The sequence below is a fragment of the Plecotus auritus genome (assembly GCF_963455305.1).
Source record: "Plecotus auritus genome assembly, chromosome: 1".
In the NCBI taxonomy this organism is placed as follows: domain Eukaryota; kingdom Metazoa; phylum Chordata; class Mammalia; order Chiroptera; family Vespertilionidae; genus Plecotus; species Plecotus auritus.
The window spans coordinates 195,673,358-195,745,446 of NC_137770.1; the positions used below are offsets into that span (position 1 = coordinate 195,673,358).

At 38.0% G+C, this 72,089-nt stretch overlaps 1 protein-coding gene across 1 annotated transcript; it reads left to right on the forward strand.

Moving 5' to 3' along the window:
* Nucleotides 1–14,613: 14,613 nt before the first annotated feature.
* Nucleotides 14,614–16,272, forward strand: GK2 (glycerol kinase 2; the record flags this gene model as incomplete). Its single annotated transcript, XM_080649681.1, has 1 exon — nucleotides 14,614–16,272. The coding sequence occupies one exon, from the start codon at nucleotides 14,614–14,616 to the stop codon at nucleotides 16,270–16,272; it is 1,659 nt and encodes a 552-aa protein (XP_080505807.1).
* Between the last annotated feature and the right edge of the window lie 55,817 nt (nucleotides 16,273–72,089).

Genomic DNA, 72,089 nt, shown 5'->3' on the forward strand with positions numbered 1-72,089 from the left:
CAGAGGGCCGGAACAAAAGCATGGATGGAGTGTTTGTGTGAACTAATATAAATTCAAAGTAAAGGAGTGGAGGGGAGAGCAAGAGAACCCTCCGCTCTTTTGGCTCCGCGGGCCGGATAGAACAGCCGAACGGGCTGGATCCGGCCCGCGGGCCGGATCTGGCTGTTCTATCCTGTTCTCTTGCTCTCCCCTCCGCTCCTTTACTTTGAATTTATATTAGTTCACACAAACACTCCATCCATGCTTTTGTTCCGGCCCTCCGGTCCAGTTTAAGAACCCATTGTGGCCCTCGAATCAAAAAGTTTGCCCACCCGTGGCCTAGAGCGTGCCTGATCCATAATACTCAATAAATGTTAGTGGAAAAAAATAGATGTATCTCAAAACTATAACAGTGGCCATAAAAAAGGGGTGGGAAATAATAAAAAAAATCTATTTGCTTAAAATACTTACTCAAAAGTTCATGTGCTTTTTGATATTTAGATGGGACAAAGAGTATTTCTTTGAATCTCAAGCTAAGGAGTTTCATGTACATAACCATAAAATGAAATATATATTCCTTTAAAAATCTACATTAAAAAATAATACTTGTATTCTATTGTTTGTTATCCAAAATGGTAAAGATGATGGAAAATTATAGAAAAGGTAAGATTAAAAATATTAGGTGGGATTGCCCTGACCAGGTGGTTCAGTTGATTGGAGTGTCATACCATACACCAAAAGTTTACAGGTTTGATTCCTTGTCAGGACACATACCTAGGTTGTGGGATTGATCCTAGGTTGGGGCATGTACAGTAGGCAACTGATCAATGTTTCTCTCTCATATCAATGTTTCTCTCTCTCTCTTTCTCTCTCTCTCTCTCTCTCTCTCTTTCTCTTTCTCTCTCTCTCTCTCTCTCTCTCTCTCTCTCTCTCTCTCTCTCTCTCTCTCTCTCTTCCTCTCTTTCTAAAAGTCAATGAAAGCATATCTTCCAGTGAGGATTTAAAAAAGATAATGGGTTTAATTCCAATATTATAAGAGTTTTCTTAAGTATAATTATTTAATAGACTAGAGGCCCAGTGCATGAAATTTGTGTGAGGCGGGGCTGTCCCTCAGTCCAGCCTGCACCCTCTTCAATCTGGGACCCCTCGAGGGCCTAAACCGGCAGTCGGACATCCCTCTCACAATCCAGGACTGCTGGCTCCCAACTGCTTGCCTGCCTGCCTTCCTGATTGCCCCTAACCACTTCTGCCTGCCAGCCTGATCACCCCCTAACCATTCCCCTGCCAGGCTGATTGATGCCTAACTGTTCTCCTGCCAGCCTGATTGCCCCTAATTGCCCTCCCCTGCAGGCCTGGCCCCCTCAACTGCTCTCCCCTGCAGGCCTGGGTCCCCCCCAACTTCCCTCCCCTGCAGGCTTGATCGCCCCCAACTGCCCTCCCTTGCAGGCCTGGTCCCTCCCAACTGCCCTCTCCTGCTTGCCTGATTGCCCCCAACTGCCCTCCCTTGCAGGTCTGGTCCCTCCCAACTGCCCTCCCCTGCTGGCCATCTAGTGGCAGACATCTTGTGTCCACATGGGGGCAGCCATCTTTGACCACATGGGAGCAGCCATCTTGTGTGTTGGAGTGATGGTCAATTTGCATATTACTATTTTATTAGATAGGATAGAGGCCTGGTGCATGGGTGGGGGCTGGCTGGTTTGCCCTGAAGGGTGTCCCAGATCAGGGTGGGGGTTCCCTTAGGGCATGGGGCAGCCTGGGCGAGGGGCCTGTGGTGGTTTGCAGGCCAGCCACGCCCCCCCAGTGACCCAAGCGGAGGCCCTGGTATCTGGGATTTATTTATTTTCTATAATTGAAACTTTGTAGCCTGAGCAGAGGCCAGGGCCAGCCAGGGCAGAAAGCTTGGCTTCCTCCATTGCCGGGGAAACCCAAGCCTCCTGCTCATTCTATAGCTGCAGCCATCTTGGTTGGGTTAATTTGCATACTCACTCCTGATTGGCTGGTGGGCATGGCTTGTGGGCATAGCGGAGGTATGGTCGATTTGCATGTTTCTCTTTTGTTAGTGTAGATATGCTTACTTATCATTAATAATGTGCAAACTGCAGGATTAAAAACTGTGTGAAATATAAAGACCCTGACCTTGAAAAGTACATAATTATGTATATGAATAGTTGCTAATGGGAAAGTTCAAAGTGCCTTGAGACCAATATACACAGAGTGTAATGAGGATTAAGAAGAAAGAGGAGGAAAGAAGAATCTGAGAAACTTCAAGGAGAATTTAAGCAAGGCTTTAAACAATGTTTAGAATTTAGAAATGTACAGATTGTGGGGTGGGAGGGAGAATGGATCTTCCAGGCAAAGAAGAGGAGAAACGTTTTTTAAGAAATTACAAGAATAAAATAAAGTCTTGTTGGGCTAGTTGTGAACAGATTTATATTACCATCACTAACCATAAATACAATTCTGCAACTCTCCATTTTGTATCACTTGATAATGTTTTCTTTTGTTTAGTACTTGTGCCAGTCTTGGGCTTGTTTGCCCTCAAATTCACACCTTGCCCTCCTCCTATGCTATCTACAGCACATGGGGATGACCCAGAGGCTGTAATTGTCAGGCTTCTGTGTCAGCTGACTTCTGTCCAGGTTTGCCCATTAAGGGGAACTAGCAGAAAAATGGAGAATAGGAGGAAGGGAGAAACCAGGCTATTCTCCCCTCTGTTGCTGCCTTGAGCAAAATTTCTGATGAGTTGTGTTTCCTTTTCTGGCTTCAGTGTTTCCAGGCTCCTTAAATGGGCCTGTGTGGTTCCAGCTAATCCCATAATCCCAATCCTGAACCTGCAATCCCATCCCTGTCTCTGCTATTACTTTGTCTCTACTACTCTAGGTTTATAAGGAGTTCCCTATGTTTTAATCCTAGGATTCTCTCACTATCACATTTGGATTTGCAACTCTTCTAAAAATTTGTTTTAAATTCCCTCTGTTGCAAATAATTGAAGCGGGTTCTATTTCCTTGGTTAGACTCTGACTTATTCAGTAATTCTTATTTTAGTATCTGTTATGTGTTTAATCCCCCCACCTCCCTTTTGTATGTTGAAGTACATCAGAATGTGACTGCATTTGAAGATAGGGTCTTTAAGAAGTGATTAAGATCAAATAAAGTCATATGGGTGGGGCCTAATCCAATCTGACTGTGGTACTTCTAAGAAGAGAAGATTAAGATACACATACACTCAGAGGGAAGCCAATGTGAAGATAAAGAGTAAACAACTCTATGTACACCTTTATCTCAGATGTCTCACTTCTAGAACTGTGAGAAAATAAATTTCTGTTGTTTAAGATGCTCAATACTTTGTATGGAAGCTCTAGCAAACTAATGCAGTATTTCTATAGATATTCTATTTCCTAAATGTATGGCTATTATTTCTTTATAAGTTCTTTATTCCTCTCAATTTTTTTAAGTTTAATTTGTAAGCAGTGCTCTCTTGGGGATCTATCTCTTGCAGAATGTAAAAGTAGATTTTTTAATGGACCTACTGGCATTTATTGTGATCAAGAATCATGTTCTCTTATTTAGTCATGAACCCATATTCCATATTTCTTATCAGTTTGTGTAACAAATTATAGTGTTCAACTTAATTCACATAGTAAGCCTGTGTATCTACTTATTCCTCTTCTAAAACTACAACTGAAGACATATAGGGACTATTACTAAAAATCTAGGAGCTGTCTACTGACATATATAACCAGTCTTGAACTAGTATAATCAATTAAGGAATAATAATACTTTTTACCCAGATTTATCATTATACCCTTCTGAACATATTCATCATGAGCCTTCTATAGGTTTATAAGCATGGCCCTTGGCTTATAAAAACTGTATGTCAAAACATGTCTTTTTAGTGCTAGCAAAGTATATTTTCTGCTTTCTAATTTAATAAGAATTATTCTATACATAATCTGTTGAGTGTGTGGTTCTCTGTAAGGCATACTGCATCTGGCCACTGAAAAGCCATGGCCTCTCCTTACTCAGGGGCGATTTGCTTATACTGTATATCCTAAGAGAAAATAATAATAGTGGTTAGCCTTGAAGAGTTCTTATTCTATGAACATAATACCCATAGATTTAGAATATATGACTTGGAAGAGGGAATGGCTAAGACAAATATAGGAAGAAAAACCAGTCATTCTCCCACCCCCAGTTATGCTATGCCATTTATCATGAATTACAATTTGCAATGAGTTTACCTTTACTTATCAGTTTTTGACTGATTTATGTGCTATGTCATCACAAGGCAAGGATTGTATCTATCTAGTTCACAATTATCTCCTAGATGTGATCCCAGAAATCATTAAATAGTTGATACTGGGTAAATATTTCTTGAATGAATGAAGGAAGGGAGAAGGAGAAGAGCAATAGCATAGACTATTATTCCTATGTGAAGGCACCACTAAGATTATAGAACTCTTAAAGCAATTTTCTCCCCTCAGGAATCTTACATTGAAATAGGAGAAAAGAGAATATGGGATATTAAAGAGGAATTGATAGTGCTGAATGAAAAGTCTTTGTATGCCTCAGAAGTCCAGAGGAAGAAGAGCAAAAAGTACTTACTGATAGGTGGGATTATTGGGGATATGTAGAAATAGCCAACAAAAAGAGAAAAGAAGCCAATCACAGAAGGACAAATACTGCATGATTCCACTTATATGAGCTATCGAATATAGTCAAACTCATAGAAGCAAAGAATAAAATGGTGTTGCCAAGGACTAGGGGGAGAGGGAAATGGGGAGTTGCTAATCTAACATGTATAGAATTTCAGTTATGCCAGATGAATAAGTTCTAAAGATCCACTGTACAACAATCCGCCTATAAGTAACAACACTGTATTACACACATAAAAATCTGTTATGAAGGTAAAGCTCATGTTATGTTTTTACCACAATTTTTTAAAAAGGAAGAGAAAACAAAAACACTACGATTCTTCATCAGCATCACCCTCTGAAAGTTTTCCATACTGAAAACCACCAGTTTCTCCAACCTGTTGTTCCATGTCGAAGCCTGGCCTGTCACAGGGAAATAAATACACTTTCAACACTTTCAATGAAACCAGAGGTCAGCAGGAGTCTACCAGGCTCTTCAATGATGACCACCTGCAAGCCCTCTAGGATATCATGAATTCCTGGCCTCCCTGGGTCTAGCAGCCTGTCTGATAAAAAGAAGGAATCTCGTGGCACCTAGAGCTCTGAAGTGTGTGACTCCTGTCCCCTCAGGCTGACTGGAATGCCCATCTGCCTTGGTTTTCAACAACTGCAAAGAAGCCCAGCATGCAGGGAATGAAATATCTACTGGGGGGCGACTGTCAAGTCTGAAAATGCTTGTCATTTTGTATAACTGCCTCTGAAGATCTGAGGTAACTTTTATACATTATGGCAAAATATTCCCAAACTAAGTCTAAACATTTGGCAACTTCCTACAGAGTATAACTGAGTATCATTCATTATGACGATTTCCTAGTTTACCTACCTTTTTAGATGATTATCACAGACATTTTTTACTAGATTTTCAGTTTATAAAACAATAGGGCAACAAGTATGTGTTACCTGGCATTTTATTGGGGAGCACACGGGACTTGGTTGGAAAGTTTGTAAGGAGAACATTCTGAAAAAAGGGAATTGTGTGGAAGGCCGCTTACCCTATTTATCGGAATTCCAACTTAGGGGAGACTTAGGGGAGTGTCGAAGGCAGCGCCCCTAATTATTCCTTGACCTTTCCAAACAAGCCTGTGCATATGCAGACCCCAGGTGTTTACTGGCATCCTTATGCTTAATCCCTGGATGCCCTTGCCTAGAGGACAATGTAAACACATGTGTCCTCCCAAGATTATTCACCCGATTGTATCTAAAGATGAAAACTGCAATAAAAGGCTAATGAGGCAGGCAACTGAGGCTGCCTGGTTGCTATCGGCCAGGCCATCCCTTAGCCCTCTCTTTCACAGTGAAACTGTGTCAGAGTAATCTGTTCATCCATCATTCAGGGGCTGTTGATCAGCCCTGGCAGCATTTATTTATTATTACTAAAATTTTAAAGTAAATACGGTATGTATTCAAGTATTAAATATATCATGAGTTAAGCATATATATTTATGTATAATAGATGTGACTCTGTCTATGTAACAATAACTTTTTTTTTCGGGGGGGCGGGGGAGCACCAGTGTAACTTATTTTATCATTTCAAATCATACCTAATCACCTGACCAATTCATTTCATTCTAAGCATTATAGCAAGGTAACATATGAAAAAAATATATAGTTTTTACTTAATATTATAAAACACTAGAGGCCCGGTGTATGAAATTCGTGCACTTGGGGGGGGGGGTGCCTCAGCCCAGCCTGCCCCCTCTTACATACTGGGAGCCCTCAGGGGATGTCCTACTGAGGCGACCGGGGCTGATCAGGGGAAGGCACCAGCCCCATCACCCTGCTGCTGCAGCCACTGCCAGTCACCGCAGCCACCAAGGTGTTTTCATCAACACGGACTCCAGTCCCTTCACCATGAAAAAATGACAACTTTCTTTAGGCATTTTCAAGATGTGTCTTTCATAGGATATGACATTTCTTTCTTTTTCTTTTTTTTTTTTTTTATCCTCACCTGAGGATATGTTTCCATTGATTTTTAGAGAATGTGGAAGAGAAAGGGAAAGACAGGGAGAAACATCAAAGTGTGAGGAATACTTTGATTGGTTGCCTCCTGCATGAGCCCTGACCTGGGCCCCAGCCAGGGAGGAGCCTGCAACCTAGGTACATGCCCTTGATCAGAATCAAAGCGGACCCTGTGGTCGGCAGGCCGAGGCATTATCCACTGAGCCAAACTGGCTAGGGCAGGATATGACATTTCTTAGCCCTCCAGCAGCAGACCTTTATTTTTTTTCTCCAGGAGTGTGGTGGAAAAACCCTAGATCACCTTTTTGGATTCTTATACCCAAGTTACTAAGAATATTACCAGTGGCATACAGGGAGCTTAGCCAATGAGCGGTTAGAAAAGGTATTTCCTCTGTAGTTCACACCGATTGCCTCCAATCTCTGGCTCCACCCCTGCCAAGGCCTAAAGCTTTGGGGCCTGGGCAGGGGCCCCCCAGCTCCCTCCGATTACCAGGCTCTGCCCCTGCCCAGGAGCCCCCTGGCTCAGGTCCTTCCCAGGTTGCTCAGGACCCACGGGAGGCCTTCCTCGGAGTGACCTGGGTGCTGAGAAAGTTCCTGGGACCCAGGCTGCTGGGTGCCTATGTATGCAAATTAACCTCCATCTTTGTTGGGTTAATTTGCATACTCACTCTGATTGGCTGTGGTCGTAGCAGAGGTACGGTCAATTTACATGTTTGTCTATTATTAGGTATGATATTTCTCTGCCAGTTTTTATTTCTGCATAATTAAACTTATAAGTTTTCCCCAAACTGAATAAAATTTGGTAAAATAATGGACTCCAGTATAATGAAGAAGAGTTTATCCAGGTATAACTTAAAGGCTTTGGTACCCTCAAAATTTTGGATCAGTCCCAGGACCATCTAAGAATTTAGTAAGTACATTATTCACGTTTTTGTTAGTATACCCTCAGGCTACTATAAAAATTAATTCATGAGCTTTAGAAGAGCCATGAACTGTTTTGATGTCCATGGTAGGATACCTTTTAAACATTCTAATTGCTCCAGAGAAATCCTAATGTGGAGTCTAGTTCTAACTGTGCCTCCCCTGGGAATAATAAACTCTGAAACAGTCACCTCAAGTTCACCTGAGGCTTTCAGAATGACTACACGATGATGCCAAGACCAAAGACACAATCTATTTCCCCTGAAACCTGATCAAACCTGATGCAGGTTGATCAAAAATGATGCAGTTAATATCATTTTATTAACTGTCAATTAATAAAATGATATTTATTAAATGGCTCTATCTGCCTGGCATCATTGGTGACCAGAATAGACAGACAGGAGGCTGCCTTCACAAGGTTTATAATTCAGCAGAGATGGCACACAGAACAGTTAATTCATGTTCAATGACTGTTAGACAAAAGCAAGTACAAGGTACAATGGGAAAATACAGCAAAGTGATTTAACTAAGAAAGGTTTCCTTGGAGAAAGAAAATGATCTGAAGTTACCTAGGAAAAGAGATGGTACAGGAGAGAAGGAAGGATGTTCAGGAAAGTGAACCAGCATATGATCCAAGACAACTGGAGAGAATTTTCAGGTCTGTAGCTGTTTATCCATTGACAGTGGATTCTGTGTCCAGATCATCTGACTGAGAACAGAAATTGTTTCATTTTTTTAAAAAAATCTAAAGAATAAAAAATGTAAGTCTCTGTTCATGAGACACTGTGATGATTGGACTGAGATGGCAGAGTCTACATCTAAGTCAGGAATACATGGTAACTTTCACCCTTAGTGATAGAAAGCTATACATATATCTGAAGAAAAGTCCACCACCCCTTGCTCCCAACGAAACAGATCTCTTTCCAAGTGCCACCACATTCAGTCATTGTCTGAATGAAAACTGACAACCCTAATTCACACGTTACCTTGTGGGATTATTCAGGTTTTATGAGTAAATACTACCAAAATGACTGCCCCTTTCATGCCATTTTCTTTCCATTAACTTAAAATACAAATCAAGTTTCACTGAACAACATTTTTTTTTAATCTTTAAATTTAAAGGGGGAAAGATTCTTTAGAGGTTACCTAAATTTTACTCCTGAGAAAAAGGGCCTGAGAGGCCATTTAACTTGATAAAAATCATAAAGCTAGATAGAATCAGAGTTGGAACTAAAATTCTGATTCTTATTCTAATGTTCTTTACATGATTATATATAGATATTTTTAAAGCTATTTATATACTAGAGGCCCTGTGCATGGATTCGTGCACCAGTGGGGTCCCTCAGCCAGGCCTGCGAGGATCAGGCCGAAACCGGCTCTCTGACATCCCCCTAGGGGTCCCGGATTGCAAGAGGGTGATTCTCGGGTGAGGCACCCCGGAATTGGGCTCCCTCCTCTCTGGTTCCGGGTGTGTCACCCGAGAACCACAGCTGCCAAGTCACCGCAGCTCAACAGCTTCTGCGTTGAGTGTCTTCCCCTGGTGGTCAGTGTGTATCATAGCTACCAGTCGAAGGGAAGGATGGACACTTAACCTTTTATATATAAAGATTGCTGCTGTGTAGCTAATGTGATAACGACTGGATATAGACCAACAATCATAAACAGGGAATAACTATTGGTCAAGTTATTTATAAAGATTCTATTACATGGCAACTGTAATTTTGTAAATAGTGAGACCTTGATATTATTAATACTGACAATAATGTGGGTTTGAGTCACAAATTTGTAGTGACAGTGAGCAATGACTATAAGAAACTGTTACAGCAAAAGTATGTGGTGTCAGATGAGTACTAGATTTAGTAGGATGATCACTGCATACGTTATAGAAATGTCTAATCTCTATATTGTATACCTGAAACTGATATATTTTATGTCAACTGTAACTGAAAAATAAAATAAAAATTAAATAGTGTATAAACATGGCTCTCATAATGACTCGGAAATAACAATTCCAATTTTTCCAAGGTCAGTTTGAACTCCAGCCTCTGTAGCTTCTTTATTTTGTTGGCCTATGTAAACAACACAGACACAGAAAAGTGCAAGAAAACCTTTTCATCACATTGTTCTCTTGTAAAGTATGTGCAGGCATCTCACACAGAACCCACGAGAACCGTGCAGCAGGGACACTACTGACTAAAGGCAGACTCGGTGTCCAAGGAGAGTCAGTCACTGAGCCTCTCCGGTAGCAGCATTCTGCCACCCCATGCCTTTCCTGGAAGGGTTTGTGTGCTCTGGCTCTCATGTGGGGACATGATCAAAACAACCTTTTTCTCTCCTACATCTCTTTTTCTCCATCCAGGTAAGAAGTTACAGAATAACATGCTGGACTAGAAGGGATGGAATCAAAGAAGTCATTCATTCCACCTGCATGAAAGGCTCTCTTGCTCACTGAGTCAGCAACAATGAACCACAGCAAGGCTTTATAATGAAACACATTCCTCCCCCCAACCATGCCACACACACACACACACACACACACCAAAGAAAGACTTAAAATCTGTATCCCCACCCCCCAAAAAAAGATGAGGTGGGCAAGAAAGAACATCTTTCACATTCTGCATTTTCAGAGTAAGTATCCAACGCGACTTGCCATGATAACTAAATTTATTATTAACTGTGTATTTCATGATGTTAGTGACAATATGTTAATGTGATTTTTCACGTCCTCCTGCAGTGAACAGATGGCTCCTTTTACTTTACTTTCCACATCAAGTGTGATTATTTCTTGGTGCCAAAAGCCACCTGCCGCTCCTCGGTCTCCAGTCTAATTTTTTATGTTGGTAAAACACAGCAGGACTTGTTATCAGTTGGATGGCATCTTAATAAAAGGAGACGTGCCAACATATTGACATCATGTTCAAGGGGAAATTTCAGCCCCTTCAGCCCCTTCAAACCCTTAACCCCTTCCCTCTACCCCCTTTCAAAAACTGAGGGAGAAAAAGTAAAATACATAGACGCAAAGACCCCACCAGATTCAAGATGTTCCATTACAATTGTTGGGCCTACAGCCAAGATGCTGAATTGGCCTCCCTTTGTTCCTAAACCCAAGCACCTCACTCAGGGCTCTGATCTCTCATCCTGTGTAATGATAATTAGCCGTAACATATTCCAAAGTCAAATGTAAGCAGGAATACATTAACATTGAGATCAGTGTCAGGGCAATTTTCACTGGGAAAATGACAAAGAACAAATACAAACACACACACGCACGCACATGCACATACACACAATAAAACATTTCAAGATTCAAACATTCATAAAATCACTTTCATAGCCATGAATATTAAACTCACTGGCTTGTCTGTTATGAGGGCTTACTTAGAATGCCAAGGCCTCCTAATGTGGAGGCAGTGACTTCCACAGCCCAGGCTTAACAGAGAAAACGTGAGTAATAAACCATGGTAACTTGCTTTAATTTTTCCATTCTTTATTAGAACAAAGAGGGCTAGTCCGAGAGGTGATTTGTGGTCCAAGAAGAGGTCTTCTCTAGGAAATTGGATGGCATGGCTCTCAACAGCTGGTCCAGCACATTTGGGAACAGCATGTAGAAAAATGCATCAGTGTTTTGAAGATTACCAACTGTGATGATACATTGGTTATGACACAATCTAAAAAAAATCTTAAATTTCCTAGCCACAGACTATATAATTCAAAGCCCTTACCATCAAGGCACACACTCTCAAATTAAAGGCTCAGATAAGTCCAAATTTTATAAACTTGAAACTTTCAAAACTGATTCCCGCTCTTTAGAGATTGAAAACAGTAGCAGCATTTTTGAATGCCTGATATTTCTTGTTAAAAGCCAAGGAGTTAAAGATGTAGCTGGCTTCCAAAGATTTATAAGTTTTACAATGGCAGAAGAAAATTCCTACAATAAAAGTGCAAATACCTTTAAAAAAAAGGATTCATAATGAACGGTTTTCTTGAGATGAACCATTATAACTAGATTATTCCACCACAGACTCTCTCAAATTATCATAAACTTGGCAGTGATTCTTTTATGCCTATTAACTGTCTCTCCAAACAAACAAAAGAACCTGGATGAAATTGATCTCTATTAATTACATTTTAAAGCTTGACCAGCTTTTTATTTGCATTACATTTCCTCATACTTTGTTATAAAAATTTGTAATCATATAGAAAAGTTGATAGAACTTTACCACCATCACCATTATATCTACCACATTAACTCTACAATTAATATTTTGCTATACTAATTTTATCATATATTTTTTCATTTCTTCATCCCTTTAACTTTTTATCAATCTACCTTATTATATTCTATTGTAAAATAAATAACCAATAGCTCATTCAGCAATTAAAATTATCTTGATTTCACGATAATTACTTAATAAAGTGAGGTTCATATGTAGTGGTATTCATTAACTCAGTCAACAAATATTTCTTGAGTTTCTGCTTTTGGTCAGACACTGTACTAAGTGCCAAAGACACAAGATTGAATAAAACAGCCAAGATACCTGTCCTCATTGAATTTATAATTAGTGGGTTTGATAGGGAAAAAACAATAAATGAATGGCACTCTAAAATATGATGTGTAAAGAAAAATATGTCAATATTATATTTAGTTGTAGTAATAAAGGCAGGAAAAATGTATATGCACCGCTCTTGACTATAATAAAGCCCATATACAGCAACCTCTCAAAAAATGTTTGTCAAATTACTGAATGAATAAATACATTTTGAACTTTACAGTGTGAGCATCATTTCAACAATTGTATGTTAAAAGAAACTGCATCTAGAAGAGTAGCCTTAAAGATAAGTAATAATAGAAAATTAATTGGTTTAACAACTCTAATTTTAACAATCCCGTATTAACAGACTTTTGGAAGAAGCATCTGATTTGGGGGAGACTATTCTGAATAGTATGTCCACCATTAAAGCATTTGCATTTGTATAGAATATAATGCAAATGAAATAGCAATTTCCTTGTAAAGTTGAATGTCTTCACAAATAAGGTCCTGACAATGATTAATGATTAGGCACTTAAATTAGAATATAGGAAAGCTACATATTATAGACTAACAAACAAATGTTTCTGTGTTTTTAATTTTTTTGAAATGAAAAAAATAGAGTTATTTTATGTGTCTTAGTTAAAAAAGAAAGCATTATTAATCAGCTTTGATTAAAGCCATCATTTAATTTGCAATTACTCTAAGAAAGTTAAATCAACTTTCTCCCTAAACTAAATTAAGACTATTATAATCTGGTTATTTAGTAGCTATAATTTATTAACAGTGAAACTAAATATAAACTACTATTCAGATCTGATAATTTTATTAATAAGTTACCTGTATTAAATATATAATTCTTTAAAGTATCCCTAAGGTCAAAAACTAATAGGTTTGGAAACATTTGGATATATATATATATATATATATATATATATATATACACACACACACACACACATATATATATATATCTTGGGTATGGCAGGGGAGAGAAAATGTAAAGATGAAATTTTTGGTCAAATCTTTTTATTGTGTAGATTAATATATATATATATATATACACATATATATATATATGTATATATATATATATATATATATATATATATATAATGTTCACTACTGCCAAATACTTGGGAAGAAAAATGTAACATTTTAAAAATTTAAAAACAATCTGTTCCATGCAAATTCAAACATAATATGGTACACGACATACTGGTAAGTATTGTCTCCAAATTTTTGCTTAGAAAATTTCTGATGGAATTTTTAAAACTAAACAAAGATATTATCAGAAAAATCTATACCATCTACGATTGATATCAATCCCTTGCTATTCAAATTAAGTTTGGTTGCTAATTTTGCTTTTCTGAGCTCAAAAATTTTTGGAGATATATTAATCAGTCAAAATTGAACCAGAACTGACACAGATGTTACAATTAGCAGAAAGTAAATTAAAAGTATTCTAACTGTAGTTCATGTGTTAAAAAATTAAGTAAATATTTAAAAAATTCCAATTGAACTTCTTGGAAGAAACTACCATGTATGAGGTGAAACATACACTGGATGAATTAGCAGGTTAGACATTGGAGAAGAAAAGATTAGTAAACTTGAAGACATAGCAATAGAAATCTAAAAAGAACCATAGGAAGAAAAGATAATTATAGTAATGAGTAGAGCATCAGTGTTCTGTAGAACAACTTCAATATGTGTGATTGGATTCCCTAAGGCAGAGGAGAGAAAAAAAAAAAAAATATATATATATATATATATATATATATATATATATATATATATATTTGTACAAATAATGGCCCAAAGTTTTATGAAATCTATAAATCTAATGGTTTCATGAGCCCCAAGCACAGAAAATAATACACCAAGAAATGTCATTATAAAACTAACCAAAACCATTGATAAAGAGAAACAAACTTAAAGGCAGTGAAAGAAAATAGACATTTATAAAAATAAGGATGACAATGTTTTTCACACCTGAAATCACACAAGAGAAAATGGTGAAGCAATACTTTTAGGGCCCAAAATTTAAACAAAATAAATAAATTAATAAATAAATTCATTACAATTCTATATTCAGGAAAAAATATTTAAATATTATGAGGAAATACTTCAGACTTTCAAAAGGAGAAATAATTCATTTTCAGCATACGTGCACTACAAGAAATGTTGAAGGAAATCCTATAAACAGGAAGAAAATATCAGAAAAATGCATCCACATTGTAGAATGGAAAGCACTGGTAATAGTAATTACGTGGGTAAATATATGATTTTTAAAACAACTAAAACTTCCTTAAAAGATGACTGAGTAGGTGGGAGTGGGGGTGGGGTGAGATGTAGCACCAGTTAAAGGACAACGGCTGCCTCCCTCGAGCTGCTGCAGGTGCAGCCCAGGTAGGTGCTGCGCCTGCGCCTTAGACTCTGGAGTCACCGCGTCCCCCCCCCCCCCCCCCCCCGCTCCACCCCCCACCCCTTATCACCTGGAAACGGCGCGGCTGAGCCTACCGACTGCTTTCATGGCAGCCCCAAAGTCGGTTGCGGAGTCCTTGGTTGGGGGAGTGGTCCAGGAGACAAACTCCTCTCGTTTTCTGGTTTTCAATCCCAAAACAGCGGAGCTACTTGGTCAACATCAAGTGAAAATATCACAAGAGCTTCCAAAAGAAGAATGGGTAGAACAGGACCCGAAGGAAATTATTCAGTCTGTCTATGAGTCTATAGAGAAAACGTGTGAGCAACTTAGCGAACTGAATATTGATATTTCCAACATAAAAGCGATCGGCATCAGCAATCAGAGGGAAACCACTCTAGTCTGGGACAAGCTGACGGGAGAGCCGCTCTACAATGCTATCGCTTGGCTTGATCTAAGAACCCAGTCTACCGTGGAGAAACTTAGTAAAAAAATTCCAGGAAATAATAACTTTGTCAAGTCTAAGACAGGCCTTCCCCTTAGCACTTACTTCAGCGCCGTGAAACTTCGTTGGCTGCTTGACAATGTGGAAACCGTTCAAAAGGCTGTTGAAGAAGGGAGAGCTCTCTTTGGGACCATGGATTCCTGGCTCATCTGGAACCTGACCGGAGGCACAGAGGGAGGTGTCCACTGTACAGATGTGACAAATGCAAGCAGGACGATGCTTTTCAACATTCATTCTTTGGAATGGGATAAAGAGCTCTGTGCCTTTTTTGAAATTCCAATGAGCATTCTTCCAAATGTCTGCAGTTCTTCTGAGATCTATGGCCAAATGAAAGCTGGGTCCTTAGAAGGTGTGCCCATATCTGGGTGTTTGGGGGACCAGTCTGCTGCATTGGTGGGACAGATGTGCTTCCAGGAAGGGCAAGCCAAAAACACGTATGGAGCAGGTTGTTTCTTACTGTGTAACACCGGCCGTAAGTGTGTGTTTTCTGACCATGGCCTTGTGACCACAGTGGCTTACAAATTAGGCAAAGACAAGCCAGTATGTTATGCATTGGAAGGTTCGGTTGCTATAGCCGGTGAGGTTATTCGCTGGCTGAAAGACAATCTTGGAATTATTGAGACCTCAGAAGAAATTGAAGAACTTGCTAGAGAAGCAGGTACTTCTTATGGCTGCTACTTCATCCCAGCCTTTTCAGGGTTATATGCACCTTATTGGGATCCCAGTGCAAGAGGGATCATCTGTGGGCTCACTCAGTTCACCAATAAAAGTCATATTGCTTTTGCTGCATTAGAAGCTGTTTGTTTCCAAACCCGAGAGATTTTGGATGCCATGAACCGCGACTGTGGAATTCCACTCAGCCAATTGCAGGTGGATGGAAAAATGACCAAAAACAAAATTCTTATGCAACTACAAGCAGACATTCTGAAGATACCAGTAATCAAGCCCACTGTAGCTGACATAACCGCACTGGGAGCCGCCATGGCAGCGGGAGCTGCAGAAGGGGTGGGCATTTGGAGTCTTAAACCCGACGATTTGTCAGCCGTCCTGATGGAACGGATTGAGCCACAGATCAATCCCATGGAAAGCGAAAGTCGTTATTCGACCTGGAAGAAAGCTACGATGAAGTCAATGGGTTGGATTACAACTCAGACTCCTGAAAACACTGTTTCCCCTGCCTTCTCTAGTCTGCCCTTGGGCTTTTTCATAGTGAGTAGCCTGCTGATGCTAATTGGAGCAAGGTACATCTCTGGTATGCCATAATAATACCACACATGAGCCTTTCAGATAAGGAAAGAATTCGCAATTCTATCTCTTAGTTTGATGACACCATCACAGACTGTGCTTATTTGTAAACCACTTGCTACATGACTTATGAGAACCCTACAGTAGACCTGTGACTTGAAGTAAATAAATTACAGCAAAAATCACTATAGAAATATTTGGTGTGTTTTTTAATGTTGACAGTTAAGGTTGGGCCAGCCACGTTGGGGGTTAACCCTCTCCATTGTCATAAAATTCTGCTCCATGCCTTCTAGAATAAAGACTATTCAGATTTTTTTTTTTAATATTCTTCCTGAACTCATCAGACATTTTCTAACACTATGGAGCAGGATTTGGTTATTTGTGCTACACACACTTGATTAAGAGATATAATCAACTTCCCCAAACTCAGGGATTTGTTGTTGTTTTTAGTAGACACCAAAAGTTGTGCATAGTAAGGAAACTACATTATCTTTACTGAATGTTTAGTGGAAACATAAATTCTTACAATAGAAATTTAGTATTTTCATAGATTAGACATTTTCCTGGAAAATATTTGCCAAATTAAAATTCTTCAGACATTTTATATAGTCTCACTACTTGCACTGATTAGAGTAGCCTATTTATAAAATAAGCTTATACAAAGAGTAGTCTTAAGTGGACTGCTACATACATAAATATTTTAGTGTAAACATTTGTGTGTGTGTATATATATATATATATATATATACACATATATATGTGTGTGTGTATATATATATATATATATATATATGTATATATATTAGAGGCCCGATGCACAAAATTTGTGCATGGGGCGGGGGTGTGTCCCTCAGCCCAGCCTGCACCCTCTCCCAATCTGGGATCCCTCTCACAATCCAGGACTGCTGGCTCCCAACTGCTTGCCTGCCTGCCCTCCTGATTGCCCCTAACCACTCCCCTGCCAGCTTGATTGATGCCTAACTGCTCCCCTGCCAGCCTGATTGCTCCTAACTGCCCTCTCCTGCAGGCCTGGTCACCCCTAATTGTCCTCCCCTGAAGGCCTGGTCACCCCTAACTGCCCTCCCCTGCAGGCCTGGTCATCCCCCCAACTTCTCTCCCCTGCAGGCCTGGTGCCCCCCCCAACTGCCCTTTCCTGCAGGCCCAGTTGCTACCAACTTCCCTCCTCTACCAGCCTGGTCACTGCTAACTGCCCTCCCCTGCAGGCTTGATCACCCCCAACTGCCTTCCCTTACAGGCCTGGTCCCTCCCAACTGCCCTCCCCTGCTGGCCTGATTGCCCACAACTGCCCTCCCTTGTAGGCCTGGTCCCTCCCAACTGTCCTCCCCTGATGGCCATCTTGTGGTGGCCACCTTGTGTCCACATGGGGCAGCCATCTTTGACCACATGAGGGCAGCCATCTTGTGTGTTGGAGTGATGGTCAATTTGCATATTACTCTTTTATTAGAGAGGAGATATATATATTTGGGGCAATGTGTATGCATATTACTTACCAGGAGAAACTTCTTATTAAAGAGGCAATGTTTACATTTTAACTTTTATGTTGTTATTTTTTAAAAAGTATATTATGATTTCAACTAAATTACTTTTATTATACCTTTTTATTTAATTGACTTAGGTGGGTATATGCTGAAAAATTGGAATATTACAGTAAAAATTATTATCAAGTAGAAAAAGAAGAACTGACTATTCAAACAAAAGTTTGAAGTTTAAACATATGTAAAAAAACAAAAACAAGAAAGTTGAAAGTATATAAATGGAAGTATAATATAAAGTTCATATACTATATGAGAAGCAATATAACATTTTAAATTACACTGATAATTGAAGATGAGTACATTATAAAATAACAAAACAAAATATAATAAGTAAATTAAATACATAGGCTGCAAACATAAAAATATTCAGTTGATCCAAAATAAGGCAGAAAGGAGATAAAAAAGAAAAAGGAGGGTAGGAAAAGAAAAAACAGCAGGAGGGCCCTGGCCAGCTGGCTCAGTTAGTAGAAGCAACATCCCATACTCCAAAAGGTTATAGGTTTGATTCCCAGTCAAGGCACATACCTAGGCTGTGGATTCAATCCTTGGTGTGGATGTAAATGGGAGGCAACCAATTGATGTTTCTCTCTCTCTCGCACTCTCTCTCTCTCTCTCCCTTCTTTTCTCTCAAATATCAATAAAAACATACCTTTGGGTAAGGATTAAAAAAAAAAAAAACAGCAGGAAAATATATTTAAACCTAACCATGTAAATAAGCACATTAACAGTAAATGGTCTAATTACCTCAACTAAAAAGCAAGATTGTTATATCAGATAGAAAATAAGTCTCAAGCCCTAGCTGGTTTGGCTCAGTGGATAGAGCATCCGCCTGCGGACTCAAGGGTCCCAGGTTCGACTCCAGTCAAGGGTATGTACCTTGGTTGTGAGCACATATCCAGTAGTGAGTGTGCAGAAGGCAGCTGATTGATGTTTCTCTTTCATCGATGTTTCTAGCTCTCTATCCCTCTCCCTTCCTCTCTGTAAAAAAACAATAAAATATGTTAAAAAAAGAGTTTTACATATTAAAAAAATAAAAGAAAAAAAGACTCAAATATATACTGCCTCCAAGGAACACATTTCAGATATACAGAAAAAAAAAATAGTTAAAAAGAAGAGAAGCAAGATATACCATGATAATATTAATAGAAAGTTGGAGTGGCTATATTAATATCAGAAAGTAAATTTCAGAGTGAAGAATATTACCAGTGATAAATAAGGTCATTTTGTAATAATAAATGGGTCATTTCAGAGGATATAACAATACAAAACATTTATTTACCTAAAACAGAGCTTCAGAATACATAAAGCAAAATCTGATATAACTTGAAGGAAAACTAGCTAGATTTGTAATTATGGTAGGAGATTTCAATATCTCTTCTTCAACATCTGATGGAACAAGTAGACAAATTATAAGTCAATAAAGATTTCTGGAAAATCTCCAAATATTTGGAAATTAAATGAACTTTTAAATAATCCATGTGTTAAAGAGATAAAGAAGGAAAATAAAGTGTTTGGGACACACTAAAAATGAAAGCACAACATATGAAAATTTATGAGATATTACTAAAGCAGTGCTTAGAGAGAAAGTTATAGGACTAAAGTCCTATATTAGAAGAGATAAAATATTTCAAGTAAAAAAACAGGAAATAAAATATATTAAATACAAAGCTGGTGGGAGAAAAGAAAGATGAGAGCAATAATCAATGGTATAGAAAATAGAAAAACAATACCAAAAATAAATATAACCAAAAGTTGGTTATTTTGGAATATCAATAAATTGATGAACTTTTAGCCAGACTGATTAGAAAATAAAGAGATGACAAAAAATTTCAGTCCCAGGAATTAAAATGATATCACTATAGGTTCTAAGGATATTAAAATGATGATACAGGAACATAAGAAAACTTTGTCAGTAAATTTGACAACTTAGATGAAAAGGAAACATAAACTACCAAAACTAAAACCTGTAGGTAATTTGAATGGCCCTATATCTATTAAATAAATGGAATTTTCAGTGTACAACCTCCCCACAAAGAAAACTCCAAGCTCAAATGGCTTCAACAGTGAAGAATTAATGCCCATTCTATAAAAACTCTTCCAGAAAACTTAAAAGGAGAAAATACTTTCAAACTTATTCAGTGAGGCTAGGATTACATTACTCTGATTCCAACACCAGACAGACATTACAAGAAAAAAAAAAAAAAAAAAAAAAAAAAACAAACTACTGCAGTTCTATTTTATAAAATTTTAGTAAAATTAACCTAACACTATATAAATATGCTAAGACATCATGGCCAAATGGGGGAATGTAACGCTAGGATAATGAATCAGTATAATTAGAAAACTCAGTCAATGAACTTCACCATATTAACCGACTAAGAAAGAAAACCACATTAGATATAACTAAACACTGTTAGAATGCTCAAAAGTAAAAATATAATCAACCATACCAGATGTTGTTAAAGATGGAGACCTGAATCTCTCATGATTCTGCTGGAAATATCAAATGGCACAAACATTATAGAAAACAGTTTCTTAAAAATAAACATCTATCATATTATTCTAGATATTTACCCAAGAGAAATAAAGACATATTTTATAAAGATTTGTTCATAGCACTTTGTAATAGTCCAAAACTGGACACATCTCAAATGTCCATCAATAGGTTAATGGATAAACAAACCATGGATTACTCCTGGTATATACAATGAGACTACCCAGCAACTATTAATATACACTACAACATAGACCAATTTCCAAATAATTAAGCTGAGTGAAATAAGCCAGACTATATACATAGTGCTTGATTCTATTCATATACAATTCTAGAAAATGCAAACTATTATATGACAGAAAGCAGATCATTGGCTGCGTGGGAAAGGTGAGGGTGGTGGCATGGGGATGAGGAGTGGGCAGGAAGGTGTGGGAGGTGTGATTATAAAGGGACATAAAGAAAATTTGGGGAGTGATAAATATATTAGTTATATTAAATATGGCGATGGTTTCAAGGGTGAATATGTATGTCAAAATTAGTCAAATTGAACACTTTAAATATGTGCAGTGTATTAGAGAATTAATTTTTTAAAGAAAAAATTTATCTTCAAACTCTGAAGGAATATAACCAAAGTTTGCTCACGTAGGTTAATCTTTGCTCTTCTCTTTTATGTATAGTGATGTTTCTTCACTGAATCTACAATCTGTTAGCAGCATGGGGTGTATCAGTTCCTATCTCTAGAAGGTCCATGAGCTTTATTTGAAGCAATTTGTCTGACTGGGATGGAGAAATGGAGAAGTACATGATAATGTCTAGTATCATTTAAAACAAATTAATTTCCCATTTAATTTAGTTGGTAATAATTCCCAGTCTGGGACCTGCTGCAAATGACCTTAGGCAGAGTCACAAACAAAGATATCATAATAAAATCAGCTAAAGTCCTCAAACTCAGTATCTCATTCTCAGTCCTTCAATATTATACTCCTATGTTTATCAGCTTTCCTTTTTTTATATCTTTGCCTTTATGCCTCATTTTCATAATTTAAATTATACAATATTGGTAAATTAAAGTACTTTGCCCCAAGGCTATAAAAGAGCTTTTGTGTAACCTATTATAAAATTAGCTAATTAATAATTTCTCTACATTGCCAATAAGCAGAACTACATGGTTAAATTATGATGATGGGGTTTCGTTGCATGCATATTATAAAACAGTAAGTCATCATTTAATGTCAGGCATATGTGTGAGAGAGAATGAGCTCAAATACGAACCAGGAGAATGAAAAGTGTCTAATTCTGATAGTATTTTCCAAAGATATCATTTGTGAATAAAAACAAGTAAGTCATACTTGGGAGGGGAGAGTGTGAGTAAGGAGAAAGAGAGAAAGAAGAAACAAAGAAGGCCATGGAAGAAAAGGAATGTTAAAGGTATCCAAAGAGAAAAAAGCTATACCATCCAATCTAATTAAAGGCATGCTGTGTGGTATCCACATGGAAGCAGCCCTAAATAGCTACATCATTCTAGCTTAGCTCTAAGAGTGGCAACCATACACCTCAGACTTAGAGGGATAAGCATCTTCCCCTCCTCACCCCATTAAGAATTCTAAATTATTATCTGTCTATGCCTGATTTCTGGTGCTTATATTATCATTTTGATACTAATATTCATATTCTGTCATTGTTTCACTCAATGGTAAGCCCTTGTTCTCAAGGCATAAGTATAAATGTTACATTAAACAACCCCCATTTAGATGGAGCATTATATACCAAATCCATGACAGTTAGATATGAAAATTTTGTTGCCATGCCTTTCTTTTTTAATCATGTGAACCAATAAGATTCCCTAGTGTAATCTTCTAGCAAAGTCTAGAGTAAACACAATATCATCTCTGCTATCTACTTTAACCTCCCACTGAAATGACAGCTCTATAGTCTATTCTGATTGTTTCAATCAAAACAAAATGAATAAACTTAATATTTAAATATTCCCCCATATCTTCCATCAACAACCTTATAGCCTTATTTATTTGAGCTTGGAGAAATTGCATGTGATCCTTGTACTCTATGTGTTTAGCATACATTACAGTTCATTATCATATCAGCCTTCAACAAACTGATCTATTTTACAAAAAGAAAAAAAAAGAAGGCTTTGACCTTTGGTGGGAAAAAAGTAGAGGGTAAAAAGACTGTGTTAATAATCTTACATTAAAAGAACTATGATGGATCGAGAAAACCAAGATGGCGGCATAGGTAAACACCTAAACTGCTGCCTCGCACAACAATATCAAAACTACAACTAAAAGACAAAACAGACACCATCCAGAACCACGGGAAAGCTGGCTGAGTGGAAATTCTACAACTAGAGGAAAGAGGAAAGCACATTGAGACTCAGAGGAGCTGCAAAAGGCTGAGGTACTGAGACGTGCGCACACGGAGAGGACAGGCAGCTGAGTGCACAGGCAGCTGAGTGCGTGGCTGGCTTTCTAAAGCAGGAGGGAGATGGAAGCTCCCGACTGCACTGAACTCCAGTTCTGGGCAAGTTTCTGGGAACACAGACTCATTCGGGAAGAAACTGGACTGTCTGGCAGCAGGGGAAACTCGAGGGCAGCTTTCCCTCAGAGGTGATTGCAGTGATTACTGAGGGACACTGAGACCCAGGGGCCTCATAGGGCAGGGCTGACGGGAAGCCAAGGCTGTCTGCTCAGCCCTGAGACTCTGCTCCATCCAAGCTGAGCACATAGGTTTTTGCAAATTTGCAAGTCTTGTCTCATAAGGGTGTCTCCAGCACAGAAGTTCTCCCAGCATAGACACAGCTGATCCTCACAGCCAATTGGCCTGGAGGTCAATTCCACCCAGTGATACCAACAACAATCAAGACTTAACTACAACAAGGCTGTGCACACAGTCCACAAAGGGGTGCACCAAAAGTGTCCACCTCAGGTAATTGGGGGAAGCTGAGCCACTGGGCCCTATAGGACACCTACCACACAAAGCTACTCTACCAACTCAGGGAAGCACCAAAAATGCGGAGACAAAGAGACAGATAACAAATGAAAGAAATGGAGGAAAGCAAACGACTGGATATAGAGTTCAAAACCACGGTTATAAGATTTTTCAAGAATTTCCTAGAAAAGGTCGATAAATTTAGTGAGACCCTCGAGAATATGAAAAAGGACCAACTAGAAATTAAACATACACTGACTGAAATAAAAAATATTATACAGAGACCTAACAGCAGACTAGAGGACCAGAGGACCATAAGAATCAAGTCAAAGATTTGAAATGCAAAGAAGCAAAAAACACTCAACCAGAAAAGCAAAAAGAAAAAAGAACCAAAAACTTGAAGATAGTGTAAGGAGCCTCTGGGACAACCTTAAGCATACCAACATCCAAATTATGGGGGTGCCACAAGAAGAGAGAGAGCAAGATACTGAAAACCTATTTGAAGAAATAATGACTGAAAACTTCCCCCACCTGGTGAAAGAAATAGACTTACAAGTCCAGGAAGCGCACAGAACCCCAAACAAAAGGAATCCAAAGAGGACCACACCAAGACACATCATAATTAAAATGCCAAGAGCAAAAGACAAAGAGAGAATCTTAAAAGCAGCAAGAGAAAAACAGTTAATTACCTACAAGGGAGCACCCATACGATTGTCAGCTGATTTCTCAACAGAAACTATGCAGGCCAGACGGGAGTGGCAAGAAATATTCAAAGTGATGAATAGCAAGAACCTACAACCAAGATTACTCTACCCAGCAAAGCTATCATTTAGAATTGAAGGTCAGATAAAGAGCTTCACAGACAAGAAAAAGCTAAAGGAGTTCATCACTGCCAAACCAGTATTATATGAAATGCTGAAAGGTATTCTTTAAAAAGAGGAAGAAAAAGAAAAAGGTAAAGATAAAAATTATGAACAACAAATACATAGCTATCAACAAGTGAATCTAAAAATCAAGTGAATAAAAAATCTGAGGAACAGAATAAACTGGTGAATATAATAGAATCAGGGGCATAGAAAGGGAGTGGACTGACAATTCTCAGGGGGAAAGAGGTGTGGGGGTGCGGGAAGAGACTGGACAAAAATTGTACACCTATGGATGAGGACAGTGTGGGGGAGGTAAGGGCAGAGGGTGGGGTGGGAACCTGGTGGAGGGGAGCTATGGGGGGAAAAAAGAGGAACAATTTTAATAATCTGAACAATAAAGATTTGTTAAATTAAAAAAAAGATCTATGATGTTCAGTTCATTATAAATAATTCACAGTTCTTATATTCATTTATTAAAGTATGTTTTTCTAGTGTCATGGAAAATCATTTACAAAGCCAAAAGTAGTGAGGAGACTCTTATTTAGTACTAGAGGCCCGGTGTATGAAAATTCGTGCATTTGGGGGGGGGGGTCCCTCAGCCCAGCCCATGCCCTCTCGCAGTCTGGGACCCCTCGGGGGATGTCCACCCTGGGACCCCAGGGGATCAGGCCTAAGCTGGCAGTCAGACATCCCTCTGGCAGCCCGGGAGCCCTCGGGGGATGTCCAACTGATAGCTTAGGCCCACACACCCCCCCATCCCCCCGCCGGAGCTCCCCCTGTGGGGAGCACACTGACCACCAGGGGGTAGCTCCTGCATTGAGTACCTTCCCCCAATGGTCAGTGCTCATCATGGAGACCAATCATTCCGCAGTTAGGGTCAATTTGCATATTACCCTTTTATTATATAGGATATGTCTACACTAGTAGTTTTGAAAGACAGCTAGGCAAAAACCAGGACAAATATGTCCTTGTGTTCATTAGATTCCACATATAAGTGAAATCATATGGTACTTGTCTTTCTCTGACTGGCTTATTTCACTAAACATAAAGAACAAAATAAACTAAAAAACAAAACAGAAACAGACTCATAGATAAAGAAAACAGGCTGACAGCTGTTGAGAGGAGGGAGGTTGGGGAGCTAGATGAAAAAGGTGAAGAGATTCAAAAACAAACTCATAGACACAGACAACAGTATGGTTCAATAAAATTAAACAGTTTCTAGTGATTGCAAACAAGGATAACTCTGACTTGCCTAGCTTTTTCTCTGAACTAAAGCAGGCAACCTGTTTAAGTTCACCCCCCACCCTTTTCCCTCCTTGGTATAGCCTTAGAAAAGTGACCAGAGCAGGGGATAAGTAGATACCCTGGAGCACAAAACTTTGACTAGTCTCTCTCTCTCTCTCTCTCATTGTAAGGTAAGGTTTGTCTGGCCTCAGTTGTATTTCACTGAATAATCTGATCACTTCATCCCAGCTCAAATTTAAACGGGCCATGGATATCTACGACTAGCTGTTTCACAGTTGAGAACATTGAGAAAAAGAACAAAAAAATCGCCTTCCAATCCAAAGAGGGTATAATTTTAGAATTTTAGAGAAAACTCATCTGGGGAATATTATTACTTGCATAGAATTTAGTATTATCAGAAAATGATGTTCTAAAAGAAAACTCCAAAGCTACTTTCTCAATGTTGGGGAGCCTGGAGTTGAATAGGGCTTCAGAGATCACCTAGTCCAACATCTTCAAATACAAAAAGGTGAGAAATTTAAATCACCTATTAGATGTCATAAAGATATTTGGAAGCAAAAGGAAAAATCTAAGTTTTTATATTCTAGTATTTCTTTGACAGGGCTTTTCTTGGGCTTTGTGTACCTCAACCAGCTGTTATGATTTTTTACAAGATGAAAGTAAAGGTGATAATAACTTAAGAATTTCTTATTAAAGTTAGAGTTATATCTTGGCCAAGAAATATTATGGCCACTTAAATCAGATACATTCTGGAACACTCTGAATTGTAATAAAGTCATTATTCTCCAGTGATTTTTTTATTTCTGAAAACAAAACAAAACAAAAAAAAACACAACACAATGTTTGTAGACTCTTTGGGAGCCATTTCATTAGTCATGAAATAGGCCAGAAATTTGAGAGTAAACTGGTAGATGTACCATTCTTTTCTAAGTACAAAGCTTGCCACTCTACTCCACAACATTGCTATCCTTTGAGACTTATCTACTCCATCCCTTCATATCAGGGAGAGATGTAAATTTCTCCTTCCTTTCCTAATCCTCTTCTTGGTCTTTTTCTTTTTCCTGAAACAAACCCATTGAGTCATATCATATGGTATTCACTACTATTCACAAACATCAAAAGGATGGCAATCTGTTTAATATCCTGCAGATGAACAAGAGCTAAAACATGGCATTGGCAACTGGGCACTCGCTGCCTACTGGGCAGCAAGCAGAGATGTGCTAAAGATCTGGTGTGTTGTTCCATAGAGAAGAATGACATTCATTACAATTGTATCAAAAACAAATTATGTACCAAATGCTTGCCTTGGTGAGTCCTTGGACCATCATTTATTTGTCTTTCATTCATCCCCTCAGAGCCTCTACCCTTTAGCTCTATTGCTGTCAATACTTTGCCTGTTTATCTGTATGTTCCTCCCCCATTTGTTTCTGTGAGTTCACTGCAGTTTCACCTCCTCATACCAGCCCCAACCACAACGTATATTACAAGAATAATGCAATGCCTACAAAAAGGAGGAACATGGGCAACAGTGTGTCTCATTTTTATCATGCAATTGGTAGTTGGCACTGGAGAACTGAGACATTTGCTTTTCATTTTCTGGATGTTAGAGATTGCTATAAGAAGATAACCTAAGATTTAGAAAGATAAAACTTTAAATTTAAAATAGATCCCTAATTAATTTTAACTAGACATTAGATATCTCTTATGTCAGGTCCCTTATTTTAAATATTTAGAAAGTGGGGTCCTGGGGAGTGGAGGGCCTAAGGTCTCAGAGCTAGCTTGTGCCTGGAAATACTGGGATTAGACCCATGGGAACTTTATTCTATTCTATACACCAAATTTACTTTGAAAATTTAAGTTTTAAGAATTAAAACTGCTGGTTTTCTCTAAAAATCAGATTTACTAGTACAGATATTTAGAAATGCAGTGGTAATTGCATAGGATTTCCCCCCTAAACTTTTAAAATTATTTTAAGTACTAGGGAATTATCTTAGGGGAACTGAATTTAATAGGCCTCCTCTCTTTATTTATTTCTCTGAACTCACACTTTTTAGTTCAGGTATCACCATTATCTCCTGAAAATGGTGCCTGATATACTAACTTACCCTGGCCCATCTCTTTAATTTATCCTCAGCATTTCCACCATGGTTTTTTCTCCTTTCTCATTCCTTTCCCTTTGCATATTTATGTGTCTCCCTCTTTCATTTTAACATAATTTATTGTGGGTTTTTTTCCCAGTGCCCTAGATCTGACTTGGAAACACCCACCCTCCAAGCCCCCAGTACAAAGCCCCCTAGGTCTCTCAGCTGCAGACACTGGTCAGAGGCACAAAGGAAAAAGAGTTGCCGATCTCCAGCTCCTCGTTCTCTCAAAACACTCCTGGTTGTTCATATGAACAATTCTTGAGTATTTTCTTCCTCTAGTAGTTGCTTATCATCAGAGAGAGTGTTTATGGACTCTGACCTTTCGATGTTGGTCTGTGGGTTCTTAATAATTGTGCATATGGATGGTCCAGGCAACAATTCAAGCCTCCCTGAGAGCTAGTGTCCTCAGGGTCTGCTGCAACCTTGTTCATCAGCTGCTAATGCCTGATTTTCAGCTGTGTTTCCCTTTTGGCATCTCCAAAGATGAGAGCCTATTCCCAACATGTCAACCCTCTCATTCCAGAGATGTCCTGGTGGTTTTGGAGAGGTGCGGAAAGAGGGGAGTCATCCCCCTGGTTGGGCATGCAGACAGAAAGACAGACCTGACTGGGGCAGTGCCTGAGTCAGACTGAAACTTGTAGTCCTCTGCTCAGTGCAGCCAGTGACTCTGACCCTGCAGGGCCCATGTGGTGACCTCTGCTACTGATGGGCACTTGGGCTGTTTCCAGATCTTAGCTATTGTAGATAACACGGCTATGAACATAGGGGTGCATATATTCTTTCTGTGTGTTGTTCCTCGGGCACCGCCATGTTATCTACAATAGCTAAGATCTGGAAACAGCCCAAGTGCCCATCAATAGATGAGTGGATAAAAAAGATGTGGTATATGTGCACACAGGAATACTATGTAGCTGTAAAAAAGAAGGCTCTCTTACCCTATGCATGGAGAGACCTGGAAAATATTATGCTAAACAAAATAAGCCACTCAGAGAAAAACAAGTATCACATGATCTCACTCATATGTGAAGTCTAATGAACAAAATAAACTGATAAACAAAATAGGTCTACAGGCATGGAAGCATGGTACAGACTGATGGTTTTAAGGGCAGAGGGGGAGGGGGGGGAAAGAAATTTACCAAAAAACTTATATGCATATATTCATAGCCCATGGACACAGGCAATAGTGTGGTGAAGGCCTGTGATGGAGCGGGAACTGGGTGGAGGGGGAAAATGGGAATAATAGGGGATGTCTGTAATATTCTCAATAACAAAGATAAATTGTAAAAAAAAAAAAAGAGTTTGCCACTATCATCATAAAGACAAAAATAAGAGTTGGGTGATTCTTTGACTTCTACATATTTTTAATTGAATATTAGAAGTGTTCCTCAAAAAAAAGAAAGAATGGTCATAGACCAGTACGTATTTAATTATGTGTATTTTAACCATAGGCTTATAATCTAAGGCATTATTTGGCAACCTTGATGATTGTTCTAATTATCCTCTGGGTGACTAAGATGTTATGAGTATAACTTAAAAAAATTAAAAAGAGATGTAATCAACTTATTTTAAGGCTATGGAAACATTTGTTTTTAATTCTTACATTGGATTTGGCAGCGATTTCTTGCATATGACACCAAAAGCAAAGGCAGCAAAAGAAAGAAAACAGATTAATTGGGCTTTATAAAAATTAAAAACTTTTATGCATCAAAGGACACTATCAAGAGAGTGAAGCCCTGTTTGGTTTGGCTCAGTGGATAGAGCGTCAGCCTGCAGACTGAAGGGTCCCAGGTTCGATTCCAGTCAAGGGCATGTACCTTGGTTGTGAGCACATCCCTAGTGGGAGGTGTGCAGGAGGCAGCTGATCGGTGTTTCTCTCTCATCGATGTTTCTAGCTCTCTATCCCTCTCCCTTCCTCTCTGTAAAAAAAATCAATAAAATATATTGAGAGAGAGAGAGAGAGAAGAGGTAATACACAGAATGGGAGAAAATACTTGTGAATAATACATCTGATACATGATTAATTTCCAGAATATATCACTCAATAACAACAACAACAAAAAACCCAACCCAATTAAACAATGGGTTTAATAGTCATTTTTTCCAAAGAAGATAAGCAAATAGGTCAAAGACACATGAAAAGATGCTCAACATCACTAGTCATTGGGGAAATGAAAATCAAAACCACAAAAAAGCATACCATATCATACCCATTAGGATGACTATTATCAAAATCAAAACAAAAAAGAAAAGAAAAGGAAAAAGAGAACGTTTGCAAGGATATGGAAAATTTGGAAATCTTGTGCATTGCTGGTGAGAACCTAAAATGGTAATTCTATGTTTAATTTTGTATGATGGTTTCACACAAAATTAGTAATAGAAGTAATACTATTTCTAGATATATACCCCAAAGAATTGAAAGCAGGGGCTCAAACAGATATATATTACCCAGTGTTCATAGCTGCATTATTCACAAAAGCTAAAAGGTGAAAGCAACCCAAATGTCCATTGACAGATGAATAGATAAACAAATGTGGTATGTGCATACAATGGAATATTAAGCCCTAAAAAGATATGAAATTCTGAAAAATGCTACAGCATGAATAAATCTTAAAAACATGATGCTAAGTAAAATAAATTAGACACAAAAGTACAAATATTACATGGTTCTGTTGTTATGAGGTACTTAGAATGGTCAAGTTCATAGAGACAAAAAGTCTAACAGTGGCTAGTAATGCCTAGGGAAAGCGAGTAATGAAGAGTGATTGTTTAATGGGTAGAGAGTTTCAGTTTGCGATGATGAGAAAGTTCTAGAGATTAACAGTAGCGACATTGTACAACAATTTGAACACTTACTGCCACAGAATGAAATAGTTTAAAATGGGTAAAGTCTGAATTTTATGTTATCTATATTTGCCACAATAAAAAAACAACTTTAGTCCAGATGCAGGCAAGATGGCAACCAGCAGGAAGGTAGGGAGGGAGAGTGTGTGAGAGAGTGAGGGAGCAATAGAGGTGTGTGTGGACGTGTGTGGGTGAGTGAAATAGGGACAGTTAGACCCTGCAGTTCTTCCAGGGGGCTGCCAATCCAGGCAGTCTTAGACGGCAAAACCCCACGACCGCCGCAAACACTCCTGGGAGGACACCGGCGGCACAGAGACCATGCCATCTTGAAGAACAGAACTGCTTGAGACTAGGATCCTAGCCTCACCACCACCCAGTCTGGTCTCGGAAGCAAACCAGGACCCTATAGCCACTCTGGTAGAAGACCTGCCACCACAGCTGCAGACCCAGGGACACCAGGACTCCAGGCACCTGGCCGCAGATTTCTGTGAGTCACAAAGCCAACCCCCCTCCCCCTCCGTCCCCGCGGCAGCGACATGGAAACTACCAGACCCCAGCTGCACAATAAGGCTTTCTGCACATACAAAGCAGTGGCCACTCTGCCTGACTTTGAGCCTTGGTGTCAGACACGGGAAGTTTGTTTCCCATGACTAGTCTCCGCACCCAGGCAGGGAGACTGAGCAGAATTCGAGCCTAGCCACTCACCCTTAGGGAAGTGGTCTTCTGCGACCAGATCCCGCGCCCACGCAGGACAAGGAGACAGCGCTGAACATGCGGAATTTGTTTCCTGCGACTCATCTCCTCGCCCAGGCAAGAAGGCAGTCCTGAATTTGAGCATAGGTGCATGACCTTGGGGAGATTGTATTCTGCGACCAGATCCTATGCCCATGCAGGGAGACAGCACTGAATTTGAGCCTGGGGGTGCTAACCCAGGGAGTTTGTTTCCCATGACCAGACCCTGCACCTTAGCAGAGAGGCTGCGGTGAATTTGAACCTGGATGTGCAGTCTCAGGGAGTTTGTTCACCACGACCGGACCTTGTGCCCACACAGGAAGGCAGTGCTGAATTTGAGCCAGGGTACATGGACACAGGGAGTTTGTTTTCCACCGTGCACACCCACGTGACCAGACCTCACACCCACACTAAGGGGCAGAGCCACCTGACATTGATTCAGGGCAAGCACACACAGAAGGCTGTTTACTGCAGGGCAGAAGTGGACCTCCTGCCAACACAGTGCGACTGAGCAACCCAGTCTCCCAGGCAGATTGGGGACCCTGAATCTCCACACAAGAGGCAGCATTGACCACCAGAGACTAGACTCCGTTCCTCATTATGTGCGCCTGAGATCCCTGATTCCCAGTACATTCACACTAAGATCCAGTGACTCCAATTCTTGGGGCATGTGCACAAAGGGACCTGATTCTCAATGTGAGGTAGCACCAAGAAACAGAGACTCTGATACTTGATTCTCATCATGGACACAGGGAGCCTCTGACTCCTGACACGCAATAGGGGACTTTGATTTTTGGCACACACCAGTGGGTTCTGTGTTTCAACATGGCGCAGGCAGGGTCCCTGATTCTAGGTGCACACATGAGACCACACTAAGCACCTGTGACTCTGACCCAGGGTGAGCATGGTTCCCACCAAACCACAGCAACCGCACTTCTTGGTATCAGAGCTCTTCAGTGACACTTGGGAGGTGCAAAACTCCCACTGCACAAGGTCCAGGATCCCGCTACTCAACATCTGAACCTTCTGGTGATAGTCAGAATGGGGAGACAACAAAGCAATTCCCAGAGGAAAGAAAAGGAGGAATCGCCAAGTAAGGAAATAAGTGAAACGGAAGCATGCAACATGACAGAAAAAGAATTCAGAGTAATGGTCATACAGTTCATACACCAGATGGACAAGAAAATCAACAACCTATGCAAAAATCAGGAAGAAACGAAAAATGATATAGCTACAATCAAAAACACCATGGAAGGCTTCAACAGTAGACTAGAAGAAGCAGAGGACCGAATCAGCAAGTTAGGAGATCAGGTACAGAAACAAGCTCAATCTGCAACTAGAGAAAAAAATTAAAAAGCAGGAGGAGAGCCTAAGGGAGCTCTGGGACAATGCAAAACGAAATAACATACGTATAATAGGGCTGCCAGAAGGACAAAAAGAGCAGCAAGGATTAGAAAATTTATTTGAAGAAATAATGACAAAAAACTTCCCTGATATGGGGAAGAAAAAAGTTACTCAAGTACAAAGAGTCCCAAGCAAGATGAATTCCAAAAGACCCACACCAAGACACTCCATAATTACAATGGCAAATGTTATCGACAAAGAGAGAATCTTAAAGGCTGCAAGTGAGAGACAGAGAGTTACCTACAAAGGATCCCCCATCAAATTATCAAATGATTTCTCAACAGAAACACATCAAGCTAGAAGGGAATGGAAGGAGATATACAAAGTGATGCAAAGCAAGGGACTCAATCCAAGAATACTCTATCCAGCAAGACTATCAATCAAAATTGAAGGGGAAATAAGGAGCTTCACAGACAAAAAAAGGCTAAGGGAGTTTATGACTACCAAACCAGCAATTCAAGAAATGCTAAAGGGAATGCTGTAAAAAGAAGAAACAAAAAGGTAAGAAGGAACGCAGCCTCAAAAAATAAAAATGGCTACAAACAAGTACCTTTCAATAATAACTTTAAATGTACCTTTCAATAATAACTTTCAAGTATCTTTCAATAATAACTTTAAATGTACCTTTCAATAATAACAAGTACCTTTCAATAATAACTTTCACCAAGAAGCAAAGAGAGAGGACTCAAATGGACTAAATGTTCCAATCAAAAGACATCGAGTGGCTGAATGGATAAAAAAACATGACCCATATATATGCTGTCTACAAGAGACCCACCTCAGAACAAGGGACTCACACAGACTGAAAGTGAAGGGATGGAAAAATATCTTTCAGGCAAATGGAAATGAAAAAAAAGCTGGGGTAGCAATACTTATATCTGACAAAATAGACCTCAAAGTGAAGGCCATAACAAGAGATAAGGAAGGCCACTTCATAATACTAAAGGGATCGATACAACAAGAGGATATATCCCTGGTAAACATACATGCACCCAATGCAGGAGCACCCAAATACATAAAAAATCTCCTGGAAGATATCAAGAGAGGGATAGACAACAATACAATCTTAGTAGGGGACTTTAATACACCACTGACTTCACTGGATAAATCCTCTAGACAAAAAATCAGCAAAGAAACAGCAATCCTAAATGACTCACTAGATCAGATGGACTTAATTGACATCTTCAGAACATTTCACCCCAAAGCTGCAGAATATACGTTCTTCTCAAGTGCACATGGGACATTTTAAAAAATAGACCACATACTGGGTCACAAGCAAAGTCTCCCCAAATTCAAGAAGATTGAAATTGTACCAAGCATCTTTTCAGACCACAATGGCATAATATTAGAAATAAACAACAATAAAAACAATCCAAAACACTCAAACACTTGGAAGTTGAATAGTATGTTATTAAACATTGATTGGGTTACCAATGAGATCAAAGAAGAAATTAAAAACATTCTGGAAACTAATGACAATAAAAACACAACAATCCAAAACCTATGGGACACAATGAAAGGATTCCTGAGAGGGAAGTTCATAGCTCTACAGGCCTACCTCAATAAACAAGAAACAATGGTAGTAAATCATCTAATGCTACAACTCAAAGAATTAGAAAGAGAGCAACAAGAAAAGCCCAGAGTGAGCAGAAGGAAGGAGATAATAAAGGTTAGAGCAGAAATAAATGACATATAGACCAAAAAAACAAACAATACAAAATATCAATGAAACCAAGAGTTGGTTCTTTGAAAGGATAAACAAGATTGATGAACCTCTAGCCAGGCTCACCAAAAAGCAAAGAGAGAGGACTCAAATAAACAAAATCAAAAATGAAAGAGGAGAAATAACAACAGACCCCACAGAAATACAAAGGATTGTTAAAAAATATTATGAACAACTCTATTCCAACAAACTAGACAACCTGGAGGAAATGGACATATTCCTAGAAAAATACAACCTTCCAAAACTCAATCAGGAAGATTCTAAAAATCTCAATAGGCCAATAACTATGGAAGAAATTGAAGCAGTCATCAAAAAGTTTCCAGCAAACAAAAGTCCAGGCCCAGACAGCTTCACAGGAGAGTTATACCAAACATTCAAGGAAGAACTAAAACCTATCCTCCTCAGACTATTCCAAAAAATTCAAGAGGAAGGAACACTTCCAAACTCATTCTATGAAGCCAGCATCACCCTAATACCAAAACCAGATAAAAGACAACACAATGAAAGAGAATTATAGGCCAATATCCCTCATGAACATAGATGCCAAAATCCTCAACAAAATCCTAGCAAATCGGATCCAGCAGTACATCAGAAAGATCATACACCATGACCAAGCAGGATTTATACCAGGGATGCAAGGATGGTACAATATCCGCAAATCAATAAATGTGATACATCACATAAACAAATTGAGAGATAAAAATCACATAGTCATATCAATTGATGCAGAAAAAGCATTTGACAAAATCCAACACCCTTTCTAGATAAAAACTCTCAGCAAGGTCGGAATAAAAGGATCATACCTCAACATCATAAAAGCCATATATGATAAACCCACAGCCAGCATCACACTCAAGGGGCAAAAACTAAAACTATTTCCCCTAAGAACAGGAACAAGACAGGGATGCCCTCTCTCACCACTCCTGTTCCACATAGTACTGGAAGTACTAGCCATTGCTATCAGACAAGAATAAGGAATAAAAGGCATCCAAATTGGAAAAGAAGAAGTAAAACTGTCTTTATTCGCAGATGACATGAAACTGTACATAGAAAACCCTAAAGACTCCATCAAGAAATTATTAGACTTAATAAATGAATTCGGCAAGGTAGCAGGATACAAAATTAATGCCAAGAAATCTATAGCATTTCTATACACCAATAGTCAACTTACAGAAAGAGAGACTAAAAAAGCAATCCCATTTACCATCGTACCAAAAAAATTAAGATACCTAGGAATAAACTTAATTAAGGAGGTAAAAGACCTATATGCAAAAAACTACAGGACACTGAAAAAAGAGATAGAGAAAGATATAAACAGATGGAAGAACATACCGTGTTCATGGATTGGTAGAATCAACATCATCAAAATGTCCATTCTACCCAAAGCAATCTATAGATTCAATGCAATCCCCATTAAAATACCAACAGCATATTTCACAGACCTAGAACGAACTCTTCAATAATTCATCTGGAATAAAAAAAGACCCCGAATAGCCACAGCAATCCTGAGAAAGAAGAACAAAGTAGGTAGGATCTCAATACCAGATATCAAGCTATTTTACAAAGCCACTGTTCTCAAAACAGTCTGGTACTGGCACAAGAACAGACATATAGATCAATGGAATAGAATAGAGAATCCAGATATCGACCCAAACCACTATGCCCAATTAATATTCAACAAAGGAGTCATGAATATAAAATGGAGTCAAGACAGTCTCTTCAATAAATGGTGTTGGGAAAATTGGACAGATACATGCAGAAAAATGAAACTAGACCACCAACTTACACCATACACAAAAATAAACTCAAAATGGATACAGGACTTAAACATAAAATGGGAAACCATAAAAATACTAGAGAAATCCACAGGCATAAAAATCTCAGACATATGCCAAAGGAACTTCTTCACTGATACTGCTCCTAGGGCAATGGAAAATAAAGAGGAAATAAACAAATGGGACCACATCAAAATAAAAAGCTTTTGCACAGCAAAAGAAACCATCAACAAAACAACAAGAAAGACCACTACATGGGAGAACATATTTGCTGATGTTATCACTGATAAGGGTTTAATCTCCAACATTTACAGGAAACTCACACAACTCAACAAAAGGAAGATAAACAATCCAATCAAAAAATGGGCAACAGACCTAAATAGAAACTTTTCGAAAGAAGACAGAAGGAAGGCCAAGAGACATATGAAAACATGCTCAAAGTCACTAATTATCCGAGAGATGCAAATCAAAATGACAATGCAGTACCATCTCACACCTGTCAGAATGGCTATCATCAACAAATCAATAAAAGACAAATGTTGGCGAGGATGCGAAGAAAAAGGAACCCTGGTGCACTGCTGGTGGGAATGCAGATTGGTGGAGAACAGTATGGAGTTTTCTCAAAAAACTAAAAATGGAACTCCCATTTGACTCAGTAATACCACTTCTAGGAATATATCCCAAGAAGCTAGAAACATCAATCAGAAAGGATATATGCACCTCTATGTTCATAGCAGCACAATTTACAATAGCTAAGATTTGGAAACAGCCTAAGTGCTCATCAGCAGATGAGTGGATTAAAAAACTGTGGTACATCTACACAATGGAATACTATGCTGCGCTAAAAAAGAAGGAATTCCTACCATTTGCAACAACATGGATGGAACTGGAAAGCATTATGCTAAGTGAAATAAGCCAGTCAGAGAAAGATAAGTATCACATGATCTCACTCATTTGTGGAATATAATGAACAACATAAACCGATGAACAAAAATAATTCCAGAGACAGAGAAACATCGATCAGACCATCAAACCTCAGAGGGAAGGTAGGGGAGGGTGGGGTAAGGGGGAGAGATCAACCAAAGGACTTGTATGCATGCATATGGGCCTAACCAATGGACACAGACAACAGGGGGGTGAGGGCATGAGTGGGGCATGGGGGAGTAAAGGGGGAAGAAGGACACATATGTAACACCTTAATCAATAAAGAAATTTAAAAAAAAATGAAAAAAAAAACAAAAACAACTTTAGTCCAAAAAAAATAGTCCATTTGAAATTCTCTTGCCACTCCTATATTACATTGAGTGGCCAGATTATTATGATCTCTGAACGCATAATAATCTGGCCACTCAGTGTATATCCTATATAATAAAAGGCTAATTTGCAAATTGTCCCCTCGACCAGGAGTTCGACCAGCAGGCAGACCGGCCAACCACCCATGTCCCCTCCCCCCGGCCAGGCTGGCTGGACCCCACCCACCCATGCAAGAATTCATGCACCGAGCCTACACATACACACATACACTGAGTGGCCAGATTATCATGCGTTCAGAGATCATAATAATCTGGCCACTCAGTGTATATTAGCCTATTAGTTCAACTGCATTGATATAACAGTATGGCTGACTATGAACAATCAGAGAATAACAAAGGAAAGGGTTGTATGATCTATGGTGAGATTCTCATTAGAATGTCCCAAAATAAGTATTAGGACATAGGGTTCATCTTACTAATTCAACCATTCTTTATCATCTTTTCTAGGAAAACATATTCTATAATAAAGAACTTACATTTTATATGCTAAAATATATTCTCTAAAGCTAGTTAGTTTGCCTTTAAATGTCATATGTTATCCATAAAGTAATAGTTCCAAATTTTGTTATTCTTTGCATAATAAACTTGAAATAATATGCATTTAGGTTTCCAGCATCTTTGGGACTCTGAAAAGAGATTCCCACCCCGCCCCCGCCAAAAAGTGTGTTAAATCCTTCTCCTCGACCTTTGTCTGTTCCCTTTCTCACATCTCCTGAAAAAATGGGCATGACCCCAAGTGTGGCTCTGAAATTGTTGCTTTGTAAAGATACCCATCTGTTCCTTTTATTGTCTTTCCAGTCATATCTAACTGGGTTTGGGATGTCCAAACACATTTCTGTTACTGTCAACACTGCAGAGCCAAGAACTCTTTGGACAAGTAAACTGCATTACAAGCCATTGTCTTATGTGTCCTCTAAAGAATTGCCCTTGCCTGGATTCAGAACCTTTATTACTAGAGAGAATGTGGAATACTCAGCAGGAAAACATGTACTTGATATTAGAGCTGCTATCAAAATGAATTTTAAAGATGAATACTAGGTAACAGAAAACAAAACATTTCAAACGTTCAACAAATTGTGGCATTTTAAACTTGACTTTTCCTAATTAGCTGGTATTTCAGAGGTTATTATTTTTCATGAAAGGTTTAAATAGAACACATAAACTATATGAAAAAGGCATAATTCCTGTTTATTATCCTCTAGGGTATAATCACAGGGCCAATTCAAAACAATGCAACAGAAAAATCTGTTGAGCTGCAAGTTTCTGGGTTTGTTTTGAATGAATAAGCATAGACATGCATTTTATTATCTTAATTTCCAGAGATTTTCTGTTCTATCTTGAATTAAAACTTGCTTCTGAGTTGGTATCTCTTAGAGCAGAAAGATTATAGAAGTACATTTTTTATATGTACTTGTTTTCACAAATAGAATATTCTACAGCTTTTACCAATAAATCCAAATAACCACAGGATAAAAACCTTGAAATAGTTCTATGACCTTACTAGATTAATGCATTCAGTTGTCATTTAGTGAGAGTCCAGTAGGTACCAGGTATGTGTCAGCTTGGCAGTGTGGATACAAAGATGAATAGAATAGTTTACCTTTGAAGAATACACTGCTCTGTGGCATAAGCAAACACATGTAAAAATATGATAGCTACCCCCACGTCCCTGGGCTACATCACACTGGGATAAGACGAAAGGTAAGGTGATAATAATACATTGTGTTTTCTTGAAGGTGTCTTGTGAAATGCCATCTCCCCAAGCCCTTGATCTCTGGTCACTGCAGCAGTTGCTCCAACCTTCATGTCACTGACTTAGAGCCAGAACAATGAGTTTTCTTTTCACAAGAATGCCATTTGCTTTAGCTCACTGTTCTTTACAGTCTTGCCTGTATCCTTTCCTCTGCAGGCAGGCAGGCTTTGCACCATCTGGGACTAGACAACCACTAGGTTTCTTTTCTTTCCACATTCAGAAAAACATTTTAAAATATCCATACCAGAGCCTCATCACCAGAAATTCTGATTTAATTCTTTGTTCCTCCCTCCTCTCCTTTTAAATTATGGAAGTGATTCTAACCTGTAGCCAGATTTGAGAACTGCTCTCCTAAGTAACTCCATACTGTAATGAATTCCTCAACTCAACCAACCAAGGCAGAGTACAAACATTAAAGCCTTTCGAGCCTCAAACCATTGAACGAACTTCTAGGCCTTGGCCTTTTCATCCCTTGCTTCTTGGTTCTGGGATTACTTCTCAGCAGGTGAAGAAAGAGACTGGGGCTAAAATCTCCATCATCCTCCAAGTCTACTAAAATGAAGGGCAGTATCCCTATCTTGTCACAATTTTTAGGACACAAAAGGGACAATCTATCCCAAGTAAATGCAAGGCCAATTGCTCAGTTACATGAGCAAATTAATTCAGGTTTGGCTAAACCTGAGTTTGAATTCTATCATATGCAATTGAAAAGACTCCTAGCCAGTATAACCTCTTGCCAGGCTGAAATTTGAGCTATCCCTTTAGAGTTTCCATAAAATGTTTTATACTCCTCTAGGAGTAATTAATAAGTTACATCTTAATTATGTGTTTGTCTCTTTTGTCTACTAGACTATAAGCTTCTTGAAGGTAGGAGCTCTCTTCTTCCTTTTTTCCTTTTTGTTGCCTTGTAGTAGAGTTTGGCAGGGTATATGTGAGATATATATATATATATATATATATATATATATATATATATATATATATATGTATATATATGTATTACGATGGATAAATGAGTAAAAAAATGAACATTTTCCTCATATTTAAAGTTTTTATATTCTTTCTTTAGTCTTTTTTCAACAGAAATAATATCTAGAACTCTAAAATGGCTCCAAAGAAATTGTTTTAATTAAAAATTTCAAAGATTAATATTGCTTAATATTAAACACCCATTTACCTATTTCATCTCCTTATGGCCCTTACCACATTCTAGAAATGAATATCCATAGAAAAGTTAGGAGTATTTTAAGTCAGATATGAAACATAGTAAAAAAATCTAAGTCTACAATTCTAAATACATTCAATTTTATCCACTGTAAGTACTGAACATATTTGAAGGAATTGTACGTTCACTGAATAAGTTTTCTATTTGTCTTTCTTGATTTAAAGCTAAAGTCAATAAATTACTCAAACTGTGGCCAGCTGTAGAACAGACAAAAGTTGATAATATAATTTGTTTGTTTCATTTGTATTTATTTTTGTCTGAATTTCTTTCATTAAAGATGTAGCACATTTCCTTAATGACACATTTTGGGATTATAGTAAAGACCCACTGTGTGCAAAGTATCATATAAGGAAAAATCAATATTGTCTAATAGAACTGGAGCTACTGAACAGTGGGAAATTAGCAGAGGTCTTATCTGCAATTTAAAATTCCAAAGTATAAATTCTCTCATTATATAAACTAGAAATTTTTTTTCATGTATATCAATATGTTAGCACTCTCCTGAGGCAACCATGACAAGCTCCCAGAATGCCAGCTGCATTAATAGATGATATGAACAATGAATTTGAATAAACAGGAGAGCTCTGAAGACAACTCAAGGTTGCTCTGATTGACTAGAAAATTCTAATTGTATTAGCCAATTTTAAGGTTAACTAGACTTTTTTTTTAACTTCTAGCAATTACACCTTAAATTTATTCTGGACTTACACTTTAGAGTCTTTCTAAAAAGTTAGACTGAAAAAAAATGTATTCTTGTAATGACTTTAATCTCAATTAAGATATCCATATACCAACTAACCAATATTTTTGTTAGTATTGTTTTGTTAAAATTGATAGAAAAACATGTGGGTTTTTTTAGTCTTTTTCTGTAGTCTTCTTTCTTTTTTAAAAAGTATTGCACTGGATTACTTTCCTAACTAGGCAATAATCTAGCAAAAAAAAGTGATAGAAGCAATGAAGTATTACAAACTTTGGGTATGGGAGAAAGGCAAAGAGATTAGACCCATTCCAATACTAATAGATTTATTCCTGAACATGATCCTCTTGCAGTGTTCTTCAGCTATCTCAGTCAATAGTGTCCCTACCCAGTCTTGGAATCCAGAAATCTGACAGTCTTGTTTGACATCACCTGGCCTTCTCACCACTTAATCTTATTGCTGTCTAAACCATATTCATATTTTCACAAAATCCAGCCAATCTTAGGTCATAAACATTTCTTAAATCCATTCACATTTTCTCAGCTCTGCTACCAATACCCTAGTTTGAACTACCACTGTTTCTCACCAGAAATTTTACTTTAACAGCGTCCTAACTGTGGTCCTCTCATCCTTCCAGGTCTTCTCCAGACTATTTTCCACTTTAAAACCAGAGTGAGTCACATGTTAAAATGCAAACTTAATCATTTATCTTGTATTCTTTTTCATTATTCCTAGGATAAATACCAAAAACTTCAACATGACCTTCAGGGTTAAACATGGTCTAGTCCTGCCCCATCTCCCACCTAGAGCCCCCTCATTTCACTGTGTTCTAGACACACCACCTTCCTTTATTTCTGGAACATGGCATTTATCAATGGTGTTTAATTGTGTGTGTGTTTTAAATATATTTTTATTGATTTCAAAGAGGAAGAGAGAGAGAGTAGAAATATCAGTGATGAGAGAATCATCAATTGGCAGCCTCCTTCATGCCCTCTACTGGGGATTGAGCCCACAACCTGGGCATGTGCCCTGACCGGGAATCTCCTGGTTAATGTTTTGAAGCTCAACCACTGAGCCACACAGACCAGGCTAATTGTGTGTTTGAACCCATGTCTAATACAGTACAGGGCACAGAGTAATAGACAATAAATAGTTTGGCAAATCTGCAGGATAAATTAATGAATGAACTATAATGTTGCAGCTTAATGTCATACTAGGTAGATATGTAGTACTAGAAATTTTGCTGTCATGCAAAATACATATTTTAACTTGTTTTCTTCATAAATAAGCCACTAGTCAGCACCATTGTATAATATGTAAAGAACTCAAGTTACAACCAAAAGCCGCAGTTCTTTGATTTCCATTACAAGAGATAGTCACCTGCATAATTAGGAATACAAAGGCTACTTTATTTATCATATGCATTAATTAAAATATCATTCATTCATAATCTTCATCCATAGACTATATCTTGAAGATGTTAAATACAGAAAAATTCACATTTTGACTGAGAAAGGCACAGATGCATTTGAGAGTAAAAATAACTTCAATAGCAGTTTCTTTGAAAGAATACAGTTTTTAAATAAATGTGTGGTTTAGGCTGTTTTCTGAATGAAATTGCTGAACTGATTCTGAAGTGGGAAATGCAATTTAATCTGGTCTATCCTATTATGCAGTGGATAGAAACTCAATTATGTGAAGGAGGTTAAAATTAAGGGAAGATTAATATCTTACTATGAACTACACAATGTAATAAGGATTTAGAATTACTTAATCCTTACAACAACCTGGAGCATTATCTGCCATTACAGCCGTCCTCCCTTATCCCCAGGGATGCCAAGAAAGAACCCCCAGTGGATGTTTGAAACCATGGATAGTACTATATACACCATGTTTTGTCCTATACATACATAGCTTTTCACTTAAAGGAAACAGTTTACCACTTCTCTTGGTATATCCAAATTGTCAGCACCACTATTCTTGCATTTTATAGTCATTATTGAGTAAAATAAGGGTTCTTTGAACATAAGCACTGCAATACGGCAACAGTGCATCTGATAACCAAGATGGCTACTAAGTGACTAACAGGCAGGGAGCATATACAGTGTAGATTCGCTGGACAAAGAAAGGGATGATTCACATAATGGATAGATGAAGTGAGATGGCACGAGATATCATCTCAATGCTTAGAACAGCATGCAATTTAAAACATATGAGTTGTCTATTTCTGGAATTTTCTACTTCATATTTTCAAACCATGGTTGACCACAACTGACTGTGAAAGCAAACCATGGATAAAGGGGGACTACTGTGTTTCCATTTTACTGTTAAGGCACAATGCCTGGGCCCCTAACTGGGTTTGCTCAGTTGGTTATAGAATTAGCCTGATTTGCCCAGGTTGCGGGCTCAATCCCTGGTCAGGGCACATACAAGAATCAACCAATGATAAGTGGAACAACAAAAATCAATGTTTCTCTCCCTGTCAATCTCTCTCTCTCTCTCTCTCTCTCTCTCAAATCAATTAAAAATAATGGGGAAGGAAGGAAGGAAGGGAGGGAGGGAGGGAGGGAGGAAGGGAGGGAGGGAGGGAGGGAGGGAGGGAGGGAGGAAGGGAGGGAGGGAGGAAGGAAGCCCCTCCAGCAGGACACAATTCTCCCCACAAATAAGTGTCCCCATCCTGAAAGGCATACCAGTTTATCTATCTATCTATCTATCTATCTATCTATCTATCTATCTATCTATCATCTATCATCTGTAGAAGATCTGTAGAAGAAAAATGTAAAAATAGCCCTTGACAATGAGAAAGTTTGGAATCTTGGCATAATGGAAACTGACAAGTTAAAAAGAGGTAAATCAATTATTCCATTTCTTTCTTCAAAGTCAACTCCTGAGCCTCTCCCTGGGCTTTAACTCTCATTAAACTTAACTGATCATTTGGTTACTTGGTCAGACTACAAGAATGTAAAGTATCAACACAAAGGAGAGATTTGACATGACTCCTTGGATTCTGAAAACAAAATAGTAATATGAATAAAATTTATGAAAAAAATCAAAGGAATTATTTTTTTTAAGTTAGCACTTTTTCCCTTTAGTACATTTTATCTCAGTGTGTTGAATAAAATATACTCAGGTAAACTCTTGGATTTTCTATATCCTCCAACATTTGTGCCATAATTTATAATAATAATCATCTATCTAATAATAGGATAATATGCAAATTGGTCGGGACACCATCACATAACGACTGATCAGCAGGGACCTGAGGCTACTTGGTGCCTGGCCAGGGCAGGGTACCTCAGGCCACACACCCTACCTGGCGGAATTTGATGAGGGACCTTAGGCCATGCCCCACACCTGGCGGTGCTTGATGGGGGACCTCAGGCCACCACCCCAGTGCTGGGCTGGGGGACCTGAGGCTGTGCCCCCCACCCAGCACCAGGCTGGGGGATCTGAGGCTGCAACCCCCACCCAGAGGGGCTTGATGGGGATGGGGCCAGCCGGGTCTGGGTCTCGCCCAGTGTGGGTGGGGCCGGTTGGGTCTGGGTCTCCTGCAATTTTGAAGCACATGTGGGTGGGTGGGGACTTGACTCTGAGTCCCACCATACGCCCCAGACTCTGACAGGAGGGAGCTTTTCATATACATTTTACTAATTTTCTTTCATCTCTGACACTTCTATTATAGAGAAAGGACAAATAGCAGTATTAAAATATTTTCTCTAATTAATTCCCTTTTAATGTGCATGAATTTCATACACTGGGCCACTAGTACCAATAATAATATTAAACAGTATGTCTAAAGCACTTTTGAAGTAAAAATCATGATTCAGTTATTTAATGATACAACTAGAGATCCTTAAATACAATATATATGACCTCAATTAAAACAAAGGACATTTAATAAAGAAATAATTTATTTATTAGTTGAAAGTATCTTTGGATAACAAAAAATACAGATTTTATGTTAAAACTAGAGGCCTAGTGCACAAAAATTTGTGCTCTCATGGGGGTCTCTCAGTCTGGCTTGTGCCCTCTCACAGTCCAGCACCCCTCAAGGGATGTCCACCTGTCGGCTTAGGCCTGCTCCCCAGAGGATCGGGCCTAAGCTGGCAGTCTGACATTCCTCTGGCATCCTGGGAGTCCTCAGGGGATGTCCACCTGCCTAAGCCACAGTCGGACATCACTGCGCTCGCAGCCAACAGCCCGGCTTGTGGCTGAGCAGAGCTCCCCCTGTGGGAGCACACTGATCACCAGTGGGCAGCTCCTGCATTGAGCATGTGGCCCCTGGTGGTCAGTGCGCATCATAGCAAACGGTCGTTTCCAGTCATTCCACCATTAGGGTCAATTTGCATAGTACCCTTTTATTATATAGAAAGAGTGAGGTTTCCAACTTAATAAGTCTAGTATTACATTTCCAGGTTTTAAGTAAAGAAGAATTGCTTAGGTTTAAATTTTAAGCTTTACCAAATCTCACAATTCAATGAAGAGATAAAACTGGAGCTGAGGCAATGGAGAGAAGTTAGCACCCTGGTGAGTGCTGTTTATTACTGCGCCTAATATAAGTCAGAATTAGCTACAGTTCCAAAACGCTCTCTGAGAAGTATTTGGTAAGTTATCTGCAAGAAATTCTATAAATAGCAAATTATTTTGGAAAAGCACCTAAACTAAATTTCTAGTGGATAAAATACCCTCTAATATTCATTGTTTTGTTTTTTGACGTGTTTGAAGAAAATATATTGAATCATTTCACTGTTAAAATTGTATGTGTATATATATTTTGTTTCTGTACGAATTCTTCTCCAGGAAAAGCCTTTACCTTAAAACACAATGGTATGCTTCCAAGGCTCTTGTTCTCAGTCAGAAGGAAAGGTGAGGTCAGTAAAAGAACCTCCACCTATCCAGCATTAGGGTCTTTGTCAGTTATCAGCGACAGCAGGGTTTATGACAAATGAGAAGCCGGGCTTCCAGCTGAATTTCAGTGGAGTTATTTTTGTTTTAATGTATGTGCGAATCAATTAATCCTGTCATAGAAGGGCATCTAAACTGTGTGCCAGAGTTAATGAGTCAGCCATTATCACATCATTACACCAGCTGGCATAATGTAGCATGTGTTGTTTGTCATAATATACACTGCCATGCTTAACAACCATTAATTGTTTACACGAGCAGTCATATTTTTCTTCAAAGAACCTTCAGTGGCTGGTTAATATTTTGAAGGCTTTTTAGGTGAATAGCTACTACAAGGAAAAGATATTCCCACTAAGATAGTTCACAATGGCAGAAACTATTAAAGAAGGGGAAGACAATGAAAGTCTTGAGATCTTTCAAATAAAATCTCAGTGCTACACAATCAACTAAATCAGAAGACTAACTCACACCGGCTGATTCAACCATCACTAGAAATGACCCCCTAAACAAAAGGAAATATACTGTCTTAAGGAAGAGTTGGTGAGATCAAATCCCCTGTGAGTATGTTTTTAGAGGATCACTGAGGCCTGTACCATTATTTGTGATATCTACCAGGTATTTTTCTGGAGAAAGCCATAAGACCAATGAAATGTGCAGAGGTTGCCTGAAACTAATCCATGGATGCACACCCATGGAGTGGGCTCCCTTTAGCCTTTTCATCTGTAGCCCCAACAAGTAGCTCTTTACCATGTAAGTAGAGTGACAGACTTACCTACTCCACTTTCTAATGAGAAAAACATTTGATGATAACCACGGAGTGTCACCAAGCATGCACTTCAGGAGTAGTTAGGGTATGTACATGTCTGCCATGGTTATTGAGATATTAGGACTTTATTGAAGTAAAATTTGATTCAGATAAGTGCATGTGTTAGAGGTATACAGCTTGATGAATCTTCACAAATTCAATACTCACAGGTAACCAGAAACAAACAAACAAAGAAAACACAGAAAATTATCCACATCTAGGATCTCTCTTATATTCTCTTTGGTAACTTATACACTGCCACCCCAAGTTAAGTATTATCCTGACTTTTAACCACATAGATTAATTTTGCATGTATTTATATACATACTAGAGGCCCAGTGCATGAATTCGTGCACGGGTGGGGTCCAGCCAGCCAACCCTGATGGGGGCCCATTGGGCTGGGCTGGCAGCAGGGAGGGGCTGCAGGCAGTTGGCCAGCTGGCCCCACCCCAGATTGGGGTAGGGGGGCCGATCGGGGCCTGGATCAGGCTGGTTGGCTGCCTCAGTACATATCATAGCCACTGGTCATTCTGGTCATTCTGCCATTCCAATTGCTAGGCTTTTATATATATAGATAATAATATGCAATGTACTCTTTTATGCCCAGCTTTTATTTTCTCAAAATAAAGTTTGTGAGAATTATATCTGTTGCATTCAATTGTAGTCCACTCATTCTTATTGCTATATAGAATTGCATTGTGTGAATATAGCATAATTTTTAAATCTATTCCATTGTTGAGGTATATTTGGACAGTCTCCAGTGTTTTGAGTGTTACAAATAGTGCTGCCATGAAAAAAATGGGGCTATAAACATTCTATTGTCTATTTTTGTGACTATATGTTTGAATCTATTTTTACTGGTTACATACCTAAGAGTGAAATTGCTAAATCTTGAGTTGCATATGTTCAGCTTTAATGGAAACAGTTTTTCAAAGTTGTTATACAAATTTACACTCACCCACAGTGTGAATTCTGATCTGCCACAACCTTGCCAATACTTGATAGTAAAGCCTTTTTCATGTTAGCCACTCTGGTGTGTGTGTAGTGGTATTACATTATGAATTGAATGTATATACCCCTGATAAGTAATAAAATTAAGTACTTTTCCACAGTTTGTTGAACTTTTGGATATCCTTTTCTGAAGTATAAGTCTTTTCACCATTTTTCTATTGGATAGCCTATATTTTTCTTATTTATAGGAAGTTTTATATATTAGTTTTCAAAAAATATGTTTTAATTAATTTTAGAGAAAGAGGAAGGAAAAGCGAGAGAGAGATAGAAACATCAATGATGAGAAAGAATCATTGATCAGCTGCCTCCTGCATGCCCCCACTGGGATCAAGTCTGCAACCTGGGCATGTGCCCTGAAGGGGAATCAAACTGTGACCTCCTGGTTCACAGGTTGACACTCAACCACTGAGCTACACCAGCTGGGCTATATATATTCTTTATATGGGTTCATTGCTTGATATATGTGTTAATAATATCTTCTCCCTGTCTGTAAGTTGTCTTTTCATTCTCTTAATGATGTTTTTTGATGTACATATCTCTAAATGGAACCTTATAGGGAAAAGGAACTTAAAAGGACAAAAAGGCTCTATAAAATATGCATCCTCATTTGTGCAGATACTAAATTGATAATGATGAAGCTTAAGGTACTATAAATTAACAGTTAAATAGCAAGAATAACAATGATGATGCATTAAAAGTAAAATAAAAAATTGTTATAGGAATTGTGGGAGCTCCATCTGTGTGTACGCATAGTAGGAGCTTTGTGATTTGCAAAATATTATGCAGCATCCAGACTTCCTACTAGAATACAAAACATTCAGTAAATTCTAATAACATACTAATTTTAATTCATGAATACTTAAGTTTAATAACTCTTCTTAATTAAGGGGGTTATATTGGTATTTAGGATTTAGACCTTTTTTCGTACTTAAGAGTCTCTAACACAGATCTGATTAACTCTGAATAATGAATAGTAAGTACAAATTATTTCCTGGTTTTTATTTATATTCAAATTTGCCTGTGGTCAACTACAACTTTCAGACTTTTTCCTCTTATAAAAACTTATGTTAACTAGTCTTTCCAAAATATATTTGTATTCTTGCTTTTGACCCCTAACATAACACAGAATCCCTTGTGATATACATCTTTCATAGACATTTATATTTTGTCATCAGAGTATAATTTTGTTGGCTGCCTGTTTATGTTCATTCATTCACTCATTTATACACTCAATAAATATTAACTGTGCATCTGTTAGATACTAGGGAAATAGCACCAAACAGACAAAAGCCCCTGCCTACATGAAACTTACATTCCAGTGAAGACAAATAATAAACAAGATATATTTAAAAATTCATAAAATGTCAGGTGATGAAAAACTCCATGGAGAAAAATACTGTCGGGACTGTGGATAGGGATTAGGTGCCCTTTGCAATTTCAATTACTGTGGTCAGGAAAGGCCTTGCTGAGAAGGTAATATTTGAGCAGAGACCCAAAGAGATGAGGGAAGCGCCCTGGCTATTTGTCTAACGTTCAGGAGGGAAAGAGCACTCTGAGCAGGGGGACCGGGAGAGCACAGAGCTGGAGGCAGGAGAGTGTTTGGTTCGAGCCGACTTCTGTGTAGCTGTTTTAATGACTTTAATTTGACACTTACTGAAATATAGTAACCTTGTAATCAAAATCACAATTTGGCAATTGCAGGCTTGACCCAGAAACTTTAGCTGGAAATAGATCTGAAGCAAAATTATTTACCTGAAAGATATAGTGTGCTGCTCTGATAATTAGAAAGTAGAAACACTACATTCATCAGACTTTGAAAGAGTTCTATGCTGATTTTGAGGTAGTTTGAGATAACAGGCAAAGTTGAGACCTATAATTTTTATGATCAGGAATGAGAGATAAATTATCTCTACATTTTTACCAAAAAATCTAAATAAAATTGGGGGATTATTTTATTTCTTGGGCAGTGAATTATTCCTAGTTTAAAATTAAGATAGTAATGTTATCAGAATCTGTTAGGAATTCAGTGTGTTAGTATTCCAAAGGTCACAGAGAATGAGGCAAAAAGCCATGTACTGGTTGAGGTGACTCTTGGGCAATTCTCAGGCACATTGGATTTCAGGATTCTTCTCATTTTAGTGTTCTTTTTTCCACATCTTTATTATTTGGGTAAGTGGATAAACTGTTAACAAAATTAGGTATTTATTTAATTAATAAAATTGAGTGTGTTAATATATGTGATATTGTAAGAAAGAAATAGTAATGTTATCGGTGAAGTGGGGCTCTTGGGGTACCCCTGGAATAATCATTTCTGGAGCTCCCATGGAGGATGAGATATGGTAGAAATCTTTATTGGTGTGGAATTAAACGGATGTATTTCCAAAGCCCCATTTCCCTTAGTCTAGTCATAGAAGAAGTATAGCTGGGGTTTCAGTAAAGATAGAAGCAAAGCCAGTGTTCAGACTCTGTGGTCCAGAGTTTCCTTTCCATGTTGGAGCTGGGTCCAGTTCAGCATCAGGGAGACCCTGGGCCATGTGGACAAATGGAGGGAAGCAGGAGCAAAAGAGTCCCCAAGCCGAGTCACACAAGTCCCGAAAGAGCCAAGAGAGTGAAGTCCTTTGTTTAAGGGGCTATGTTTCCTAAATGTTCATGCTCGTGCAATAGCCATACCCATTCTAGCCAACCATCTCTGTCCCCAGGTGTGATTGACAGCAAGCACCTTCCCTAGGCCACGCCAACTGCACTGGGCATGCATCTATCTTCCCTTTGTTGGACCCATGAGGAGTGTAAAGTTGTAGCTTCCGAGTAAAGCTGCCCAAATGACATGCCTGTAATATCTGGCCTTCCCTTTGCTCCTTTCCTGTTACTAATAACTAGTGAATTACAAGTGGACATAAAAGAGTACATTCCCTATTATTACATGTATATAAATACATGCAAAATTAATCTATTCTGTTAAAAGTCAGGATAATACTTAACTTGGGGTGGCAGTGTGTAAGTTACCAAAGAGGATACGAGAGAGATCCTAGATGTGGATAATTTTGTTTGTTTGTTTCTGGTTACTTGTGAGTATTGAATTTGTGAAGATTCATCAAGCTGTATACCTCTAACACATGCACTTATCTGAATCAAATTTTACTTCAATAAAGTCCTAATATCTCAATAACCATGGCAGACATGTGCATACCCTAACTAATCCTGAAGCGCATGCTTGGTGACACTCCGTGGTTATCATCAAATGTTTTTCCCATTAGAAAGTGGAGTAGGTAAGTCTGTCACTCTGCTTACATGGTGAAGAGCTACTTGTTGGGGCTACAGAGGAAAAGGCTAAGGGCAGCTCCAAAGCCCACTCCAAGGGTGTGCATCCAATGCATTCACACAGGGTTCTGTGCCTAGAAGGGCCCTACTCTTGGCTTCGTACTATGCGGTCACTCTGAAATTCTTAATAACTCTGGAACAAGGGCTTTGCATTTTCATTTTGCACTGGGTCAGCCCTCAAACTATGAAACAGTTCTGGGTATCTATTTTAAGTACCTGAGGTAGTCTCTATATTAAGAAATCAAGAGTAAGCTTATATTTTGATAGACTTTGTTTAGAATTAAGAAAGGCCTAGCAATTCAGTAAAATAGTGCCTTACATATGGACACTCAAATATGCACAAAAAAGAACTAGTAAAAGAAACATAGTACTGGGATAAATAATGACAATTCTGAGATGTAAGAGAATGATTATGAGGCAGTTATTAAAGAAAGAAAGGCAAACAGGCCAAATAATATGCTATATGCCTCCTACCTGCACAATTCTATTATATGTTTCAGGAACTTTTCATTAATTTGTTTTAGTACATCAGAAAAACAGTTTTACAGAAAAATATTCCCTTAGGAATGTGGAGAACATGGGTAAAGGTTATGAATTAGTTCAAAGGCATGAGATTCATTCATTCATTCATTCATTCATTCATTCATCATCCATCCTTCTATTTGTCCATTCATTCTTCTACTCATATATATACTTATCCCATTGGCAACAAGAGGAATAAAAACATAAATCAGACATGGATTCATTCTGAAAGAAGAGCCAGCTATCTATCCAAACTTTCCCTTTCCCCCAGTCCTATGGGATGCAGCTGCTTCCTTTTGCAGTGATAACTTAGAATTCTCTAGGTCAACTTTCAGTGATCTAGATTACACTTTCTTTCACCTGAATATAAGCACTTCTTTATAATATAATTCTCTCAAGTAACCAATGTGGTTTCTTTTCCTGACTGGACTCTGATGGATATATGATTCCACATCCTGCCAGAAAGACCTACAAATTATTATGGCCAGGTTTTTCAATCTACAATAAATGGTGAGACAAATCATGACATTCCTTTACTCAACTCTCCAATGGCTTTCCATCTCATTCAGATAAAAGCTCAAGTCCTCTCAAGGGTCACAATGCCCTCCTCGCTGTTCTTTGAATATGCTAGCTCTACTCCTGTCTCAGAAACTTCATGCTTGCTCTTCCAAGCTGAAACACTCTTCCCCCAGATGTCTGTAGAGCTCACTTCCTACCTCTTAATGACATTGCTCAAAAGTCACTTTCTCATTAAGGCCTTCCTTGAATACCTATTTAAAATTGAATCAATCCCTCCCAACAAAACTCTGATGCTCCCTGTCCTTTTTCTTCTTTCCATTTTTCCATAGCATTTATAAACATTTCATATACTTTAAAATTTATTTATTGCCTATCTCCACTTCCCCCAACTCTACTATTTAAGTTCCATGAAACCAATATTTAACTGTTCTATCTGTGCTGTTATACCCATAATCTAGAGAATTGCTTGGCAATAATCCTATATAATAAAAGGCTAATATGCAAATTGACCGAATGGTGGAACTACCAGTCACTATGACGTGCACTGACCACCAGAGGGCAGATGCTCAATGCAGGAGCTGTCCCCTGGTGGTCAGTGCACTCCCACAGGGGAAGTGCTGCTCAGCCAGAAGCCAGGCTCATGGCTGGCAAGCACAGCGGTGGTGGCTCCTGAACTGCGAGAGGGCACAGGCCAGGCTGAGGGACCCCCGCCGAGTGCACCGGGCCTCTAGTAATAAATAATAGAGTCTCAATACATTAATAAGTAGGTCTTTATTAGGCTTGCTAAAATAAGATTATTTTGTAATACATTAAATTTAAATATTGGAGCACCAGTGAGTTTATACTATATGTCCTTTAAAACAAGTCGAAGTGACATGAAGAAAACATTAAAGCATTAAGAATTTGAAGTGGCCCTACCGGTTTGGCTCAGTGGATAGAGCGTCGACCTATGGACTCAAGGGTCCCAGGTTCGATTCTGGTCAAGGGCATGTACCTTGGTTGCGGGCCCATCCCTAGTGGGAGGTGTGCAGGAGGCAGCTGATCGATATTTCTGGCTCTCTATCCCTCTCCCTTCCTCTCTGTAAAAAATCAATAAAATATATTTTTTTAAAAAAAGAATTTGAAGTGATGGCGAAAATAGGCTACATGAAGGAGCCCCAGAAGAGCTTGGAGATAGGGGTATTGAATACATAGAACTGATCAGCTATAATCTTATTTCCAAAGCTAGAGTGAAGGAGATATGGGAAGCATCTTGGAGTAGAGAAAATAACATTAAATGTGGAGTAAATTATCTCAGCTTCTCCAACCTCAGAACTCTACTGCATGCTATAAATTTAATTTGGGGAAAATCATTTAACCTCTCTTGTCCTCAGGTTCTACATTTCTGAATTAAGGAAAATAATTTCCTTTTCCTTCTCTCAGAGGGTAAATATGAAATTAAATGAGAACATGTATCCCAGCCCATGTAGCTCAGTGGTTGAGCATCAACCTATGAACCAGAAGGTCACGGTTCAATTCCCGGTCAGGGCACATGCCCAGATTGAAGGCTTAATCCCCAGTAGAGGGCATGCAGGAGGCAGCCAATCAATCATTCTCATCATTGATGTTTCTATTTCTTCCTTTCTGAAATCAAGAAAAATCTTTTTTAAAAAATGAGATCATGTATGTAAGATGTAAAAATGTAGAATGATAATTAGGACAAAGATGATGTCACCTCTAATAGATGGGATTAGGAGAGCCAGGGGGCAGGACGTGCCCAAGGAATTCCTAGGATGCCCTCTATTTAGAAAAGTTGACTCATAATCATCTTTAGCTTCAGGGTTACTGTCTCTGCATCTGGGCTGCAATTAGAATGATTGGTTTTTAAATCTATTATGTATTTTGTGTGTACCATTCCCTTTTCATTGAGTTGAAATTCAACTGTAGTCATTGAACCTGTTTAATTTTATTTTGTTTTGCATATTTGGAATTAGAGGCTCAGGAATGTCATATGTTAATATATGCAAAACAGCATGCAAATTGGTTTTAAGAGCCAAAAAATCACCTTTATAAAAAAACAGCAGGAATATATCATTGGAAAAATAAATTCTCTTCACAGGCCTACTGTGCTTTATCTGTTTAGAAGAGTCATAGATTAATCGAACTATGGCTACAAATGATATAAATGCAACTTTATACAATATTTACTATTGGAGAAGTTCACAAAGTTAGCAGGTTTAGTATATTTGACCTAATCTTTTCTATGGAACAAACATATTTCTGTAGCTTTAAGAAAGTAAGTTGAGAAGGAGAGGATGGATGAGTGGGAAATGGGAATTGGAGGTGAGGTGGCTACTGTCTTTCACACCTGACATGCCATATGTCAGGCCATTAATTCATACATTTCTGAGAGATGAAGTGAGAAAAGCTTTTTGTTTATTTTAATAATTCAATGATATATAAAAGAAGAGGTATCAAATCAGTGGGCTTTTCTGTTCCATTTTGAAAAAATTATTTTATTCCATAAACTTACAGTAATTGTATAAAGGCTCTTGATCTCTAAAAATGGTGAAAAAGTCTATAATCCTAACTTTACTTATAGAAGCTGTACTATCATTTGAAGTATATTTTAATAAATAACCCATTCTCACAAAGCTCAAATTACCACAGGCTTTTTATACAGAACACCCAAAAGTCTGGATTATAATCATAGTAGTACCTGAATTCTGGTGGTACATCTTCCTTATTATATTCTTTTGCCTGCCACACTAAATCTTTTTTGCATTCTGACTACTAGTAAAAGAGGGTTTTATATCTACCCTAAGGAAGACTACATCAATATGCTTTTGAAAAATTTCCAAATTACAAAAAAATGACTTCACATAGCACTTCATAATTTTCCTCATCAAATCCTAAGGACTATATTAAAACATCTGTTTTTGAAATATCTCGCTGACAGTAGAATGTGATACCCCCAGGGAGTCTCCTAACTTTGCATAAAATTTGCATGCTCATAAATAAGTTAACATTGGGGGATGAGTATATCAACTGCAAACAATGCACGTATTTTCCATATATCCTTTTTATAATTGGCTTAGAACACAGAACTACAGATTTTTTTTAAATTATTTTCTCTCACTCAATCACTCTTTAAAAGAGACTATGAATTCTTTATATAAAGATTTTTTCTTCCCAATTTTGCCTACTCTGTTCTCAGAAAGCCAAAGGTAATTCAAATTGCTTCAATACTCAGAAGCAAAATATATTGCAAATAATGTGTGCAGATAATATTTAAAACGTGACGTATATGATTGGTTCTAAGTGAAATTTTATAGTAACACTAGAGGCCCGATGCACGAAATTCGGGCAAGAGTAGGCCTTCCTTCTCCCGGCTGCTGGTACTGGCTTCCCTCCAGCACCCGGGACCAGAGCTTCCCTCGCAGCCCCGGCTTCATCTAGATTTGGCCTAATTAGCATACTATACTTTTATTATTATTTTTTTTTAAATATATTTTATTGATTTTTTTACAGAGAGGAAGGGAGAGAGATAGAGAGTTAGAAACATCAATGAGAGAGAAACATCAATCAGCTGCCTCCTGCACACCTCCTACTGGGGATGTGCCCGCAACCAAGGTACATGCCCTTGACCGGAATCGAACCCGGGACCTTTCAGTCCGCAGGCCGACGCTCTATCCACTGAGCCAAACCGGTTTCAGCTATACTTTTATGATTATAGATTCTCCTCTTTAAGAGTTTACCTTAAAACCTATTTTCTCTGATATTAAATAAATTAACTTCTTTGGTTAATTTTTACATGGTATCTTTTTGTTCCTTTTATTTTTAACCATTCTCTATCTACATTTAAGGCACATTTCTTGAGTTTTATTTTTGAATTAGAGGCCCAATGCACGAAATTCATGCAAGGGGCTTGGCCCTCACAGCTGTGGTGGCTTGCCCTGGCCCTCGCAGCCCCAGCTTCAACTGGAAGATCATCTGGCTGTCCGGTCTAACTAGCATATTATGCTTTTATTATTATAGATGTGCATGCCCTGCATTATGAGATATATGGAATAAGGTAGATATTACATCTTTTTCTCTTTTCCTAGCACAACAACTTTATACTCAAATAATCTTGGTAAGTTACATACCCAAGTACCAAGAAGTCCATCATGCTTTTTGCATTTAGTTAACTGTGTGCCTTCAATTCTTTACGTTTGAAAGGAAATTTACCTTCTTCGGTGTTTATTCTTGTCTCGCTCTAGCCTGGGGAATAACAGAGCACAATGGGAAAATTACTCCATAGAGACAGCTGTCAAATCTGCTTGCTACAGTGTCAGTGTTATCACATTACTAACATAATACAGTAATGCATTACTATGTTATCACAGAAGACTGTTATTCTAATGTAATGACTAGAAACTAGCTCCCTGACTCCCATTAATGCCCAGTTTCATATATGAGGTCAGTGAGATTAGAATAGGTAATGCTTTGATAACAGAAAACCCAACAAAAGAGGGTTTACGGTATTGTTTGAATGAAAAGTCCATCAATAGCAACAGGTAATATGTCCTGATTTAGCATGAAAAATGATGTGACCAGAAGCCTATTTCTCTCCAATTCTCTATTCGTCTCCTCTGTCTCCTCAGATCTACTTATGGCTGTTGCAACAATGCGAACTATGTGCCCTTGTTCAGATCCATCAAGATCTGACTTAGCATAACCAGCAAAACACCTGAAGTCCAGGATTGGTTAAGTTACATGTCCATCTTGGAATCATTGGAGAGAGGGGGGTGAAATATATTTATTAACCTCCTGGAGCTTGGAGAAAAATATACTAGCTATCAAACAACAATTTTCTACCATACTATCTAAGAAAGAGATGAAAGGACACCTCTTAACCAAAGTGTGTTGATGTTCATAGCAAGAAAAACACGGGGTTTACAATGAAGAAACAGGGCATTAACCAATAACAATGTCAAGCTCTAGGAGCTGGATGGGAGATGGGAGCAGGTTAGGAGGAGACAAGCACTTTTCTGGGCAATGGATGCAAACCGTATTGGAGCTGCTTTGATTCATGGGCAGAAGGCATTTGCTGTGTGGTGGGTGAAGACAGGTTAAAGGTACAGGTCTGGAATTTTTTATCCACATCTGTCCACAAGAAACTGCTATTACCAATACCATCAGGTTTGCACTACATTTAAACCTTTTATTGACAGCCTGGCACTGACAGGAGTGAGTAGTAAATTTAGACTCCTCTCCATTCATTCTTCGTTACCTTGTAATTCAGTCACTCTCCCCGTTCCAAGCCCGAATCTCTCATCGCGGAAAACATAACTACTCCAGGACAGGAACACAGTGGGGGATTTTTCTGGAAATAACTATCAAGAATTGTGAAGGGTCTGAAATTTCATTTACTTGCAGTCTAAGAAGTTAGCTCACTACAGTTTCATGAATGCTGGCAAAGGGACATGACTCCTGGGTCAAAGGCAAATGACAGTCTGTTACTTACAGCAATAACAGTCAGGGGATCAGCAGCTGTTCTGAACCCCAGTTTGCATAGGACATACAAAAGGGCACAGATGATACCTGCACCTGTAGTTGGTTGCATGACAGAGAGGAACTCTGGCCCTGAAAACTCAAATCTTTTATACTGAACAGTCCTACTCTAGTCTTCCAAGTGCCTTACAAAAAATGTGTATCTGAGAGCCACAGACACCATTCAAGTCCCTGGATGTTTGACAATCACCTTAGAAATAGAAATAGGAATTGAATGGGAAATAGGTTTAGTTAGAATTATTGAAAAATTTACAAGATCCTACTGTTAAAATGCAAATCTTTGGAGGAATGTCATTATAATAGCTATTAGCTAATGAAAAAGCTATTGTGGATATTAAATAATACTGTTCTGAATCTGTTAAGCATTTTTTACATCTACTAGTTTATTCTAACAATACAACCAACCCTGCATGACAGGCAAGTATGTAACTGTATATTATGCCATTTAATAGCAGAATAAAACTGAGACACAGAGAGGCTAAGCAACTTATACAAATATAACCCTTGCGGGTTATATTTAAATCATTCAATTAAATTGTAACATCATTAGTAATATAGCAATGTGATTTCCCCCAGAATTATAAATATGTCTATATCATTCAATCCTTAATAGATAAACATAAAAATATATAAGGGATAAAATGGAGTGTTAGCTATACTTTTGTGAGGTTATGGAGTTGTATTGTAATAGCATTGCTTCAGAGTACTTCAGATTATTCAAATGATGGACCCTTGAGTTGTTACTCTGGAGCATGCTTCGTTTGGATAAGAATAACAAGTGGGTTAAATGCCGCAGTACCTTTAGAAAAGATTACTAATACAAGCATTTATTAGTTTTTGTAAGCGGCTTCAAGCTCCCCCAATTAGAAACACTTACGTAGTTAAGTAATATCCACTAATCTGTCAAATTGAAATTACTTTACAAATGAGGATATTAATTCTATTTTTATCATTTAACTATAGGATATTAATCATCTTTTGAAACAGAAAGATTTAACCAAACGAGCATGTTCAAAGCATTTGGCAAATATCTGTTAACAAAAGCAAATAAAAACTCTCTGGTGGAAGGGGGAAATTTTTTTTTTTTAACCGAGACAAAAGCCAATCACAAAGTGTTAGAGTGTTTTTGAAATCTGTAACACAGTAGCAGATTGTCAAAAAGGGTTAAAGACACGTCAGCCATGACTTCTTTCAGCTCTCAAGAGTGTGGTAACATGTATTATTTGGCGTAATCATGACACAGATCTGCATGTGTATGTCTTCAATAATTCATGTTGCAGCTTGTCTCACTGTGGGGACAGATGTCAGTGAAACCAGTGACAGCCGATCATGCTGATCCCACACACAGTCACGTGTGGCTGATCCCACAGTGACACTGAGCCTTGAGTATATGCCCAGTAAGTCTATTGGAGGTAAGAAAATATGGTCCAGCAAGTTTGGTTGTAGCTATTCATTTTATAACTCCTTTAAATGCACATATCTATATGTATGTATGTCTAAAAATATCTTACTTTCATTAATCTCTTAAAGATTTGGAAAGCTTTATAATTCGGACTAGTCAAATGTGGGGACATTCCTTCCACTTGAATGTCATATTTATTAGATCATTAAAGTCTACATATAAAATGTTACTAACAAAATCAATTATTTATTAAGTATAGAAATGTATCTGTCTCCTACAGGTGATTTATTGAATTACCCATCTTAATTAATCTTTCATTACTAATTCATGTAATAGAACAAATAAATGTCACATACCCAGAAGATTAAACAAGCCAGCACACTAAAGTTTTGTTCTCAAAGATTTATCTTTGTTTCTCATAATGATTAGTATTTCCTTTTAACATTTGGTATTAAAAATGATCTTATTCCAGATACTCTAAGAGAAGTATTAATGTATATCTGTAAGTGTCTATAAACATTAATTAGAGTATAGAACATTGGTTAGAATATAGAAACACTCACCCTGCCCCAAATTAGTCTAATCCTTATACATTAACACTTAACAAGTTTTATAGCAAAGGACTAGAATAAGAGAATTAGCTAGAGCTGTGCCAGTCTATTGCTTCTACTAGAACAGCAGCTCAACATTTGTGCATAAAGAAATACAAAGATACCAGTTTCAAAGCCTTTTAAAAGCCAAAATAGTATGGAATATATTTAGATCCCAAGATCAGCTCTACTTACCAATTTCAAAAATAATTTTAGAGAAAAGTGTCAAGCTCCACTTATAACCTGCAGAATCTTTGACAGTTAGAGAATAACATGTGCGTGTTTGTATGTGTGGATAAATGTGTATGTATATATTACATTTTAAAATATTCAACAGAACAAAACATTCATCCTTATGTTTTCTTTAGTAACATAATACATTCTGCCATTTTTTACTTAGCCTTAGGCATGTAGCATTTTGGTTAACTTTTGGAGTCATTTTTCTTGATGATTTTATTGTTTTAAATAGTAAGTTCCTGGCTTATTCCTAATGACTTCTCAGATCTGTCCTTCCTCTCTAAGATCCATTTACTTAGAAAAAAGCATTGGTTTTGCATTATCCCAGGATTAGACTGTTTTTAAGAAACACTTGAGTCGGGAAATCCCCTCAGTGCTACTAGGCATAGTGTTGCCTAACAGTGGGTACCATTTTTCTTTGAAGGTGCATTTACATAAACATTTCTAATCACAGCCCCATAAAGAGACTCGGTATAATAATTCATGACTTTTAGGTAATATGTCATGTGAATCTTAACATATGGCATTACACTGTACAATGGCAATCTTGGCTTCCAAAGGGACCTGGAAAACATCCAGTGAGATGAGAATAAGCCAAACTTGATAGAAAACCATATCGATGCTAATCCAGGTTTACACCTTTCATTCAGACTCAGAACTCTCTAGCAGATGGTTCAGTGTTGAAGCACTAATGTTAGCAAAATGTCAAAACTATTTTGCTAGACTCCCCAATTGTTCATACAGATCATTTTTCAAGTGCTGGATATCAAAACAGAATTAATAAATGGTAGCACTAAGTTCTCTGATCACAAGTGCAGGGTTTTAGTTTCAATTTCTAAAGACAATCTGGCTCTGCTCCCTTGGAATATAGCCAATCAGCTTTTACAAAAGAAAATCAAATTTTATAAGTTTCTTCTCTGATTCTTTAGCCTACAAGGGCAAATTCAAAGAAGACAGAGGAATGCAGAACCATTTGGCAGATAGCATTATTAGTGGCTGCTCTATCGATTTAATCATCCAAACAAATTTCATGAGATAGCGACTTGGAATCAATTTTCTTATCCTGGGATTCATGGACATAGAGGGGGGAAAAAACCACTATATGGGCTTCAGAGAGCCCACAAACTATCTAAATTTAGACGCAAATGTGGTGTGGGTGTACATATACAAGCTTTTCTATATACACACATATATACACTGAATATGAAAGATGAATGAATGAATAAGTGCAACCTATATATTAGAACCCAGCGATGATTTTAGTATGTTACAGAAAGTCAGAATTACATTTATAAAACATGCAAGGATTTACCTGCATCTAGATGAAAATATATGTAAGCATTAACTGATCATTTAATGCCTAGTAGGAACTATACTGTCTTTAATGTATTTTTTTCTTCAAATATTAAAAAAAAAAAATCTCACGAAGTAGGAATTAATTATCCTGTTTTGTGGACATCTAACTGCAAATGTCTCAGAGAGGCTCATCTGGGCTCTCCCAATGCATACTCTAGAATTGTCCTTCCTGACTCCAAATTCCAATCCTTTCTTTATAACACTTTTACTCCTTTAATATTGTAAACAAACTTACTGTAAACAGACTACAATCCCAAGAACACAAGACAGTTACCCAAGTCTATGATACATTAAGTTGACATACAAACAAACCACTTTCAGGTAACATTTCTTCTCTACAATTTCCTTTATACAAGTCTAAAGGATATCAGTAGTATTATCCTCGACATGTCACGTGTATGCCACTGCTTAAAGGACTGTCAAGTTGGATGGGACAACACTGTCCCAACTATGTAAGTAACTACTTACATATTTTCCTTACATCCAAACCCTAATGTGCTGCTCTTCTCATTATGTCTTTTATGATTAACCATGGCTTTACTTTCAGTTTTGTTCATTATCAATTTCATCGCTGAAGACTGTCCATATTTCTTTAATGTTGTGACAGGAATTCTTTGCTGAAGCTAAAAAAAAAAACAACAAACAAGAATGAAACAAGCTAAGAGAATAATACCGTATTTCATTTTTTCATTTAAAATATGTTACAAAACAGCTTTGAGTTAAGAAAATTTTGACAGTGTATATTCAATTTTTCAACTAACAGATGTACATACATAAAATTGTATGATTGAAATTCAGTGTCATGGGCTTTAGTCATTTAGTTTGGGCAAACTCAAGGCATTGCTTTATAATATAGCTCTTGAAATATGCCTGTCAATAATGAGAGAGTGGGGTTTCTATGAAATAGTGATATGGAAGCATTTATTGAATTTAAAAAGGCTAGTTTATATGAATATTTTTAATTACTATTATTTATTTTTCAAATGAAAAGTGATTTTCTTTGTTTCCTAGTAAATCAATTAATAAGGAGATTAAGTGAGCAATATATGGCTATTCAGCAAATGAAGCAACCAAACCATGTCTTAGAACTTCTAGTTCAGACCTCAACCTAAAACTTCAACAATTAATAATGTGTCTTATAATTAAGAAATATTAGGGCTGTTTGCAACTTTAATGAAAATGAGGACACTAAGAACTATTGATGAAGTTTGCTTCATGTTCTTATCGGTTTTGAGAAATACAGAGACTAAGTGAATTTAATAAAGGCAATAGATAAATGCTTTAAGCAAAGACAGTCCAATAAAGAAAATAGGTTTAAATTGTGAAAGTCTAGTTTGAAAGCAGTCAATGGCAGTCCTACTTAAAGTGCCTGCATCGGGAATATAAATCAACTTCATCAGAAGATAGTGTTTGATTCAACCACATTTTTTTTATTAGATGACATTCTCAATAAAGGAAGCAATGTGTTCATTTCTATTTTGGGGCAAAATTCCTAATGCAAGATGGACTAGTAACAAATTGTTTAGATATTATCACCAGTTAGCTAACCACACTTTATATAGCATTTGTCTAAAGAAAGATGATTTCAATGCATTATCACTGTTAAATATTTGTTTCTAGTCAAGATTTAAAAATCACTTGTGAATCACAGTGCTTTCTCTCTAATCAATACTATTTTTAAGTATGGGAGAGTTTTAGAAAAATGTATTGCTGCTAACAGAGAACTCTACAAAAATAAAATTTAGAAAATGAGCACAAAAGACCAAGTTCACATGTGTTGATTGTATTCTCTTCAGTAATCTTCCCCGACAGGCATAGGACAGTGGTCAGTGTCCATTTTCTCTTTTATGGTGGATTGAACAATTCTATACCTAAGGTTACAAATCAAAGAGTGTTGGCCATTTTCCTCTTAGGAATGATGAGCTTTAACTTGCAAGAACCTGCTTATATTAGCTCAGGCTTTCTTGCTTGTCTGATGCAACAAAGTAAATGACATCTGTCTTATTCAGTACAAGCTGTTGTAACAGAATGCCATAGAATGGGTGGCTCAAACAATAACCATTTACTTCCCACAATTTTGGAGGCCTACAGTCCATGATCAAGGTGCCGCAGATTCAGTGTCTGGGGAGTCTTCTTTCTGGTTTGCATATGGCTGCCTTCTCAAATGGTGGGGGAAGGGTGGGGCTCTGGTACTTATAAGGACACAAATCTCATTATGAGGATTCCACTCTCTTGAATTCATCTAAACCTATTACCTCCCAAAGGTCCTACTTCCAAATATCATCACAATAGGGGTAAGGGTTTTAACATATAAATTTTGTAGAGACCCATTTAATCCATACCAGTAAAGTAAATATATTGGTTTCCAGATAGGACCAATATATGTCTAAAATATTTTCAAGTTAGAGATGGGTTATGATAACTCTAGGATGAAAATACAATCTTCTTATAAGGAAACAGGCTATCTATTGTTATTATAACTTAGTAGGATGATTGGGTGTGTGCCACAGAAGCCAAAGACTACTCACAGTCTTGCATCTTTGTAATTAACAGAAATACTAGTACAAAATATATAATTTCGGTAATAACTAAGGTCATTCCAAAAGATAGGAATTTGGGAAACCCAGATCCCTCCAGTATAGAGCAGTGAGTAGGCACCCAGAGTCAGACCTCCTGTGGCAAAGCTTCATCATCTGAGCTCAACAAGTACTTGATCTTTCTCTGTGCAGTTTGCCAATTTATAATACAGAGATAATCATAGGATTTATATCCAGAGTAAGGATTATATCAGATAACCAAATAAAGAGCTTAGCACAGCAACAGTGGTTAAGCACTCAATAGATGCTACTATTGTTATTTGTGTTTTTAAATATATTTTTATTGATTTCAGAGAGGCAGAAAGAAGAGAGAGATAGAAACATCAATGATTAGAGAGAATCAGTGATTGATCTGCTGGCTGCCTCTGCAGGCCCACACTGGGGATTAATCCCACAAACTGGGCATGTGCCCTGACCAGGAATCAAACCATGACCTCCTTGTTCAGAGGTCTACACTCAACCACTGAGCCATGCTGGCCAGGTTACTATTGCTATTTAAATATGGTGATTCCATCTAACCTAAGAGGCTTGGTTTTACAAATGAGTCAAAGTTAACAGATTCCAGTGTTCTAAGGGGTAGCAGGCATTATTGTTTTTAAGGATGTATTGACCTTAAGGAAATGTGTTTCCCTACAGACCCAATGTCATGACCACTAACCATTATTACACATATAATATTTTTAAAGAAAAAATATTTTTATGTTTAGCTTCTCGACCTTTTGTTCAAAACAGGGCTCCATCAGAAACAATGACTTTGTTATAAGACATTTCATTCTAGGAAAGGTGGTTTTGAATATTCAGTAGGGCTCCAGGCTAGTGATTTTGTGGTTAGGTTTCTTGTCTTCCAGGAAGCCCTTGACAAAGGTCACAAACAATTTGCTGGCTCCTCTTATTAAAATAAAGATGAAAAGCATTGATGATAACTCTGCCCAGCAGCTAACTTCATCATCTGTAGCAGTTTCAACATATGCTTGTGAGATAATGAAAAATATAGCATTAAATACAGTGGCAGATTGAATCTTGTTTCAGAGTAAATATAGTAAGTCATTTTTTTCCCCTCTTCATTTCCTCAGAACCTGTTTAGCATTAGACTGTTAATATCTTCACTGATACATGACAAAACCATTGCATAACATACTGCATTTAAGACCAACCCCTACATAAAAGTGAGCAACAGAAAACTATGAACATTAATCAGGCATTCAAAATAATGAAGTGTTTCAAGCCAACCCTCTTCAAAAGCCTTCCACTCTTATAGTTTTGCAGGAACAAAGAGTTTTATAAATCTGACATGCTTTTCTGGTCCCATTTAATATTATAAAAATGTAATTTTTATGAACTACAGTCAATATTAAATTTTTAAAAACATATATAGCCATTAGCAAAATATTATATGCATTTTTTATGAAGTAATATTTTCTTTAAATATTTTAATCTAAAAAACAAGTTTTCAATACTGTAATGGAAGGAAAGATTATTTACACTTTAATCTTCAAGGGCTAGGAAAATACTGATTTTGAGCAACCAGTATTTTGTCATGGTAAATGGTTGCCTGGAGAAATTATAGCTATTTGAAGATTATATATACTTTTTATCCAATAATAATTTTAAATTACTACTAATAAAAAAACATAGAACCATTAATTTCAAAGAAAAATCAAATAAGTTAACAATGATTGGTTTTGTGTTTATAGTGAAGAGTATATTTCAGGAAAATTTTCTACACACACATGATTCCAAAAAATATCCCTATTAAATTAAAATATGATTTAAGACTACAAGTATTTACTCAGTAAGATAAAAACTGAATTAGAAGGTGATGTTTTACTGGTGACTCTAGTAAAATATGGGTCTTTCTGCTTTATGTCACGAGTAAGTTTCTGTCCCACTCCCTTGACCCTTGTTACTGGATGCTGAACATGTTGCCTCGCTTTAGATGTTTCCATTAGAGGTTAGTCTAGGTTCCTCACTCTGAGTTGTCCCACCTATGCTGTTGCCAACATATTTCCCTTTCAGAAATGATGTTAGGAAAAACATCTTCCCTCTATTGGCTCTGGTTTACAGAGCAATAAATGGCTCAGCTGCAGCTATTGCTTCAGGATCTAATTAAACAAGGAATTGCAGATGCTATAGATTTTTTTTTTATGCCCAATGATACAAGCAACTGCACAGAGTGCATATGTTCATTTTCTATTCGTTGACAAAGACTACAGAGAACCTGAACTTGCAACAAGCATGGGATATGGTACATTCTTAAGTGTTATCCGAGGCCAAATATTTTTAGAAGTAAAACAGCAACAATTAAAAAGTGACTTCATGAATTGTGGCCTAAGATTTAATGCTCTCTTATATTAAACATGAAATCTATCCTATGGCTATATCTAGCCCAAATATACTTTGGATTATGCCAGATAGTCTTTGTTTCTTCTTGTGTTAATTTCAGTCAAATTTCTATTTATCTTTCAATTTTATACTTTTAAAATAAACTGAAGTATTTAGGTAATATATATGAAAGCTTTAAAGCATAATAAAGCAAGCACCTGTGAACCCATCATTGCCCAATCTAACAGTGATAACATTACAAAAATCATGTATATCTCTTTTTTTAAGCTTTACTACGTTTAGTTCAAAATACTACCTAATAGCCTTTGTGATTTCTTCTTTGATCCATAAGACATTTTAAAATGTACTTCACAAACATTTGGATATGTCCCAGTATCTTCTGTTATTGATTTCTAATTTAATTTAATAGTTAACTTAATTATGGTCAGAGAATATACATTGTACAATTTACATCTTTTTAAATTTATTGATTTGTTTTGAGGCCTGGAATAACATCTACTTTAGTCACTGCACCATGGACATTATAAATTTTGCTGTTTGGGGGAAACTGTTCTATAAATCCAATCAGGTCAAGTTGGTTGATTATATTGTTCAAATGTTCTATATACTTACTGATGTGCTTTTCACAAGTTTTATCAGTTATTGAGAACAAGATATTGAAATCCACAGCTATAACTGAAGATTTGTCTAGTTTAGTTCTATCAGTTTTTGCTTCACACATTCTGAACCTCTGCTATCAGTTGCATAAACCTTTGGAATTGTTCTATCCTTTTGTCCTATTGATCTTTTATCATTATGAAATGACCCTCTTTATTTCTGACTAGAGGCCGGGTGCACAAAATTCATGCACGGGGGGGGGGGGTGTTTGTCTCTCAGCCCAGCCTGCACCCTCTCCAATATGGGACCCCTTGAGGGATGTCCGACTGCCCGTTTAGGCCCAATACCAGTGGGATCGGGCCTAAACGGGCAGTCGGACATCCCTCTCACAATCCAGGACTGCTGGCTCCCAACTGCTCGCCTGCCTGCCTTCCTGATTGCCCCTAACTGCTTCTGCCTGCCAGCCTGATCACGCCCTAACCACTCCCCTGCCAGCCTGATTGATGCCTAACTGCTCCCCTGCAAGCCTGTTTTCCCCTAACTGCCCTCCCCTGCAGGCCTGGTCACCCCCAACTGCCCTCCCCTGCAGGCCTGGTCCCACCCAACTGCCCTCCCCTGCAGGCCTGGGTCCCTCCCAACTGCCTTTCCCTGCAGGCCTAGTCACCCTCAACTTCCCTCCTCTGCCAGCTTGGTCACCCCTAACTGCCTTCCCCTGCAGGCTTGATCGCCCACAACTGCCCTCCCTTGCTAGCCATCTTGTGGTGGCCATCTTGTGTCCACATGGGGGCAGGATCTTTGACCACATGGGGGCAGCCATCTTGTGTGTTGCAGTGATGGTCAATCTGCATATTACTCTTTTATTAGATAGGATAGAGGCCTGGTGCATGGGTGGGGGCCAGCTGGTTTGCCCTGAAGGGTGTCCCAGATCAGGGTGGGGGTTCCCTTGGGGCGTGGGTGGCCTGGGCAAGGGGCCTTTGGTGGTTTGCAGGCTGGCCACACCCCCTGGCGACCCAAGCAGAGGCCCTGGTATCTGGGGTTTATTTATCTTCTACAATTGAAACTTTGTAGCCTGGAGCAGAGCCAAGCCTTCTGCTTGCTCCAAGGCAGCAGCCATTTTTTTTTTGGATTTATGTATCTTCTATAATTGAAACTTTGTAGCCTTAAGCAGAGGCCTAGGCCGGCCAGGGCTGCAGAAGCTTGGCTTCCTCCATCGCCACGGGCAACCCTAGCCTCCTGCTCTTTCCATCTCTGTGGCTGCCTCCATTTCTGTTTGGATTTATGTATCTTCTATCATTGAAACTTTGTAGCCTTGAGTGGAGGCCTAGGCCGGCAAGGGCAGGTGGAAAGCTTGGCTTCCTCCATTGCCGGGGAAACCCAAGCCTCCCTCCTGCTCTCTGTGGCCGTAGCCATCTTGGTTGGGTTTATTTGCATATTAGCTCCTGATTGGCTGTTGGGCGTGGCTTGTGGGCGTGGCTTGTGGGTGTAGCGGAGGTATGGCAAATTTGCATATTACTCTTTTATTAGATAGGATAATAAGTTTTAATATCTAAATAGGTCATGTCCTCACATATTTTTCTTTATCTTCAGTAGTGTCTTGGTTATTCTGAGCCATTTGCATTGTCATATACATTTTAAAATCATTTTGTCAAGTTCCTCGAAGACTCTGCTGAGGTTTTTGTTAGAATCCCTTTGAAATTTCACATCAATTTGTAAATACAAGGACAAGAACCTGATCAAGGATATCCACCCAAAACATATAGTAGACAAGATAACCAATGACTAAGCATTAAAAGCTTTACCTATAAAATTAGAAAGTAGATACAGATTATGCTTATTGCTACTCCTACTTAACATTGCACAAAGGCTCTAGCCAGCTCAATAAGACATGAAAAGGCAATACAAAATATATGGGTAAAGAATGGGGAAAATTTGTCATTATTGATTAAATGACATAAGTCCACATAAAAAATCCTCAAAAAAACCTACAAATAAATTAGTAAAAGTAATAAGATGATTTAGTGAATTCATTGAATATAATACTAACATACAAACATTTTCAGTAACAAAGATTTAGTAAATGTAATTAAAAAATAATATCAATAAAAATTAAAAAATCATAAATAAATATAACAAACAATGGATAAGACCTTAAAAATAAAAATTATAAAACTTAATTGAAATATAAATTCCAATTGTTATTGACAATGTATATATACAAGAGTAATTATCTTAATGGTGGCTGTGTATAATAAAAACATTTTGAAACAGTTCATAAAACTTAGAGTTGAAAAACAAAAAACAAAAAGCCCTCCTATAATTACAAGAAAATACCAAAAAGACATTCAAGAATATTTGATTATAGTATAGTCTATGTGGTAGGCCTGAATTCTATAATGGCCCCTAAGACTTCTAACCTCTGGTATATATACCCCACATACAATGTCCTCATCTTAAATGTGAGTACTACTTGTGAATATGATGAGATACCACCTCAGGGATTAAGTTACATTATCTGGCACAAAAAATTTTGCAGAATTAAGGTTTCTGATTAGTTGACTTTGAGTTAATCAAAAGTAATACCACCCTTGATGGGCCTGACCTAATCAGGCGTCACTGAAAAAAATTTAGGAGCAATTCAAAGCCAAAGACATTTCTTTGCTGGCCTTGAAAAAGCAAACTATCATGTTGTGGAATGGTTCACATGCCAGGGAAATGTGAGTGGACCCTGAAGCTGAAAAAGGTTAGCAGTTGGCAGGCAATACGAAAGTAGAGACTTCAGTCTAACAACCTCAAAGAACTAAATCCTAACAACCACTTAAATGAGCTTGGAAGATGACCCTGAACTTCAGAGGAGACCGCAGTCCTAACCAACGTCTTTATTCTGGCTTTATGAGATCGTAAGCAAAGAAACCCAGGTGAGCCATGCTGTGCCCTGACTCGTGACCCACCAACTATAAAATAACAAATTTGTGCTATTTTAATAAGCCTGGAAGTTCGTGGTAAATTTGCTATACAGCAGTAGAAAAATAACACAGTTTGTGATAGCAAACAACAACAACAAAAAAACAACCCAAAAGCCAAACACACTGCCCCCCACCAAAAAAAAACCCAAAAAACTGAAAGCAACCCAAATGTCCATGGGTGGCAAACAAATTAACAAATTATTTCATTAGAGTCATACAATGTTATACTAAACCATGATAAAGCTAAGTAAACTATTGCAACATAAATGGCTCTTAAGAATCTATTGAGAACAAAATGCAAATCACAAAAGTATACTCACTATACTCAGTTTATATAATTACTAGTGGCCTGGTGCATGGATTTGTGCACATTGAAAGGAAATTAATTAGAAAAAATATTTTAATATCGCTATTCACCCTTTCTCTATAATAGAAGTATCAGGGCGGTCTTTTAGCCTTTTCCATGCACCAGCAAGAGCTTTATATCTATCGCGCATGTGCGAGTCAATGTTTATTTTTAAATTGCCAGTGTGCATCATACGTACCCACTAGTCAGTTGGTTGGACTGTTGGACGGACGGACAGTCAGTCACTTAGCCTTTTATACATAAGATTAAAACAGGAAAACTCAATATGTCATTTAAGATATATATCAGTGAGGAACGGTTAATATACAAATCAAGATTGAAATTATCTTGGGGGGGCAGAAAATATTTAAGGGAGTTATAAAAGTGGCTTCTAAGGTATTGGCGATAGACTGTTTCTTAGGTTCCATTGTGAGTACATAAATGTTTATTCTCTTTTAAGCTCTGAATATATGTGATAAAACCTCTTTTATAATGGAAAATACATTTCACCATTAAGAGTATATGACCCTGCCTGGTTGGAATGGCTCAGTGGTTGAGCATCAACCTATAGACCAAGAGGTCATGGTTTAATTCCCAGTAAGGGCACATGCCTGTTTGTGGATTGATCCCCAGTAGTGAGTGTGCAGGAGGCAGCCAATCAATGATTCTCTCTTATCATTGACTAGAGGCCTGGTGCATGAATTCATGCACAGGTGGGGTCCCTCGACCTAGCTGGCAATGGGGGCCAATCGGGGCCAACCTGCTGTAGGGAGGGACTGCGAGAGGTTGGCTGTGGGAGCACACTGACCACCAGGGGGCAGCTCCTGCATTGAGCATCTGCCCCCTGGTGGTCAGTGCACATCATAGGTACCAGCCGGTCATCTGGTCATAATGGTTGCTTAGGCTTTTTTATATATAGATGTTTCTATCTCTCTCTCTTTCCCTCTCCCTTCTTCTCTGTAATTAATATATATATATATATATATATATATATATATATATATATATATATATATATGATTTTTAAAAAAAAGAGAATATAACTCTGTAACAAAGTTAGTCCCCAAATTCTAGAAAATTAATCACTTGTCTTCCTAGATTAGAAATTAAGAACTAAGTTCATCAAATAGAAAAAAAATTATGTATAGCTCTTCAAGTGCATTTAAATACAGCAACAGCAGGAACAGCCCTGGCAGTAGTCATCTCTTCACCCTAATTAGTGATGGCAGTTGAGGCAGATTAGCAAAGTGAAACAGGAGACTCGTGACCCAGGTGTCATCTTTCTTCCTCTGAGTTGTATGCTTTGCATGTTCAATCTGGGCTGTGTTGGGGAAGTGAAACCGAGAGAAAACTCAAATGCTAATAACAGAGAGAGAAAGACAGGCAGAAAATTTAGGGGAGAGAAAAAATTTTAAATATGCTTCACATTTCTTGGATTAGTTAGAAAGTGAATTATAAACAAGTGTTTAACTGGCAACATGACTCTGGGTGAATTGTTTATCCAATTGAGACACACAACCTACATTCATAATATTGAGCTTGCTTGCACATTCTGAATGGTGAATCAGGGGAATTACCTTAGCAAGGGTTCTGAGAAACTCTATCAACCCTGAACTCAAGAATCTTCCTGATGAAATATTGAAAGGCAAGTCAGGTCTCTGTTTTTGCACTAATTTTTCAAACCCAGTTCTACTTCTCCAAAACTAGTTCTGAATTTGGTGACTACTATGACTAAAGCAAATTATCTGACCTAGATTTATGGCAGGAACAAGACTTTGGCATAAGGCTTTGAATAGATATATCTCTGTCTCTTGCATTTTCATCAGTTGTAACAAAGCGATGCTAACTCAGATTTCACAAAGCTTGATTCTCATAATCAGCTAGCAAGGATGGCTGTGTATCCCGAAATTGCAGGATAGCTTTAACATGCTCTACTTTGCAAATTAATTCTAGCCTAGAATTACAGGAATAGGGGTAAATAGGGTGGTACTGCATATACGGGGTGTCTCAAAAAAATGTATACATACTTTTTTCTGATAGCTCAATTTATGTTTCTTTCTTTTCAGATTTAACTCAT